At 40.7% G+C, this 60,948-nt stretch overlaps 2 protein-coding genes across 3 annotated transcripts; one reads left to right on the top strand and one right to left on the bottom strand.

Annotated features, from left to right (window-relative positions):
• Positions 1–3,909: 3,909 nt before the first annotated feature.
• Positions 3,910–6,084, bottom strand: LOC111861100 (N-acetyllactosaminide beta-1,6-N-acetylglucosaminyl-transferase-like). Its single transcript, XM_023845422.2, has 3 exons — positions 5,377–6,084; positions 5,180–5,275; positions 3,910–4,733 (listed from the first exon to the last, which is right to left on the bottom strand). Exons 1-3 carry the CDS (start codon positions 5,972–5,974, stop codon positions 4,537–4,539), a joined length of 891 nt encoding a protein of 296 aa, XP_023701190.2. The 5' UTR covers positions 5,975–6,084; the 3' UTR covers positions 3,910–4,536.
• Positions 6,085–27,840: 21,756 nt separating this feature from the next.
• On the top strand, positions 27,841–44,007 carry tfap2c (transcription factor AP-2 gamma (activating enhancer binding protein 2 gamma)). Of its 2 annotated transcripts, none has more exons than XM_023845442.2 (7): positions 27,841–27,950; positions 33,401–33,862; positions 34,027–34,078; positions 38,885–39,113; positions 40,997–41,115; positions 41,930–42,071; positions 42,347–44,007. In XM_023845442.2, the coding sequence occupies exons 1-7, from the start codon at positions 27,921–27,923 to the stop codon at positions 42,636–42,638; spliced, it is 1,326 nt and encodes a 441-aa protein (XP_023701210.1). In that variant the 5' UTR covers positions 27,841–27,920; the 3' UTR covers positions 42,639–44,007. The 2 variants fall into 2 exon arrangements, with proteins under 2 accessions (XP_023701210.1, XP_023701209.1); XM_023845441.2 differs by lacking the exon at positions 27,841–27,950 and adding an exon at positions 31,022–31,407.
• Positions 44,008–60,948: the final 16,941 nt, after the last annotated feature.

Genomic DNA, 60,948 nt, shown 5'->3' with positions numbered 1-60,948 from the left:
CTGATAAATGTCAGATGAAATTAAATGTAGATTAATGTATTGTAATCCATGCAGTGACCAGAAATATAAAGTACAGATATTTTATGGGTCCCACTGAAATAAAGGTAGCTGATTATGAGAAAGACCTCAGTGTGTATGTTGATGCTTCCATGTCCCACTCTTGCCAGTGTGGGGAAGAGTGAAAAGCAGGGTGCTGGGTTGCCTATTTAGGTGTGTTGAGTTTAAATCAAGGGAGGTGATACTAAGATTATATAATTCCCTTGTCAGACCTCATCTTGAATACTGTGTCCAGGTTTGGTCATCTTACCGCAAAACGGACATTGTTGCTTTAGAAATGGTCCAACGCAGGGCTACAAGAATAATTTCTGGCCTTAGGGGAATGTCTTACGAGCAGAGGTTTGCAGAGCTGGATTTTAGTCTTGAGCAAAGGAGACCAAGGGGTGACATGATCCTGGTATGATTTTGATTCTAAAAGGTTTAGATGCTGTTCATCCATATTGTTACTTCACAGTAAATTCTAATTCAAGAACCTGTGACCACAGTCAGAAATTACTTGTGGAACACTATGGAACATTATTTTGGATCCAAGAAAGAACATCTCATAGCGTGTAATATAGTCTGCCCAATGAGGGAGTGCAAACTAAGACCCTAGAGTCCTTCAAATTTGAACTTAACAAAATCCTGCCATCTTTAAATTATTAGTTTAATTTCCTCCAAGTGATCTTGATAGGCCGAATGGAACTTTATGTTCTTAATGCATTTAATGTAACTAAAATACAAAAAAAATTACATATGCCCCATTTTTGCTCCAGTACTTCTCTCTTTTCTCTGTATTTCTGCTTAACTTGCAACTTGGCACTGGTGCTTGAGGTCAGCTAAGCAGAAGTTCAAGGTTCAAGGTTGCTTTTATTGTCATTTCAACAATATACATGGTACAGTACAAAGTGAAATGAAATAACGTTGCTTGGGACCATGGTGCTACATAAAAGGACTGGGACAATACAAAAAAACGTAAAGTGCACATGTGCAGACATGTGCAAAAACAGCAGGTGGTAAACACGAGACAAGTGCAACAGAAGTTTATCTCTATAAGCCCCACCCCAACAATGCCGAATCAAACGAGAAGTACCTCTGGCCGGAACACAACAGAAGTAGTTTCTGAAAAAGTTATTGCTGTGGGAAAAGGCCTACAGTAAAGGCAGTAAGCAAGCTAGACTTATTTGCAACTAGATAAGATGTTGTCGAAAGGACAATAATGTATTGCCTGTCACCCCCTGCCCACATCTAATCCTTATTTCTCCCACCCCCTACCATCTCTAGAAATCACTGGATGGATCAACAGGAAATGCGAAAGCCAGTAAATATGGTTTTACCCAAATGCTCTGAGTCCTAGTCATGACACATAGCTCTGAAACTACACCTATTCATTTATTGCACATCCCACTTAAAATTTTATTTGCACATCTCTCCCTTCCAATTTTGCAGTTGACAGTATTTCTTTGTGAATGTCTTACTTTTTCTCAGTTGCTTTGGTACATTTCTCAGATCAGAATTGGAATTCTCAAAATGACTTGTCCAATGTCCACACCACTGAGTCACTTGTGCACATCATAAATGCAAAGTCTCATTCTTTTGGTCAAATTGGAAATGCTTTGGCACAGTCAAACTACTGATTATCTATAATCGTCTACTGACTCCTACATTATGAATTGTGTATGACATGTAGGTCAAAAAATATTATACTGGTACTCTGAATAGTCTTACCCCTCAAAACATACAATGTAGCACACACACATAGAGGTATGCATATCTTTAGTGTGTACATAGGTATACATATGTGTGTTTGTGTGTTACAGTACATGTACAGTATGTGTTACTTTGTACTGCTGAAATTGGTATATGCCATGCAGAAGAAGTGCATTCTTGTGCATTTTCAGTCATTGTCATCAAAACCTTAGCCATGATTTACATTGAAAAATGCTTACAGAGTGCACAGTTATATTGACAACATGGCTAAGCATTTTGACCATCTTGTTCAGGAACAGTGACCCAAGGACTTGTCATTTGAATGGGTCTTACAAGTTCATTGACATAAATATTTACTTGAAAACTAACCATTGCAAATAATCAAGTTGTGATACTACTTCTGCTGTCTTTGCGTGAGCTCTGCATGTGTTCCAGCCATAGTCACCATCATTTGCATCTTAGGCGAATGTGAGCTGATCACCAGAATGCATTCATTTTTCAATATATGGAAATATTTCAGATTCCACAGAGATGGTACTGGGCAAAAGCAAGTGATGTCGGCACTGATTTGTGTCTGTTGGCACAAACCACAGCAAGAAGTGTAAGCGAATCTGATTATGCCGCTGCTGTTGATTTTATAAATAGGCCTACATTTAGGCCTATCCACCTGAGCACTGGCTCCCCCCAGGGCTGTGTGCTCAGCCCACTGCTGTACACACTAATGACCAATGACGGCAGAGGTCACTACAAGAACAACCTCATATTGAAGTTTGCAGATGACACAGCAGTGGTAGGACGCATCACTCACAGGCTGGAGGTGGAGGACCTGATATGGTGGAGCAGGGCCAACAGCCTCATCCTCAACATCCAGAAGAGCAAGGAGATGGTCGTGGATTTCCGCAGGACTGGCACCTCCCCCTCCCCGTCCCCCCACCCTCTTTAAATAGATGGAGCTGCTGTGAAGATGGTCACCTCCGTCAAGTACCTTGGGGTACAACTCACCAACACCCTCACCTGGCGCACCAACACTGCGGCTGTCATTAAGAAGGCCCATCAGCGTCTCTATTTCTCGAGGAAGCTGAAGAGAGCAGGACTGGAGGCTGACGTCCTCAGGTCCTTTTGCAGCTGTGTGGCGGAGAGTGTCCTGACCTCCTGCCTAACTGTGTAGTATGGCAGCTTCACTATGGCAAAGAAGGAGGCGTTAACAGAGGGTGGTAAAATCTTCTCAGAGGACCATCGGCTGCAGCTTACCACCCATTGGGGACATTTACATCAGCAGATGCAGGGAAAAACCTCCTGCATCCTTCATGATCCCACCAACCCTGCACATGCACTGTGCACCCCCCCCCCCTGCCGTCGGGAAGGAGGCTGAGCTACATCCAAGTAAAAACATCCAGACTAAAACAGCTTCTATCCAAATGCAGTCAGAATGTTAAACTGCTCCACCACCCACACACATTTTGCACTATAATTACATGCCTTGATGTCACTCTGTCACTTGCAACTTGCACTGAGCACTTTAGGTCGCTGCTGCCATACAATTATGCAATATTGTACATTACTTTAAAAAAAAAAATTTACTTCAGAGGTTTTTATCTTAGTTTATTCTATGTTTACCTAGTTCAGATATTTTTATTCTAGTATTTTATTATTAAGGTGGCACGGTGGTGCAGTGGTTAGCACTGTCACCGCACAGCAAGAAGGTCTTGGGTTCGATCCCTGGGTCACCCTGGGTGCCTCTCTCTGTGGAGTTTGCATGTTCTCCCTGTACATGCGAGGGTTTCCTCCGGGTGCTTCAGTCTCCTCCCACAGTCCAAAGACATGCAAAATAGGTCAACTGGCTACTCTATATTGCCCATAGGTGTGCATGCAAGTGTGTGTGGCTGTTTGTCTGTGTTGGCCCTGTGGTGGACTGGCGACCTGCCCAGGGTGTACCCCGCCTCTCACCCAAAGATGCTGGGATTGGCTCCAGCTTCCCCGCGACCCAGATGGATGAAGCGGTCTAGATAATGGATGGATATTTACTGTTTAGCTGCACACACCAAGTCCTGAGAAACTGTTTCATTCTTATCATGTCAAGTGGTTTGAATGACAATAAAGCTGAGTATGATTTTGATTCAGAATTTAAATAAATGTAATTTGTCAGTGTACCAGCAGAGACGTTTTGACAAGTTTACCCAAATATGAACTACTGACTTGCCTTACCAGTACAGATAGTCTATTGGTAGATAAGTCCTATTTGACAATAGTTTATTTTTTAATTGCTGGAGCATAATATTAATAATTGATTCAGATATTGTATTAATTAGTTTTAATAAATCATTTTCTCTGCATTAATAGGGAAGTCAAAATAGGTATTCTTCAGAATTTGGGAAATAACACAAAGATTCTTGTATGACATTTTAAAGGGATCTTTTCTTTTTGCTGAGATTTCCCCAAAAACTGGGTAAAAAGCTTTAAGGCTTATCGTGATGAAATTTGTGTCAACAAGAAATGTGTGTAACAAATTGGACCCAAAGCCATTTGTATAATTCCAAGAACAAAATGCAGGTAACAAACCCTAAGACATAGAACAGAGATGGTGGCTCCTGTTATCTAAACATCAGTCTCTGATTAGGGTCCACACAAAGAATAACAAAGCCAGCAAAGAATAAATTGTAGAAAAGCTGCCAATCACCAGAGTTTCAGCACTTTGCACCTGAAAATAATGCATCCCTATTCGCTTTAATGAGAAAAATCTATTGTCATGCATTGGCTGCCTTCAGCTCTATTCCAATGTGATTTCTATGCTTAAATGATAAGGCGCCATTCTGGCTGGATGGGAACCTCTGCTTGCCGCAGAACTTTCTGCCGGTGCCACAGCTCCATGCAGTGCACGGCCTTTGGGAAAAGCTGCATTTGAAACTTGTTAGCAAACATGCTGTGCTTGTTAGTGACCCACAGCAGATCCTCCAGGGAGAAGACGCAGATATTTCTGACATACATGCCTATAAAACAAAAAACATTCTTTAGATGCCAAACTTGCATGTAGAAAATAAACGGTTTCCTGCAGTTTGCCAGGAACGGTGAAGTTTTTGCTGGCAGAATCAGACAGCAGTGTTTCTGCTGGAAGCCAGTATTTTAAAAGTCGTGGTCATTTTTTAGTGCAGTTACATCATATTGAACTGTATGGCCTGTTAAGGCAGCACTGAATACTGATAAACATAAAATAATAAATAAATTTAAAAAACAGTTAAAACTAATTCAAATATGAACTCCCCTAAAAAAAGCAGATTTTAAGCAATTGATCATTATTTTTAGGGTTTTTGATTTTGTGAATAATATTCCTTTAATTTTGGTTGCAGAGTCACGAGTCTAAGTAATTGAGTTGGACTTACTCATGCATGTTCTATGACTCTCACAAAGAAAATGAGCTGTAATGAGGAGTCAGTACCTTTGCAGCCTTTGTGTTTTACTTCTTCATAATGTTTCCATTTTAATGCGCGAATGTCACCTGACCACTTGCCTTCTAGATTGTTTGCTGGTGCATCTAATAAGAAAAATAACATACAACTTTAACATATATAGAGGGCTGGAATAAATAATAACATGAATAATAACATGAAATGGAGCAGAGAAGTACTAGCCTACCTTTTAGGTGGTTTAGCGTTACCCAGTAATGCTCATCAGGGCTGTAGGTATCTCTGGACCATTCCAGTAGGTCCTTAGCCACTGTACTCCGCAGCACAAAGTCCACAAATGGCCGTGTGAGAGCATAATAAGCTGTCCCAAAGTAGATGTCCAAGTTGTGTGGAGGTGGCCCCTTTCTGTACTTCTTGCCCTTAGGGGCCATGTAGGAGTGGTTAATCTCCTCGTAAGGTATCTGTATTCGGTACCTCATGGACGGTGGCTGTTTGATGCCTGGAGTCATGTTTAATTTATCCCACGGCTTGTTCCGTAAATACTGCACCAATTCCAGGTTAGACTTCAGTGGGAAGTCCTCGCCACATAGGTTTATTACCTTCTTCCAGGGTATGGAGGATCTGGCCAGATCTGCCATGCAGTTGAGGTCCGCCTTGAGGCGTGAAAAGCCTGCATAGGTGACCTTCTCTCTTGCGGTTGCCAGAAACACATTAGGAAAGCAGCTGGCCAGCTGACGGACAATGGTCATGTACTGCTGTGAGGCTTTGGCGTCGACGTGGATACAGTAGACGTTCTGGGGGGTGTAAATCGCCCTTAGGAGACGCATGAACAACTCCAGCTCCTTGTGGATGGTGATGATGAAGGCCAGAGGGTACTCCTCTTCCTCTCGACTCAAGGGAGCCGTGATAAAGTGGAGCTCCTCTGCTATTCGGGAGCAGTTTGGCTCTTTTGTGGTGAAATAGCTTTCAGAGAGGCGGTCTCTCCACTGCCATGGTGCCCCTCGTCTGGACAGGAATGGACTGCAGTACTGAGGGAAAGGCTTATATCTCACAGGCTTGGAATGAGTGGTGGAAGATCTTGGAATATTGGCCTTCAGGTAACAGAAGGTCAAAATACAGGTTCCCAGGATGAACAGGAAACATTTCTTTTTTCCCAGAAAAAGGAGCATATTTTAAATGCCTAATACAAAACAAAAGAGATATTATCATATGAACAATTATTAGAGATGCCACAAAATAAGGATTATGTCAAATGTCACAAAATACCATTAAGCAATTGTCAATATTTATATTATGTTTGTCTCTTTCCAAGCTGCTTATGACTCTGTATCACTGAAAACCTTTATCAACATGATTTTGTAAAACTAGAATGGCTTTTAAATACAGAATATACCTGACATAATGCCTTAGTCACATTTCAGTGCTCTGTAAAAATTTGTTGTTCTTTGTAGTAATACACAATATACATATTCTTAGGAGATGGTGGGTGACATGTCTCCATCTAGTGTTGACTGAATGTAAGTGCATGCGGAGCAGTACGGTTGAGTGTATTTTTTGAAGAGGCTGTCTGCCTCAGCAGCCAGGGCTGATCTAAGGGGTGGTCAGAGGTAACAATGCCTACACCTAGTAAATATGTGGCCACCCCACATCAAAATAATAAAAAAGCAATATGCATTATTTTATTTTCTCTCCCCCCCAAACCCAGCACTATAACCTGCTTCCATGAAATGTACATTAAAATGTATTTGATGTTTAAGTTCTGTGATGGGTGGGTGCCCCATCCTGGGTTGTTCCATGCCTTACACCCACAGCCTCCAGGATAGGCTCCGGACCCGCCCTTACCCTGAATGGGACAAGTGGTTACAGAAAATAGATGGATGGAGAGATGGATTGGTTGTTTAGCTTTTAAATATTTGTCCTAATTTATTTCTTTATGAAATTCCTGGTTGGTTCCAGCCAAAGTTCTCAAAATAAATCAGGTCAAATAATTTCAATTTAAATTTTAATGATAAAAGAAATGCTTGTGAGTTGTCTCTGACTCACTTAAAAGTTCAGAAAACATTAATGTCAGTCCCTCAGATAAAGAAACCTAAGTGCGACCTTGCATTTGCTATCGAGAGCTGTTGCGTGTGGGTTAAGAACCTGTGCTTGCAAGGCTGCTGGTTTAAATCCCAGGGTCAGCTCAGTGATGTCACTGTCGGGCCCCTTAACCCCCAGTTGCTCCAGGGACAGACTGATCCTGCTCTCTCAAAAATGTATATTGCTTTAGATAAAAGCATCTACTAAATAATTAAACTGTAAATGTTGTCCAGCTTTGTCTTTCCATATAATCCTTTTAAAATAATTAATTTTTGATACAGCCTGTTAAAAAAAACTGCAAAGGAGATTGGTTTGGTTTCCGTGTTCCTTTAATTTTGAGGCGAAACCCAGAATTGCCCCCTGGGATCAATAAAGACCATCTCAATCTTCATCTTAAGTTACCAAGTATGACATATCTGTACATATAGGGAAAAATCAATCCAAATAAGAGATCAAACTCATACTTCTTGTTTCAATGTGCTGAGCAGCCTGGTCATAGCGGAGAATGAGTACTGTACCTGCAGTTGCTGTCCTCTCCGCTCTGTCCCGCTGCTGATGTGCGTCTTTGGAGGGTGTTTTCCTGCTGTGTATTGGTAACACAGAGATCTGACAGCTCCCTTCTTGGAAGCTGAATAAGGTTTCTTTGTTTTCAAGGCTCATCTCGCCTGAGGCCCCTCCCAGATCCACCAGCTCACTGCCAGTGCTGCCCTCTGCCCTTCCAGTCTCAGACATAGGGAATCCTGTCACTTTCAGGAAGAGATCATGAATCGGAATATGCATCCTGTCATGAACACGAAGGAGGGAGGACCCACACACAGCGGCGGGGGTGTAACTGGAGGTTTACTCTGAGCAGAAATTAAGGAACCCCAAACGAAAGAACCTCCAGGGGTCAAACAGAAGGGAGACCAGGGAACAGGAACACAGAGACACACGGGGAAACACCAGCCACAGCACCAAGGACAACAGTGACCAGACTGGGGAGCACAAGACAAGCAGGTACTACACACAAGGACGGACAAGGAATTAACGAGTAACAGGTGTGGCTCATTTGAGCCAGACTGGGGAGGAGACAGGAGGGCCTGACAGAGACATGGCGGGCAGGACATGAGATGCCTGCTCACATGGACTGAAGAAATGTATGCACCTTTAGCCCATTAAGGGCAAATTAATTTTGGAACACTAATAAATGATATTAATTAATATGTAAATAATATTCAATTTTGATATTATTTTAAGATTTTAAGCACCTTCTGAGTGTTTTATTTTTTTGCCGCTGTGATAGCTTGCCGCTGTATTCCTTTTATACAATTTATCAAGTGATCAAAAATACACTCCTTAATGACTGCAATCCCAGGTAATACAAGGTAAAGTAATGATTGGTAATGGCGCTTCCTGTAAGAGCTGGCAGAGTGACTGAGCAATAGTGCTGTCTCACAGGTGTCCATTATATAAGAGTGGAGTTTGCTTGGTCTCCCTGTAGACTTGCAGGTAGGCTAACCAGCATCTCTATCCTGTCTGTAGTGTGTGTGTGTGTGTGTATAACCTGTGATGGTCTGGTGATACATCCAAAGTTTTCTGCCTTGTGCTTCCATGAGTTTATTGCATCCCTCCTCCCAGCCTGCACTCCTCGCTCAGGATAAGCACTTCAACAAGGGACTGCATGGACACAAGGCTTTCAGGCAGACAAAGAAAATAATGTTTAAAGGATCATCCTGTTGGTGTAAAACTAAGATTTTTGTATGTCTAAGTGTGTCAGCTTAACTATTTCAAAACCTCTCCTAAACTCACCCCAGTACATGTATTTTCTGACTTGACCACTAGCATCTATGTTTGACTAATCAATATCCCATTGAGTTTTACCTAATTAAACTAATTGAGCTGGTGGTGAAATGTAACAGACACAGTGAATGGCTGGGGTGCCCCTGAGCAGAGGTTTGGGAACCGAAACGATGTTCTCATACTGTAGCTATCTAACAGGATATCAGTAAGCTTTTAGAGAACAGAAGAAATTATTGTTGGTTTTTATTTTGTTACTGTTATTTGCACATGTTCTAATGTTAATACACTGCATCATATTTGCTGTGATATGCAGTCATTACCAGTGACATTTACAGTATTGAAGGCTTACTCTGTCATCAAGAGTTTAAATATTATAGAAACAGTGTGTGCTTGTTATGACTCTCATAGCAGGATAGCAGTCCTTGGGGCTGGACTGCTAAGTTTGGGTCAGTGAAATTTCCATATTCTCTCTCTCTCTCTCTCTCTCTCTCTCTCTCTCTCTATATATATATATATATATATATATATATATACACTCACCTAAAGGATTATTAGGAACACCTGCTCAATTTCTCATTAATGCAATTATCTAATCAACCAATCACATGGCAGTTGCTTCAATGCATTTAGGGGTGTGGTCCTGGTCAAGACAATCTCCTGAACTCCAAACTGAATGTCAGAATGGGAAAGAAAGGTGACTTAAGCAATTTTGAGCGTGGCATGGTTGTTGGTGCCAGATGGGCCGGTCTGAGTATTTCACAATCTGCTCAGCTACTGGGATTTTCACGCACAACCATTTCTAGGGTTTACAAAGAATGGTGTGCAAAGGGAAAAACATCCAGTATGTGGCAGTCCTGTGGGCGAAAATGCCTTGTTGATGCTAGAGGTCAGAGGAGAATGGGCCGACTGATTCATGCTGATAGAAGAGCAACTTTGACTGAAATAACCACTCGTTACAACCGAGGTATGCAGCAAAGCATTTGTGAAGCCACAACACGCACAACCTTGAGGCGGATGGGCTACAACAGCAGAAGACCCCACCGGGTACCACTCATCTCCACTACAAATAGGAAAAAGAGGCTACAATTTGCACGAGCTCACCAAAATTGGACAGTTAAAGACTGGAAAAATGTTGCCTGGTCTGATGAGTCTCGATTTTTGTTGAGACATTCAAATGGTAGAGTCAGAATTTGGCGTAAACAGAATGAGAACATGGATCCATCATGCCTTGTTACCACTGTGCAGGCTGGTGGTGGTGGTGTAATGGTGTGGGGGATGTTTTCTTGGCACACTTTAGGCCCCTTAGTGCCAATTGGGCATCGTTTAAATGCCACGGCCTACCTGAGCATTGTTTCTGACCATGTCCATCCCTTTATGACCACCATGTACCCATCCTCTGATGGCTACTTCCAGCAGGATAATGCACCATGTCACAAAGCTGGAATCATTTCAAATTGGTTTCTTGAACATGACAATGAGTTCACTGTACTAAAATGGCCCCCACAGTCACCAGATCTCAACCCAATAGAGCATCTTTGGGATGTGGTGGAACGGGAGCTTCGTACCCTGGATGTGCATCCCACAAATCTCCATCAACTGCAAGATGCTATCCTATCAATATGGGCCAACATTTCTAAAGAATGCTTTCAGCACCTTGTTGAATCAATGCCACGTAGAATTAAGGCAGTTCTGAAGGCGAAAGGGGGTCAAACACCGTATTAGTATGGTGTTCCTAATAATCCTTTAGGTGACTGTATATATATATATATATATATATATATATATATATATATATATACAGGCACGTGCACACATAGAGATCAAAGGGGGCTTGAGCACCTGCCCTTTTTATTCCTGGAGAGAAAGTGCCCTTATTTCTGGGGTGCTTTTTTTTTGAAAAATAATATATATTCCTGTTTGCACACAGCTTCCCTGTCAAACAAATATATTTATTGAAGAATAGTATATCTAAATATCAGGTCAGGAGTTCTGAAGCGAACATCCCCCCCCCCCACCCCCGCGCAGCGGCGCACATCATACACACACACCTGCAGGCAGCAGCAGCCCCTCCCAGCAGTGTTTTTCTTGGCTTGTGCTGAGGTGAGTGGAGCTGGTGATGAACAAAAGATTAAACTACCAGTGCCTCGAATAAGGCTCGAATTTACTGCTGATTAGCCAAAGACAAATATATAGTTAACCTGTGTTTTGCTAGCATGCGTGCCTCATGAGCTACTAGACTAGCTAATGTGTAAGGAATAATCGCTATATATTATCCCGCTTATTACATGGCTACCTACCAAATAAATAATTATTTTGACATAAAATATTAAAAGGGAGTTTATTGATTTAAGCCCGATTGTATTGCTTCCGCTAAAGAAAATAGTACACTCCGTCTCTACGGTTAGAATCCTGTGAGTCCATAGCAACGCTCTGTTTTTCATGTTCTGTTATACTCCGCACAGCGGTCTTTTATCAAGAAAATAATACACCAAAATAATTTAAATGATGTAGTGCCTTGTGCAAAAAATAAACAAATTATTAGTAAAACACACCCCTCTGCTTGATGCAGTTATTTTGGTTATTCTAATCTAAATATATACTTGAAACTAGTAGCATAGAAAATGTTTTCAAAACATGCACATTGTGGAATGGTTTCCTTTGCTGCTCTATAAACCTAGTGAATACTAAGGAGACCATGGTTTCTGTGTGAACTGATTATTTTGTAGACATCTTTTGAAAATTAAACAATTGCATGAGTTTGAGGAAGATAAAATTAACTTTTTTAATTATTTTTTTAAAAAGGAAGTCAGTTTTGCGTTAATATATATACTTTTTTGTTTAAAAAAAGAAAAAAATACGTAATTATGAGAGTGCCCTTTATTTCACTTGAGCCCCTGCCCCTCAAAATGTCTGTGCACGTCCCTGTATATATATATATATATATATATATATATATATATAATTTTAGCAGAACTATTTCAGTGTCACGTAGTGTCCTATGACAGTACCACGCTTGAATTCACTGAGCTCTTCTTAATGATCTATTCTTTCACAAATGTTTGTAAACCTGACTTCATTCAAACCCATTGCCATAGAGGTATAAAATCAGACACCTAGCCATGTAGTCAGGTTTACAAACATTTGTGAAAGAATAGATCATTCTGAAGAGCTCAGTGAATTCAAGCGTGGTACTCTAATAGGATGCCAGTTCATGACATTTCCTCCCTTTTAGATATTCTATGGTCAACTTTAAGTGGTATTATTGTGAAGTGGCAGCGTTTAGGAACAAAAGAGACATAAAGTGGCAGGCGAAGTAAAGTAAGAGTTGGGTCGTACTGAGGTACTGAGGTGCATATAGTGCGTAAAAGTCGCCAGCGTTCTATTGACTCAATAACTGTAGAGTTCCAAACTTCCTCTGGCATTAACCCCAGTACAAAAACTGAGCACTGAGAGCTTCATGGAATGGGTCTCCATGGCCGAGCAGCTGCTTGCAAGCCTCATATCACCAAGCATAATGCCAAGCGTCGGATGGAGTGGTGTGACGCAAGCTTCTCTGCCTGGCAGTCTGATGGATGGATGAGTCTGACTTTGGCAGATGCCAGGAAATCCTTCAAGGTAACAGTCCAATTGAACATTACCTACCTGACTGCATTGTGCCTGCTGTAAAGTTTGGTGGAGGGGTGATTATGGTGTGGGGTTGTTTTTCAGGGGTTGGGTTTGGCCCCTTAGTTCCAGTGAAGGGAACTCTTAATGCTTCAGAATATCAAGATATTTTGGACATTTCTGTGCTGCCAACTTTGTAGGAACAGCTTGGGGAAGAGCCCTCTTCTGTTCCAGCATGACTGTGCCCCAGTGCACAAAGCAAGGTTCTTAAAGACATGGTTGGGTGAGTCTGGTATGGAAGAACTTGACTGGCCCACACAGAGCCCTGACCTCAACCCCATCAAATGTACACTGCAAGCCAGTCCTTCACATCCAACATCAATGCCTGACCTCACAAATGCTCTCCTGAATGAATGGGCAAAAATTCTCATGGATACACTCAGAAATCTTGTGGAAAGTCTTCCCAGAAGAGTGGCAGCTGTTATAGCTGCAAAAGGTGACTAACTCCGTGTTGATTCCTATGGATTTAGAAAGGGATGTTATAAAAATTCCTGTCAGTATAATTACCAGGTGTCCCAATACTTTTGTCCACATAGTGCATGTATGCGTAAAGAGAGATATTCCTAGTATGCAGATTCACCCCATTGAAGCGATTAGTTTTTATAGCATATTTTTAATACCTCTTATGAGAGAACCTACTTTTCGGCAGGTAATAAACATCATGTGTGATGGCGGCACTTCACAGGCTGAACACCTGTGGTCATGACTCATCCTCCATATATGGGAAGCATGACAGCCTGACATCATAAAAACATTTACTCAGAAGGCTGATGCTGTTTACTTGTGAAAATCCCGCCGAACCGGTATGGCTTCAGCAGTTTCCTCATTGTCAGGGAGGAGAACTCTGTGTACTAGTCAGCTTTGCCAGGTCCTTGCGTCAGTTTTCTTGTCATCTTTATCCTTCTCATTGATAGTTTGACGGGGCCTCCAGTCAGACAGATCCAATTTGCTACCTGATTTGTCCCACATGCCCCACATAAAATGGAGCAGAATGAACCATAAGTCAATACAATGAGCAGGTAAAGGATCAGTGCCCATGGCCACAAGGTTGTGAATTTGAATCTCTTGGTTGGCAGAGTAATCAAATCACCACTGGGCCCTTGAGCAAGGCCTTAAACCATAATTCCTTTGAGGATGCTGACCAACCTTGCTCTCTGATTTTTACTTTTGGGCAAAAGCAACTATTAAATAAATAAATGTAAACATAGCATGCATAAGAATTCTGAGATTAAAGTCAGAATTCTGAGATTAAAGTCAGAATTCAAATAATATTTTCATGGTGACCCTAATCCTTTTCCGTACATAAGCGCAAGATTTATGGGATGTAAAAAACTGCTCGTCGCCCAGAAAGACCACAAGAACAGAGCAGAGGCAAACTAACCCTCCCCCTAACCCAGCACTATGTCCTTGACAATCCTATCTTATGTTTCGAGAACTCTGGGTGCCGAAGAAGGTAAAGGAATCAGAGCTATCGAAAAGGATGACTGTGAAGGCACCTAAAGTGATTCATTTGAATACTTACAGTCTCCATAAGTATCACCAAACGGGGAAAACCATTCAAAATACCCAGCCGTGTCTATTACATAGAGTCATTCAGCTGGCTGCATCCATTCTAAGATCTGTGAAGCATCAAGCAATGTATTAAAACATTCTGCATTAAAACAGCTTCTTAACAGCTAAACCACATTTATACAGAATATGGTAACACTTGATGCACAAATAATGTAGTAGTACACTCTTACTTAATGTATTAATTAACCAAAACTATGCATTAGTTGTGTACTGATCCCATGTTCATTCATCATTACTCAATCATAACGGTTCATGTATTTCATGCAGGTACTATATTTGTTCATGATTTGTACTTGAATAGTAAATGAGTTACTAAGTTTCTTGTGCCCCCTCAAGTAAAATGTTACCCAGAATAACTGCAACAGCGAAAGTCTGGTTAAGAGGCAGAATGATTAGGATAAAAGACGAGGTAAAGATACAGATGCAGAACAACACTGAGAGCAACCAGATAACTGTGAAATCAGGCTTGGTGATCTTCAAGTGTGATCTATGGGATACGTCAGTGTCTGCCAAAACAGCAATGTGGGAAGAATCTGAAAAAGGATAGGTAATAGTTTATCTGCCAACGCCTACAGCCTGATAGACGTACTTCTCGAGATCACTGTGTCCTTTTTAATAATGCAAACTTAACAATAACTCTTGTAATATTTATACTACCGTTCAAAAAATGTGGCCGTTCTGTACTGTTTTGTTAAGGTCATAAAGCGAAAAAGTAGCTTAGATTGCAAATATTCACATGAATGTAAAATGAATCATTGCTATGGAGTAGCATCCCTTCCAAGCTCTACCCCAGCCTCATGCCTCGTGCCAGTCTGACGTCACATCCCAGCTCCAGGCCCCCCTGTGACCCCGACCAGGAGAAGCTGGTAGACCATGGATGGACTTACATATAAAAACAAAGCAGTGTAACTATAATCGAAATTTAAACTGTATAAAAAAATAATAAACAGGTTAACATATACCTTAAGTTGAATTGTGATTGCTAATCCGCTTAGCCCTTTCACACATAATAAATCTTCTTACATTGTAAAATCGTTTGAGAAATGCTTATCCTATGACAAATCCCATGATTCATGTATGGCTTCACACCTCATTTTCCCGTCTATAAGAACAAATGTCAGTTTGCCAGTTGGCTCAATAAAGCCAATGTAATGCTAGTTCCTGCATTTAGCTGCTTAGTTCACTATAATGGAATCACCAGTGACTGGATCAAAGGTCTTTCCCTTCTCTCGTCTTCTGAGTTCTGTCATCAAGGGGACCGGATCAACGCTCCTCATCGCTGTGCTCTGTGATTTTCCTCTTCAGAAACTTTATTCTTAATTTGGTGTTTCTTCTCTTTCCCCTCCTCATTCTATGCCCTTCTTTTCAGGCGTCTCATTTAGGCTTCCTTTCCGCACATGCTTTTCCTTTCCTTTCTTCTTCCATGGCTTTCTCACTTTTAGGCAGTGGTGGACGCAGCTAACCCAAAAGTTAGCTTCAATAACTGCTAATCTGCGAACTCAAAAGTTTAATTTGATAACACTACAGTGCATTTCACACCATGTAATGTTTCCTGATTCTTACCAAAGGTCACTTGGTGTCATCCTCTGATTCATGAGGCACTGTTGGATAAGTTAACAGTCATCTCTGGCATTAGAAAATTGCTTCTGCCCTTTACCTTACTGGTTTCTGGTCATTCCGATTCACTTTGTTCTTGTGTACTGTTGTCTTAGAATCTTTGAGTCTGGAAGCAACCTGGAGCGTAGCTATCTGCCAGCAGAACCAGGATTAAACCAGGATTAAAAAAAAACTATGGAGTAGTCTCTTAATTTTTTCCAGAACTGTATATTCCCATGCACTGGATACAGTGCTGCTAGGTGTGGCTAAATTTCCAGGTGTTCACACTGCTGCGAATTTGGCTGCAGTAAAAACATGTCTGATAGAGGATTGGGGATTCCAGGGTGAGGTGCCAACATGATTCTTTGTGCCAGCACAATGAAGCTCTGCCACACAGTTTGTACTGCTCATGCTCTCAGCTTTATTGTTAAAAGGGCAATTGAGCAAACTCCTGGGTTTCATTTGACGAGAGCAAGGGCAGGTAGGATTGTGTCTCAGATTCAAGGACAGATGGACATGCCAGTTTTGAAACTGAAGAAGTGGACACTCTCCAGAAGAGCACCTTTGCAATGCTGCAGTGCTTTTTCAGCCAAAAGGGAGCCAATGGGGGCTGCCCTGGTCAGTTTAAAAACTGATGTTACCCCACTGTGCTTTGAAAAGTATCGCTTAAGAAAAGTGCTCAATCTGGCCACTGTAAAGCTGTCAATGGAAAAGAGAGATTCAGAGTCAAAATGGTACTTGAAAATGCTGAGGCAGTCTTTAAGCCCAAAATAGTCACGCAATACAACTCCTTTGACAAAAACGCTTGTATCTCACAAATGGAATATCATTGAATGAACATTTACTCCAGAATCTCCACAGAATCCAACGATCCCCAATTGGGTAAGTCCTGATTATCCCCAGGTAATGTCAGGGTCAGCTCCTGTTAAGGGTGTCAGTGCCCAAAACATAACAAAGCTAAATTTATATAATCAAAGTTGGTGGTTATCATAGCTTCTGCTATTTTTTTGGGGGGGAGTTCATTGGTTTAGTATTATCGAATTCAACTTTAAAGGGTAATGCTTTACATTAAGTGCACCTTCATAATGCTTTTGTATTGCATTCATAAAATGTTCAGTACACCTTCATAATGTATTCATAAACATGCATGTATACCCTAACATCCTGGAACAGCTGTAATATACATCAATGTACATGTGTAATGAGTACACTATATTACTGTATTGGTACACCTGCCTTTACACACACATGAACTTTAATGACATCCCATGCTTAATATATAGGCTTTAATATGGAGTTGGCCCACCATTTGCATCTATAACAGCTTCAACTCTTCTGGGAAGGCTGTCCACAAGGTTTAGGAGTGTGTTTATGGGAATGTTTGACCATCCTATTAGGAGAGCATTGGTGAGGGCACGTACTGATGTTGTATGAGAAGGCCTGGCTTGCAGTGTCCGCTCTAATTCATCCCAAAGGTATTTTATTGGGTTGAGGTCAGGGCTCTGTGCAGGCCAGTCAAGTCCTTCCACACCAGACTCGCTCATCCATATCCTTATGGACCATGCTTTGTGCACTGGTCATGTTGGAACAGGAAGGGGCCATCCCCAAACTGTTCCCACAAAGTTGGGAGCATGAAATTGTCCAAAATGGCTTCACTGGAATTAATGGGCCAAATGACCCCACACCGTAATCCCTCTTCCACCAAACTTTACACTTGGCACAATGCAGTCAGGCAGGTACCGTTCTCCTGGCAACCGCCAAACCCAGACTTGTCCATCGGATTACCAGACAGAGAAGCGTGATCCATCACACGTCTCCTCTGCTCTACAGTCCAGTGGCACCACTGCATCCAACACTATGCATTGCACTTGGTGATGTAAGGTTTGGATGCAGCTGCTCAGCCATGGAAACCCCTTCCATGAAGTTCTCTACACACTGTTCTTGAGCTAATCTGAAGACCACATGAAGTTTGGAGGTCTGTAGCTATTGACTCTGCAGACAGTTGTTGACTTCTGCACACTGTGAGCCTCAGCATGCGTTGTCCCCGCTCTGTGATTTTACCTGGCCTACCACTCTGTGGCTGAGTTGCTGTTGTTCCCAATTGCTTCCACTTTGTTATAATACTACTAACAGTTGACCATGAAATACTTAGTAGTGAGGAAATTTAACGAAAGGATGCCACCTATGCAATAAGTCCAATCATGGTACCACACTTGAATTCACTGAGCTCCTGAGAGTGACCCATCCTTTTGCAAATGTTTGTAGAAGCAGTCTGCATGACTGGGTGCTTGATTTTATACATCTGTGGCTATATAAGTGATTGGAACGCCTGAATTCATTGATTTGAAGGGGTGTCCCAATATTTTTGGCAATATAGTGTATTTACATGGCTCACGAGCATGCTGGGAAATGCTAATGGACTCTGCTATGTGAAGCCATCACACTGACACTACACCGCACCCCCCCCCCCCCCAGTGACCACTGCTACCAGTCTCCACCTCAACTTTGAAAGAAGTCCTAGAGATCTGATGGTGGTGGGAGCTGGCTGAGGAGATGGGGAGGCTGGTGGGCCCCCCAGGCAATGACCCATCCCCTTATGCAGCTTAGAGGGAAGCTGTTGCCCTTCCTGCTCCCCAGATCAAGTGGCCTCAGTTCCAGGTTTCAATGGTACTGGCCATGCTGCTCCTCCAGTTTGTGACACTCCTCAGCTATCCTGGCCTCCTGAGCAAGGCACACCCCCTCATGGTCAAGCAATAGAGCAGCTTAATTAAAAAAAGAAAATGTACTTAAAAGTAAATCAAAATGAATATTCTCTCAAGTAAAAAAACAAAAAATATCCATTAAGGTACACATTTAGACAACTAACTGCACCTGATCTGTACTTTATTTACTTTAGCAGCTTTTAGCATCATACAGTATTAGAACTGTGCAATAATTCACATTAACAGCTTCCAGCTTCACATTGGGATGAATACGGGCGCAGCTCCATCCGCCCCTTTCAGAATGTTGCTCAGGGGAAACAAGCAAACACACAAAGGTTCCGCATTTACTGCATTCGTTCAGAACCGAAAGACTTGTACCGAAAATTTTCTGTACGAATACCGTTACACTCTTATAATCAACCAATGAACAGTGCCGGTTTGGATAGCGTGGGTCCACTTTTACAGTTATTTTATTTTCAATAAATGTATTGGATTTTTTTGGCCTTGTGCAGTGCATGTCATAAATGCATTAAATATGTACTTGCATATTTTGTCTCGTTAACATAAATACGGTATGTGTTACACTAGTGTTGGGCGGTATGCTGGTTCATACTGAAAACCATTTTTTATTATTCTTACAATATGATTTTTTCTTTTACCTCAATACCAGATTAAATAGCCTACACAACGTTCAGAAAGTGGTATAGCTGGAAACAGTTTAAGGGGGGGACCTTTTTCACTGCTGCACCGCTAAAAATTTACTGCGAAAGATCAGAAACGGAAGATATAGCTGACGCTGGAGCTGAAAGTAATGAGACATTGGGGTTGTCAAAAAAATCGATTCTCAGATACTAATCGATATTAAAATTAGTATCTGATTAGATATTCATTTTCACCATTATTGAAAACAACAGTGTGGTTTTCGCCTCATTCGCCACACTTCACAAAGCACCACTACAGCTCAGGCGCGCGTGCACGCACGCACACACTCACACAGCCCCTCCCCTCCTCGCAGTAGCTGCTGAACGCATTTGCGCTGGTTAACACACACATGCCGAGTTGGCCAAACATGGCATATGCCGCAGTTGAAGGCACTTCAGAAGCTGCTTTAGTGAAAAAAAATCGTAAAAGTGCCATTTGGAAGTATTTTGCAGATGAGCACGGAAAGGCTAAGGATGTCGATAAGCCTCTATGCAAACAGTGCTACAAAGTTGTGGCGGCGAAGTCAAGTAGCACGTCAAACTTGGCGAACCATCTTAAAGACCGACATCCCGGTCTTTATGAGACCACAACTTTCATACCAGTCCCAAAGAAATCAGCGGTGACCTGCCTCTGTGACTACCGTCCTGTGGCTCTCACTCCGGTCATCATGAAGTGCTTTGAAAGACTGGTCATGAACCATATCAAAGCCGCCCTACCCAGCACTCTGAACCCCCTCCAGTTTGCCTACTGCCCAAATCGGTCAACTGATGATGCAATTTCCACTGCGCTTCACCTGTCGTTAACGCACCTGGAAAAGAGAGATTCTCATGTAAGGATGCTGTTCATCGACTTCAGCTCAGCTTTTAACACCATCATCCCTCAGAGACTGTCTCTCAATCTGAGCGGGCTGGGCCTCAACACCCCCCTGGTGCACTGGATACTAGATTTCCTGACTGACAGGCCACAGTCAGTCAGAATCGGCACCAACACCTCCAACACCATCACCCTGAACACAGGTGTGCCACAGGGCTGTGTCCTCAGTCCACTGCTCTTCACACTGCTGAAACACGACTGCACAGCAGATACCAGCTCAAACCAGGTCATCAAGTTTGCCGATGACATGACTGTGGTGCCTGATCAGGAACAATGACATTTCTGCATACATGGAGGAGGTGGCGAGAGTGGCTCAGTGGTGTAAGAGCAACAACCTCTCTAAATGTAGACAAAACCAAAGAAATGATCATCGATTTCAGGAGATCCAGCACTGCTCACCCACCTCTCACCATCGACGACGCTGTGGTTCCAAAAGCTTATGAATTTCTTTTTTGCATTATCTTTTCATTTTTGATATCTAGTGTTAATGATATGTAACATTTACAATGTTTTGTATCGTATAAGGCAATATTGATGTAGGTACTGGCAGATAGACAGGTCATCCATCTGGTAAATAGAAGATGTAAATTTACAGTATGGATACTGCCTTTTTTGCAGAACAGCCTCATTTGTGAGTGGGCAACCTGGGGTTATACAGGAGGTTGCCCTATGGACAACCTGGAAAAATCTTTAAAATCAAGCACTGCTATCACAAGGCACAGTAGTTATAAATATACTACAAAAACAGCAATAAAATTAATGACATTGTAAACTGCAGAACTAATTGTAATAATACATTAATTTATCAAAATTAGTTTTGACGAACCAGTAATTGCAGTTAGGTTATCTTGCCTAGCTTATGGCAAGGAAAACACTTCTTGTTTATTTTGCGTTTGTGCCAGACACAAATAGGATGTAATTCTAAATAGTACTTTTTGAATAATATCAAAAACACACAATGAAACCATGTGTATTTATATTATTGTAAATTGAGATGCAGTCAGTTGAGATATATTATATTCCACATATTAACTCCAGGCACTTTGCATTGCCTTATAAGAATGATGTACATAACTAAGTATTGTTAGTGTTATGACTTATCTAACCAAGCCAAAGTCTTCAGGGATGGTCTTACCTTTTTTTTATAGAGTGCCTTAGTGATTTTGTTAGGTTTATGCTACCAAATTATTCAATAAATTAGGTGAACTAAATGTTATACCTTGTATATACAGCTTTACAAATGGGTATTTACACAGCTCCTGAGTGAATGAGTAAAATGGTTAAGAGAAATCAAGGGACACATGCATATTGCAAGGAGGTGTTTATGCAGCATTCTCTGAAACTTTATAGAGTTTAGGTGGTACAGTGGTTACCACTGTCACCTCACACCTTTGAGACTAGGATTGAAGTCTTTATGGCTCTACTGGGGTTCCGTGGGTGTGGAGTTTGCATGTTCTCCCTGTGTTGCTGTGGGGTTTCCCCCCGCCCCCAGTCCAAAAACATGCTGTGGTCACGCTTTTCCTTGCCTTGTGTCCGGTAGCTTTTGGGATAGGCTCTGAACCCCCTATGATCCTGAATACGACAACAGAAAATGGATGGATATTAGTCATATCCACTAATTAATAATTAATTAACAAACATGATCAACCCTGATCTATTATTTCAGAAAGTTAATACTCTCAGTGTACAGCCATTTCTCTGCCGCTGGGTCCATGACTTCCTTGATCACAAATTGATCAAAAAAAGTCCTACGATGTGATATGCTTAGATTTCCAGAAGGCCTTTGATGTTGTCCCCCACAAACGGCTCCTGCTTAAGCTCAAACTGCAGGGATTTTAGGAACTGTAGTAGCTTGGATTGAAAACTGGTTAACAGACAGGAAGCAGCGAGTAGTTATTAGAGGCACAATGTCACAGTGGGACTGCGTTCATAGTGGGGTACCACAGGGTTCAATTTTAGGACCACTGTTGTTCCTAATTTACATTAATGATTTTGACACCAATACATACAGTAAACTGGTTAAATTTGCAGACGACACCAAGGTGGGTGGTGTAGCAGATATTGATCTAGCAGCTTAGAGGCTACAACGGGATCTGGATTTAATTAGCGACTGGACTGATACCTGGCAGATGAAACATAGATAAATGTAAGGTAATCCATGCAGGGAGCAGAAATATAAAGTACAGATATTTTATGGGTTCCACTGAAATAAAGGTAGCTGATTATGAGAAAGACCTCAGTGTGTATGTTGATGCTTCCATGCCCCTCTCTCGCCAGTGTGGGGAAGGCTGTTGGGTTGGGTTACATCTCTAGGTGTGTGGAGTTTGAGTCAAGGGAGCTGATGCTATGATTATATAATTCCTTGGTAAGACCCCACCTAGAATATTGTGTGCAGGTTTGGTCACCATACCTTACAAAGGACATTGCTGCCTTGGAAAGGGTGCAACCGAGGGCTATGAGAATGATTCCTGGTCTTAGAGGAATGTCTTATGAGGAGAGGTTAGCTGAGCTGAATCTATTTAGCCTCGAGCAAAGTAGACTAAGGGGGGACATAATCCAGGTATATAAGATTCTAACAGATCTGGATGCTCTTCAGCCAAATGGCTATTTCAATATTGGTTTAAATACTAGGACTCGTAGCCATAAGTGGAAATTAGCGGGAGAGCATTTTAAAATGGATTTGAGGAAGCACTTCTTTACACAGTGTGTAGTTAGAGTATGGAATAGTCTTCCTGCTAGTGTAACGGAAGCTAAAACCCTGGATTCCTTTAAATCAGAGCTAGATAAGATTTTAACAGCTCTGAGTTATTAAAGTTCTCCCCAAACGAGTTTGATGGGCCAAATGGCCTCCTCTCGTTTGTAAATTTCTTATGTTCTTATGTTCCTGACCAGCAGGAAAGGTAGGCGGCCACATTTCAGACCCCATCTTCCTCGGCACTCGTACACCATAAGTATGTGCTTTCTCTCCCCTGCTTTACCCGCCCGTACAACAGTGACCGCAAGTCACAAAGCAGGCGACTGGTAAGTTGGCTGGTGTTATGGTGTGGTGTCAACAACTGGGAGCTGATCACACAAAAAACTGTGGAAATGATCGACTTCTAGAAACCCCCCCACCACCACCCCCACTGGCCATACGGGACACTAGTCAGCAGAAGTCCTTTTATGTTTCTAGGCACCACCATTCAACTAGACCTCAAATTTTCCACAAACATCGCCTGCACAACTGAGACGGCCCAAGAGCACCTATACTTTTCGTGACCTCTGAAGACATGTGACATCACAAGGCATCACATATGTTTATAGCTCAGTTTTGCAAGACGATCCATTGTTACATCCTACATTTCTGTTTGGTTTGACCACTCTAAGCAAAGACAACCACAAAGTGTGAGATGTGGAAAGAGGATTATTGGCTGCCAAGTCCTACCCTCTCACCCTGGCCATGCCCTGCGATGAGAAACACATTGCAGCCATTTTTTTCTCAATTCTGGCAAAATTACTTTACAAAGACTTTTCCTTTATATAAATGTGTGGAAAACAGTATCCTAAATGCACCCTTATTGAACTTTTGTCATTTTTGTGCCATATCTTTGGAAAAAAATATTATTAAATATGAATCCCCTGATCTATTAATTTCTTCATACTTAGTGTTAAATGTTATGACATCTTCACCTGACCTTCAGAGCACAACTTCACACAGTGAAGGCTCAGGTGTCCTAAACACAGGTGTCTGTACTCAGACTCTCAGTCTTAACAAATTGTCATCCCAGCCTCTTCCCAGCTCTCTGTTAAGGGGCTATACAAGGTCCACCTAGAGTAGAAAATAAAGTATCCAGCTCCAGATAGATCGCATGAAGCTCCAAAGTCTAATCTAAAAACTGAATAATTGCAGCAGCGGTTACAAATGGAAGGATGTCATAACCACATTTTTCAGATGAAGAAAATTAATCAATGTCTTTGTCGTTTTTATTGGCACAAACTAAGCAAAACATCAGCGAAAAAATTGTCCATTGTTAACATGGCTGGTGGTAGTTTTTAGAAATGAATGGTTTTTAGAAGTAGTTATTGGAGATTGTGTCTCTGGAAACTCTGCTGGCCAGCGAGATGGACGAGATGGTTCTTCTTCTTGCATGTTTGGCTGTATGGCTGGATATCGCTCTCCTCTCACTGTGGCTGTGTGATGTAGCATAACAGATGAGATGCAGTCTATGGCGAGTTGAAAATTTCAGTTGAAAAACCACATTTTGTCACTACCTACATCCTAATGCTGTGGGAAGATTCACATTATCTGCCTCTTCTACTGAAGGAGCGGTGGGCAGAATGTGGCCAATGGCATCTGGAATTCCTGAAATGACATCATTCATGTATAATTGCTTGTTGATGGAGGTTCCACATACATCCTTTTTCAGGATCAACCAACCTACAGTCCTGTTGAATTCTTTAATCATTCATGTTCAGGGAGAGTCTCAAAAAGCATGCAGACAGCAAAAACAGAACAACATTGTGCTTAAGCAGTATGTTTGCTATGTCTTACATTATACTAAAAAAAAACAAAAACATTCCATTGTCAAATTTGAACTGAGACTCATTTCAGTGTCAGTGTCCAGCATAGAATGAAAATGTGAAAGTTTTTGATTACATGCGTAGATATTTATTAAATTGTCAGAAAACTGTCCCCACAAGGTCAAATGACAAGTTTTTCACAACATCGTTTGGATATTCGGTCCCTACAATGTGATATATACATGCCCACACACACTAAACATTTCTAAAGACAGAGAAGGACAGAATATTTGATCACCCTTTCCTGGCATAAAGCTGTGAGTTTCCTCAAGAATCCTCAAAGAATGGATATGGCAACTTATTAGCAACTGAAGGCCCTGCCAAGGTACTGACAACTAAATCCATCTCATTTCAAGTAAGCCTACTTAACTTCACATACAGTACTGTGCAGAAGTCTTAGGCAGTCAGAGAAAATGATGTTTAAATGACCTTCATGTTGGTGTAGAACTGTAATAGTGTGTTTGTTGATGTGTGTCAGCTTAACAATTTGAAAACCTCTCCTAAAGTCATCGCAGTATTTTCAGCAACCATCCAACCATCTTTTTTAACTTGGCCACTACTCCACCATGTTTGGCTGATCAGTATGCCATTGACTTTTTACACTAATTAAATTAATTAATTGAGTTGGTGGTGAAATTCAACAGATGCATGGAATGGCTGAGGTGCCCCACAGGAGAGGTTTCAGAACTGAAGTGGTGTCTAGCTTTCTTACAGAATATGAGGAACATTTTGGAGAACAGAGATAATTAGTTATTATTGCTCTTAATTTGCATGTGTTCTAATGTTAAATTTTGTTTTTTGTTCTGAGCAATTATAGATTTACTACCCAGATAAATTATGTTAAATTTTTTTTAAGGCTGTACTTTTGCACAGTACTATAGTTCACAGGTTTCCATAGTAACTGACCTAGACTTACTCTAATCTCGGTTTTTGGAACAGAAAATGTTAATGCAGCAGGGTTTCTTGCTAATCCCACTTTCTGGACCACCGCTCAGAAGTCCATTTCCAAAAGGAGAAAGCCTCTGCCCAGCACTGCCATTTCCTCACAGTATGACCATCCCTAAGTGTCTCTCAGTGCCAGATAGAATGCACCACACACTCAATCTGCCAGAGTCAGTACTGACCTTCCTCATCTCAGGCAGGGTGCAGGTTCTGCTGCAGGACTCTCTCTCTCCTGCATTCATCAGCTGCTCTGGCTCTGCACAAGCACTCAGCATGTGTGTCAGGATGTGAGCAGTGAAACACGTCCTCAACTACCCATCATGCTCTGCACATTCATTTGGCTCATCAGCACCAAACATACATACATACGTACATATCTCATATGAAGTGCAAAACTAAGGAATTGAAAAATTGTCAGTTGAAGTTTTGTCATTCTTGCATAATTAGAAAGTGCAGCAACAACAACAGAATCTAACAGCTCTGGTCAGTAGGTTACGCTGTAGCTCACTCTGTAGTATCACTAGGTAGTATTGCTGCCTTGCACCTTTAGGTTTGGGGTTCCTAACCTGCTCATAGTCTGTGTGTGGGTTTCCTGCTACAGTCCTAAAACCTGCAGCCAGGCTACTGGTAACTTTAAATTGCCCAGGGTGTGGGTGTTTGCACAGTGATGCACTGGTTTCTCATCCAGAGTAAAAAAAAACACACCCCAATGATTAATATTACAGGAAATCAAAAGAGTAACATTTAATAATAATGCTTCCTGGTGGTCAGTGAATATAAGTGTTGCCTCTCAACTCTATTGGGTTTGAATCCTACCTCCATACTGAGTGCCTGGAGTTTTCATGCTCTCCCCACCTTAAGTGGACCAAATTGCCCATAAAGTGTAATACACTGGCATCCCATCCAGGGCATACTCTGTTGTGCCTAGGCTGTTTGGAATAGGCTTCAGCAGAGGCGTAGATAGAGATCAATGGCTGAATGATTACTGGAGGGTGTGAGACTTGTATGTAATATTTACACACATTTATTTGGGGGTGGGGCTAAAAAAATATTTTAGGGGGCTAAATCCCCCCCAAAATAGGCCTAATGACGCCCCTGGGCTTAAGTCTTCCCAGGTTAAGTGGTCGGAAGATCGAGGGGTGATTGGATTTATAAACCACTAGCGGCAATAGCGACACTTGACCACACGATGGTAGTAGATATTTGAGGAAGTGTTTTTGTTTTCACAAACATGAAACAAATTATAGTTACAACACAAATATAGATATGAAATATACATGAACACACATATATGTAGTTTATAACTGTTCACTTTTAGCACCAACTGACATCCTAGCGACGTGAATGTCTTAATCCGATAAAAATATAATGCGATCGATTCGAAAACCGTAAAACATAGACTCCACGACAGTTTTCCAGTATAAACTGCAAACCAGATTTAATAACTTACTGAGGACGTCGAGCCTAAGGCGGGATTTCAGTCATTTTAGTACGTAATTATTATAACTGTTTATCCATTCACGTTCACGTTGACAGGTTAAGGTAAAATTTCTAGGACCTTGCGGAATCTCATCCTTGTGCTTGTTCCATTGTTGCAAAACCACAAAATGATTTTAATTGGATCTAATTACTTAATTTGGTCTTTATGGATCCTCAAATGATCGTATATAGGCCAGGCTGGTAAAAGGTCTACAAAGCACTGTCCAACTTTAGGATGATGTGTTAGTAATTTATTTTAAAGTTAGCATGACGTGCAAAGAACCATTTTTTTCCATATTGGCATGATACGTTACCCACATAGCTTCATACGTGCCTTTGTGCAAACGTTGAATACAGCGTTCTCAATTTAAATCTAACATCTTAATGTGGTTAGGCAAATTAAATTTCATTCTGTTCTCATTCTCATTTCATTCGGTTCCAGATCAGATAGGGGTCTTTTCCATGGTGGTATGTTAAAACTGCATGAGGTTATAAACTGTAAACTGGTCTGTAGTAAAGCACTCGTATATCTCAATAAAAATGATATAATCAGATGTTTTTGATCAGTTTACTGAAGAGTACAATCACGTTAACTGCCAATGGTTTTGGTCTTACATAACTGTGTCAATAATTTTTATTCAGCTACTTGTCTGTTGTTGCAGTACTTAGCTGACGTCTTCAGGCTAGAGCTCAGGTGTAAATAAGGATTTGGCGCATGCGCAAAGGTAGAGCGCAATACTCCAGATTCAGGTGAAGTCTTTGGCACAGGCCACTTCTGAAGTTATCAGCTGTAGACTCAACTGGAATTGCCGATCGATCCGTGCAGATGTCTTTACTGGATAGATTAGACTGGCAGGTAAGTCAGTAACCTATATTTTGGCACACCTTTTCTGCTTACTTGTGATACTGGTAAACACTGTAAGGTTCTCGTAGAGTTGTTTGCGTTTAACGTGTATATTGAAAAAGTTTGCGTGGCAGGTAATTAAAGGAGAATAGCATGTACAAGCACCATAATTATACACGTAAAATAGCAAACCAAAATCTATTATGATCACTGCTGATAGGTCTTATTTTGTTGCATTTTATTTATATTGACAAGTAATTATGGGACAAAAATAATTTACTGTTTCAGTAATAATAATAAAAGACCGAAATGACTAAACTATATTGACACTACTGTTGGCCAGTTTGCATACCTTCCAGTCGATTGTGTTAATCGACGTGTTACGGTCTCAGTTTTATTACACTTTATCGTTGGGCAGGTTTACTGTACAATTTTACCTCAGATGCAAAAAGAGTGTCTTTGTTAAGAACGCAAATATTACATAATTAAAATTGCCATTGTATCATTAAACATGCAGCATAAAGGAACATATCTCATACGATCGGGATATTATGTCCTGACACCTGGCGTGGAGAAGGTAGCAGGTAATCGGGCCCAATTAACTGGTAGCGTTGTGCGAATAAAAGTAATATAATGTTTCTTTAAAACGACAACCTTAAAAATCACGATTTTTCATGAACGGCTTAAACCTATTGACTACTCCGCAGAATCCGGGTGGCTTGTGGAAAATGTGTCACGATATATCCAATATTTCCCTGTCTTTATCGAATTTTCTGAAAAAAAATAGTTTCATTCAAAAGTTTAAATCAAGAGATTTCCCTTTGCCTTTCCATGAAAGTGCGAAATTATTTTTATAAATATTTCAAAATATATTAAGAACCGAATGAACAGTATTTGTAGTTTTTATCTAAGTTAAATATTACATTTTAAAGAACTCATTGTTTTTTATTTTTTCTGTTTAAAAGCTGGTTACAATTGAAAGAATAATTAAAATTATCAATCAATAACCACTTGCAGGTAAATGCATGCATCATTATATCGTGTTTACATTGCTGACATTTTCTTATGTATTTGTCGGCTTTAATATTATTATCATTATTATTCTTGCTGCATAATTTATCAGAATCAGTTAGACATTTGACAATTTAAGCAATTTTGTAAGCAAGATTCTTTGCATAACGTGCACGCAGCATGCAAACAATATCACCCTATTAGTTCTGACAAATTGATATCTCGTCAAAATTTCACAATGCACAAATTGAATGTGTGTGTGTGCATGTGTGTGTGTGTGTGTATATATATATATATATATATATATATATATATATATATATATATATATATATATATATATATATATGTATGTATGTATGTATGTGTATGTGTGTGTGTGTGTAAAAAATTGTCACATTTTCACCAACTGATTAAAATTAAACAATTAAGTGAGGAAAAAGTTATTAAAAGTCTCGTCAATCAATTCATGATTCACCATCCGTTGCAAATATACACATTTTTATTAAGGATAGGCAATGGTAATAGTGTGTTACTGGTAGCTTTAAATCTAAAATGCACATTTTAATCACAGGCTCCTTTATTCTGAACACTCGCATATCAAAGCATACCCAGAACTCCCCAAATTCTTTTACAAGTTGCTCTGCTCCACCAAAAATGGTAATGAAGATTAGAGACAGGCGGTCTGAGAATGCGTAGTACTTAGTGGTTTTCGATAATGGAGACGCTTCAAGCTCCGGGTGCTCAGGAGAACGATCGCCTAACCAGGGGAGCTGGGCTGTCCCTGACGTCGATTTACGCTGCTGGCTTTGTATTTCTTAGATTGGATCCACGTGTCAGGGAATGAATAAACAGAGAGTCGGCCTAGAATGTAAAAAACAAGAGAACACCACAGCTTCAAATACATAATGGCTTTCGGTCCACCTGTCTTTGTAATGCATGTTAAATAATCCACTTTATTCATCGGCGTTAGGTGCATTTTTTTTTCTCTGAAAAAAATAATATAATTTACACATGAAATGCCATGCAGTTTCTTTAAGAGGTACTTAGCCTAATAGAACAGTATGCTTAATAATAATCCTTATTGTAATTAAATTTATATTCCAAGTTTACATGTAAAATTGCATTGATTTGGCAAACTCCGATTCTGCGTAGATTCCATAGTTGCAACATTTTCAAACGATGATTTTTTTTTCCATGGCAGTAATTAGTTTGTTTAACACTTGTCTACCATTAAACTGTCATCTGCCCATCTTAAACGTAAGATCCAATGACACTATATGGGAGATGTTGCTTAGATAATCAAAACCCATAAAACGTATTATAGCAGTTTGATTGAACGTTTTATAACAAAACAATTCCATTCATCCATGCATCTTCCAAGCACTAGCTTATCTTATACATTGTCTCGATGGCAAATTGAAACGATACCAGCCAACACAAAGCAAGGGTTCCCTGATGAAGGTGATGCAATTCTATCCCAGGGCACAAAATTCCTATAAAAATGTATCTAATTAATATATCTAGATAAGTATTCCTGCCGTGTAAATGAGCTGCACTCTATCTTACTGTGTGGCCACAAATTACCTTTTTAGGGTGAAATGGATGCAGACATTTCATATACATTAATAGTTAAGCGCAACTAGGTTTATCAACTGAATTCATCCGCAATATCTCAGATATTTAACACAAAATAAATGATATAATTATTACCTATATGCACGGTGGAACAAAATAGTCCTAAACTGTTCTTTATCATTATTGCAAAAATAATTACATTAACAAATACAATAAAAACTCACAATAGTTTGATATATACTTTAGAAGAATATTGTATAATAGGCCTATATTATTAATAATAACAATAATAATAATAATAATTATTATTATTATTATTATTACAAAAATACATCTGCTTAATCTGCTTCTCGCATTGCGGTGTAGACGGACAGAGTACCGATTGGTTCAACTTTAACAGAGTAACCAATTGGCTAAAGATCATTTCCTTGCTGCATGGATGACATCATCTTATGGCACCGCCTCGCAGGAGTGGTTATGCAAATAAAATACACTTTCTTCTAGACAGCCTTCACTTAGCTGAGCAGCAACTAAACACCAGCACTGTGGCCATCAGAGGGAGTAGAGATTCTTCAATTCTGACCCCCTCTGCACTTAAGCAGTAGTTTCGGTCCTGGAAAACTATTTGCGTGAACCATATTGTTTTGCATGTATTTCCTATTGTAGTACGTGCTTTTAAACGGTCTCTTGTTACAAAGATAGACACAAAGATTACCTCGAGCAGTTTCGGAAAGTTCTGTCCGTCAAACGACTACGATTACATCTGGATTTAACGTTGGCCTTTATCAGTATCAATAAAAATCTGATCTGAGTTTGGAGGGAATTCGAAATCATGTTGTGGAAGCTAGCAGATAACGTGAAGTATGAGGAAGACTGTGAGGTAAGTTGAACACGTATCTCAATAAAACTCTGAAACAGTTGCTACAGGTGTGCCTAGATAAGGTGAACTGAACAAAACTTAAACAAAGTGTGTCACAGTTTCAGTTTTCAAGGAGTAGTTCTAGGTATGTATTAATTTTGTTTCACTCCCGTGTTCATTACATTTCAAATTATAATATTGGAAAGGGCAACTGCAATTTTACTATGGATGTTGCTGTAAGATTCAACAGTGAACGTGACAATGTTATGCTTATTATAATTTGCAAGTTATGAACCAAACTGAAATCTTTTAATGACTTCAAATCTTAAAACCGAAAGAATTTGTACTTTGCCAATCCTGGTATACTTCTGAGGACTTCGTTAACCTAGCTGGCAATAGTTTCCGACTCAAAAAATACTGTATTTTAAAGTTTTAGCGTAGATTCACTTCATGCTATCTTGGAACAAAGTACAAACAAGACCTATATCACTAATGCATTGCATTTGGTTCATTTATTAGTTCATTTATTCATTTATAAGGGACACACTTTATGAACCAGGTAAGTCTCTTACTGTAAACGTTTCTCCTTGATCGAGTAACGAAATATGGTCGCTGTCTGTCACAAATAATATATCCGCGATAATGTAGATGCTGTAAAACTTATTACGTGCAAATTGATGGGACCTTGAATCCATAAAACCCTATTTATAAGCAACAACTATAATAATAATAAGCTAGATGCAATATGCCACGTGCAGTAAGACCTAAATCACCTAAGACGGATTTAGTTAAGAATTAGTTCAAGGTAAAATGAAATAATGATTCGTTTAACTGTCACCGGTCACTACTTAAATTCCCCTCAAGTTTCGGTATGTAGGCTGATCTACAGTATAGAGCCCGTCTTAAACTGTTCGCTCAGAGAGTGTCGTATGCAAGCCTTTACTTGTGTTACTAAACTTGAAGTTTGCCAGGAAGTTACATGGACCGAATTTCAAACGTCGTTATACGACCGATAAGCACATTTTACAGATGGAAATTTTTGGTTTCGATTTGCATGGATCTAATTTTGACACAAAAATGTAAATCCTGTAAACGTAGAATTAATCTCTTTATAGAAGACAAGAACACGTTGTTTAGCTTTTGTCCTAATAAACCTATAAATGGTGTCAGTCATCAAACCTGTTCGCATACGCATGAATCTCGTGTCTCCTTATTTGCTTAAATGTGAACTCATTTTATAGGCGTGTCTTGGTGTCATGGGCTGGAAAGTATGATTTTATCACATAGTGATATTGTATCCTATTTATCATCGCTACATTTATTCTGACGCGTCAGATCTGCATATTTGACGTGTCGTAATTAAATAGGCCCAAATAAAATTAAGACGGATTCCCTCAAAAAAAAAAAAAAAACTATTTCAAGAAAATTACTGTCGGCCTGGGTCTTGATTACATTTACCTTAGATAGTAGATGTAATTGCCGTTATGTTAAGCGTTGTTTGACGAACTTAAACCTCATCTTAGCGAACCATAGGTAAACGTCGACCAACACAAGCATTCAAACAAAAAGAAAGTCCTAAAACATAAAATCGTTTTAGGAGATGACCGCGAATTAGAAACCAGAGAGGAAGCATAAAAACTGCGATTTTAACATTATCTTAAAGTAAACTCATAAGATTAGACTAACTGATAAAGATTCATAACATTTCTTATATGTGCATCCAGTTCAGAATCACTTTGACAAATTAGCATATGTGCTGAAGTATAAAGCCGTCAACAATTAGGCAAAAATCAAAGGAAAACTGGAAGGCATTAGATTTTTACGTATTTGACATCAGGGATAGTTACACTTTTAAGGATGGTACTATATATCGCATAGACTGATGGAAAAAAAAATATTTGCCTGTTTTGAAGTTTAATTCTAAGCAAAGTTTACCACCAAGAGGACACATTTATTACTGACTTTCTTTTAACATGTCATAATATGCATGTATCTTTTTAAATTATTTCTGCAGGAAAGACACGACAGCAGCAGCAATGAAAACGCCAGGCTGCCCCATCTGCCTGCGGTCAGCCAGCACCTTTACAGCCCGGCGCCCTCCCTTTCACACTCCGGCAGCTCGGACTTCCAACCCCCGTACTTCCCACCTCCTTACCAGCCCATATCATACCCTCAGTCCACCGACCCGTACTCCCACCTCAGCGACCCTTTCAGCATCAACTCCATACACCAACCTACATCGACTAGCCAGCAGCAGTCCTGGCCCGGCCGACATGGCCAGGATGGTCTCGGACCCCACAGTCGTAGCGGCCTGGCCGGTCAGATACTTGGGCTGGATGGCGCCTCGGCCGTCGGCAGGAGGGAAGGGTTCCGCCGACCGGAGCTGCTCCCTCCGCATACACACGGCATTGATTCCTCGGTCATCGGTGATAATATAGGATTGCACGACATGGGTCACGGATTGGACGATGGTCAGGTGAGATAATTAGTTAATTGCTTATAGAGTTAAAAAAAAAATGAAAATGACGTAATCGCACAGAGTTAAGATACAATGGGAAAAAGATGTATTTCCTCTGCAAAGCATGCAATACACATGCAAACCTCGTATTTTAACTCTTGTTTACGCTCTTTCTTCCGCAGCATGTCGATGATCACAGTATTATCATGCCAGACCAGACAGTTATTAAAAAAGGTCAGTGCATTTTTTTTCCAGTGTATTGCGAGTTTGGGTGACCATATGTGCGTCTTAATGTGCATCTTGCGCAGTAGTTTTGTAGACGTATGCATTAAATGCGTATGCATTAATGCTCTGTATTTTGTCATTGCGGATTTTAAATGCTCACATGCATTCTTTTAATGTGATTCTGTATCCAAAACATATAATCAAATGCAATACATCATTCTGTGATGTAAACGTTTGTCAAAGTATCGAATTTACACAATATTGGTTTGAAAAAAAAAACGGTGTAGGTCTGCCACTCATTCGGTAGGTAGTCTGCACGCTCATTTCGGTTGTTCGCGCCTCGCGGTGATGGGAGAAATGTCCGTTTTGGGGATAGCTGCAATTCACTATGCATGTTTTCGTAGATGATGGTCTGGTAACCTTTGATTGGTTGCATTAAAATATTGTGCGTCCTTTGATCTATGTTGGACGATCTAAGGACTAATTGTAGCTGTGTATGAGTCAATATGTGAGCAAAGAAGATGGCGGTAAAACTAATGGAAGTTTGACTAAAAGTTTGTAGGATTATCTTCTTGGACTGTCTCCGTCCGCAGTTGTAACTCTCCACAGTGTTCTTATAAAAATCTAACAACACCGAAGAAAATGCAAACTTTTGGAAAATGGAACTTTTGCCAAATAACCGAATAGTTACATTTCTTTTTGGGTAGTTCACTAATATTGAAATTTAGAAAGTTTCATTATGTGATGTATTTAAAACAAACGAATAGAGGTCTTGTTGTTGCCTGTTTTGTTACATTTGTATATTGCAAAGAGGAAAAAGATTTTTTTATTACATCCAAAGATGAAGAATGGACTGGTTCAACCACATTATACCATGAAAGAGTTAGTCGAGCAACACACCCACTGTAACATTCTGTAACACATACCGACCTCGTCTGTTTCTTGGTTTGGTGGGATTTGTAGTCCTAAAATTTAAAATTATCACGGAGAAACATATGTTTTCAAAATGGATCTTGTATTGACAACTTTCATTAGCTGGCAAGGGGTCTATGTCACTGACAGTTAATTGGCATCAGCAGCATCCACCCTGTTTCTCTATTTCTCGTAGAGATGCACTGCTTAGAAATATGAAAGATAATCTTAAATTGTGCAAACAACTGTAAAGATCTACATGCACTACTATTGTTTTGAAAAATGTGCATGGTTTTGCTACGTTAAATCAAAATGACCCACTTGTTGATGCATCAGTATTTAAAGGATTAAACTTGTGTAAAGCATTTTGCGAAATGCTTCAGTCCCCCAGTAACTTAAATACTTTACAAATGTAGCACTTAGTGTTTTTACTTTTTGCTAGCTGCTAAGTGCTTAAGTTGTAGCTTTCCGTTTCAGTGGTTAGTGATGTAACTGGGGTTTTTGTAGAACCGTGCAGTTTCATAAGAAAGCTGAGTCATTCATACTAACTCATTAAATTAATTTCTGAAATTGAATGTATAGATAAATAGACTACAAAATGCCATACTGGTGTGTCAGTTGCTTAGCTATTGTCTGAATCAAATTAAATTATATATGCAGTTCCCTGGTTATTCAAGTATGTGTGAAAGAATTATTGTTGAATAGTAGGTTTTGTAAGGATTGTTCTGTGGTAAATTAAACTAAAATTTTATGAGTTATGGCTGGTGAGGTGATCAGGTCCTGGTTACCTGAAATTTCATAAGCTATGGCATGTGATATACTGATGCAGTCAGTACAGTGACTGCATTGTGGATTTGAAGAACTAAGCTATAAACCTCTGATCCAGAGCAAAGGAGATACATTTAAGAGGTTAATTTTTTAATTACAAGTTCCAAGGTCTTGTATATGCAAAGAGCACTGCATTACATGCATAACGTTAAAGTGTTAAAACTATTAAAGCTGTGTCCGTGTTGTGACAGAGATATTCTCTGGCGGGTTGCTTTGTGAGTCTCTCTCGCACAAAATGTTTGTGCTCCACATGAATTTTCCGGATTTCATTAGTGCAAATCAAGAGCATTTATTGTTGTGTTTTATAATGTGCAAAATTGTACTATTATGATAAAAAGTGATACCCCCCCCCCCCCCACTTATCACTTCAGACTAGAGTTCCACATTAATAATGTATGTTATATATTTTTGCTGTGAAATAAGTAGTAGGTGATGATAAAATGCCAAACTGGAACTGTTTTGAACTGCTAAGTACTTGCTCACCAAGGAAATACATCCATCCATCCATCCATCCATCACCCAACCACTTATTTAGTACTGGGGCACACTAAGTAAATATAAACATAAAGATGCTACTTTTAATAGTTATTAATCATCATGGTGACAGTTTAATGACCACAGTGGTTCATTTTCATTGTTAATGCTCGCCTTATTGGCATTCCACTGTCTGTCCATGACTTTTTGAGAGCCGCTATCCTGGGGATGTGTACATATATCCATGTTATTGGCCACCGGATGTGGCAAATGAAAACTCATTCAAGAAAAGCAGCATCAGAAACGCCACTGTGTGCTCCAGTTCAGCCTCGACTTGTTGTCATGTTCAGGTTCCTTGTGTTTATATTTGACCTATGAAGTTGCAGGAGTCGTGGTAACTTAGAGAGGACTTCGTGTAAGGGTGACATTGAGGCTAATGTGGATAAAATGTATTATTCATATTTACTGATCAGTCTTTTGTTTTAGCACTTGAAGGTGACGTTTGAATGTTTCAGTTTGTCTTTTCGATTGTGTGTGTTTCGGCACATAAGTCATACACACTTTGTTCTTACAGTAACTGCATATTAATTATTTATATGTAAATACAAGGACATGCCATTGTGATGTTGCAAGTGGATGAAAGGCACACATTTATATAGTAAGTGTATTGTTAATACACCATCTTGATCTTTTGGTACTTTGTAATCATTATATAATTCATGCTTTATAAAATTCATATAAACCATATTTAATTCATTTTGCGTATGTGTCATGTAGGAATTCTAGCATGATGAAAAATACCCACAATGTTTTCCCTCAGTTATATACTATTGCATAGTATTTTAGCTGTATTCCTGTGTGTGTGTGTGAGCGGGTATACCTTTCCTTATGGGGACACAATGTCCCCACAATGTGATAAATACCCATTTTTTCCCCAGGAAACTGGTCCCCATAAGGGAAAACTCAATTTAATAAAAATATGTGACTGCAATGAAAAAACTGAAAATGCAAAAACTCTTGTATTTTGCTTGGTTATTTTTGGTTATGGTTAGGGCTGGGTTGGGGTTTTGGTTGTCATAGTTAGCGTTAGCATTTTTCCCATAGAAATGAATGAGTAGCCCCCATAAAGATATGTTTACCCGATGTGTGTGTGTGTGTTGTGTTTCTTAGTCAGTAGGTGTCTGTTCAAACCACAAAACTCTGATATTTTGCTTGTGGTGATGATGTGCTATGATAATGCAGCTCTGTGTAGTACTGACAGTGAGCGCTATGGTCTGTTGGTTGCTGTTTGCCCTGGTGTGTGAAGCCCTACCAGTCCTCTACGAAGACTTTTCATTGAAAGCCATATCTGGGGATACTCCAGCCACAGTCCATGCTTGTATAGCATGTTGCTTCCTTGTTGAAAAATCTCAATGTGTGGCTACTTACACCCTTAAGACGTGTTGGCATAGCTTTTGTTTTTTGCAGGAAAGGTTTTAGTGGGAGTTACATGTAGCTGCTTTTTGGAATTGGTACTTTAGCTGGTGATACAGTTACACATCAAAGACATATACTTGTTATTCAGACAGTTCCCATGGTTGTGGGTTTATAAAACTGGCATTGGTAGCTGCTTCTGATCGCTGTGTCAAATGGGAAGTGTGCATTAAATAAATCAGGGGTCTTGGGTTCTTGCTTTAAGCACGGTTGGCCATTGCTGTAGCTTCTGGTTTTCATGCTTGTTTCACTGTTAACCATTCAGTTACTAGTTGCATCACACCTTCATGGTTTGGGTTCTGTAAGCGTGAAGCTGGGCTGCTCCTTCCGTGTTTCACATGCAGTTAGGCTGATTGGCCCCTGTACTTTGCCTTTGACGTGTGAGTGTATCTGCCCTGTGATGGCCAGTGTACCTGATACCTGGTACCTGGAGTCTATCCCAGAGTGTACCCCAGCCCTATGGCCCCTGTGATAGGCTCCAGCTCCCGGAAGATAGATATATAGATATATAGACTGGCCACGGCCAACATTATGCATCATTTAAGACTCAAAGCATGAAGATTTTATGAGCGTAGCAATTTTTATCTGCCTGTTTTAGGGCCTGTAACATTTCTGTACATCCATTATACCGCGACGGGAACCTGTTTAATTGTTTCTCCGCAAAATATTTTTAACCCGTGATCAAATGCCCGTCTATTGGGAAAAGCCATCTTGTTGGAGAAAGTATTTAAAAAAAAAATATTCAAATATTTAAATTTTAAATATTTTTTAAAAGACACATTACATGTGATATATATGTTTATATCTGGAATTTTAATGAGGTTTTAAAAGAGTCCTGATAAATACCAGTAAAACACTTTCCATCACACCGAAAATGATAAAATGGGAACCATGATGACGGTGTTCAGCTCCAGTAAAGCCTCTAATTCTTTTCAAGTATTTCAGTTTCATACCTTTCAGTTTTATGTGATGTGACTTTCATAGCTTTAAGTGTAGCTGGATTTTATCCCTAATGGGGTGATGCAGACTGACTTGGTCAGGATCACCTCCCGGGGCTTTAAGCGCATCCTGTTCCGCCTGTTTTTCACGGCTTTCAGTTGGCATCATACTGGGCTTTTTTTTCTCCAGCTACAGGTTCAGTGTCGCTTTCCAAGGGTAGCGCCCTGGCCCTGCCCTATCAGAAGGAGTCGCTTCTGGGCATGGTGTCCAACCCAACCGAGGTCTTCTGCTCAGTGCCAGGACGCCTCTCCTTGCTCAGCTCCACATCCAAGTACAAGGTGACGGTGGCTGAAGTTCAGCGGCGACTGTCTCCCCCAGAGTGCCTCAACGCCTCACTTCTGGGGGGCGTCCTGCGCAGGTGAGTAATCATACCCCCACTCACTCACTCTGCCCAGTAGAGTAAAAAACAAGTGGAGTGGAAATTCCCAAAAATAGCTCCAGGTGAACTGATTTCCTGGCACACGTGTTGAGAAATTAAGATATTGAGACGTATTTGCACATGTGCTATCGATTTTAATATTTAGTGTGTGTGCATACTCTTAATAACCTGTTTTGGGGCAAACAAAGCTTCAGTATCCCTGAAGGAGGCATTGTATTAAATAATCAAGGCTGTTTTGTTTGTGTCTTGCGTCAGCTCTGTCATTGCATCAGTTTATCTGGCCTTGGAGTGGCTTAGGTGTGTGTGTGTGTGTGTAGATTACGTTTATATCACATTGTGGGGACCAAATGCCCCCCACAATGTAGTAAAAGCTTGTTATTTTGACCAATAAAAGATATAATTACAAAGCTGTGTGTGTGTGTGTGTGTGTGTGTGTCTGGTGTCCACATCTTTGGCTCATCGACTCCCATGCTCACCTCGTTATCCTAATCCTGCCTCGGGTTAAGCCCACATTTTGACAGTCCCTCAAACAAGCCTTTCCAAGTCACATTTCGGCATCTCCCCCATCTCGAGCCACCCCAAACGGGACCTATCCTACCCCCTGACGTAGACGCATGGGCTCAGATCGGTCTTGAAGGAGTGGCAGTTGAGTCGCCAGTTGAGACGTCCCTTAAGTACCTCCCCTGAGATGCGGCTCGCCATTCGCTCATGCTTCGGATGCAGCGAGCAGGGAGGGGTTTGGGTGTCCAGGGTGTAGAGCTGGTTATGAACAGGAGGGACACGTCCTTACCAATGTTGCGGGGGTACAGAGTATATAAATTTTTCAGTAAAATTTTTATCAGATTTGTTGTCTAGTTATTTTGGGTTATCAGTTATTAGGGTTGTAATTCTGGTGTGATGCTTACTTAAATTAAATTAAAATTGCCAAAAGTGTTGTACTTTGTTTGGTTACTTGTGGTTAAGGTTAAGACCGGGTAGGAGTCATGGTTGTCACTGTTGGAAATAGGGTTTTTCCCAGTGAAATGAATGGACGGTCCCCACAAAGATATGAATACAAACATCTGTGTGCTCGTGTGTGCGTGCGTGTGTGCGTGTTCGTGTGTGCGTGCGTGTGCGTGAGTGCGTGCGTGTGTGTGCATGCGTGCGTGTGTGCTCATGTGTGCGTGCGTGTGCGTGAGTGCGTGTGTGTGCATGCGTGCGTGTGTGGCGTGAGTGCGTGCGTGTTTGTGTGTGTGCGTGTTCAGGGCGGTGAGAGTTGGGGCCTTATTTTGTCCTTACTTTTCAATCACTGACAATCACCAATTGAGGAATCCAGTCGAATTTTGTTTGCCATTGTTTGCCCCCGGTCTAGCACTGCCCCGAAAAGTCTCTGCACAGCCCTGGTGCCTCTTAATGCTGAAACCAAACCTACGCCATGCGTGCACTGAATCTGCTCAACACAGTCCAACACTAAGCTGATGCGCGGTGACCTAAAAGGCTATGGCTTCAGGCTCTTTACGTTACATTTATATTAGTTCGTTAAAAACTGTGAAGTGGAGCGTTCATTTGGGACAGAGGTTGTAGACTCGTTTCTTCAGGCCTCGTTTTCCCCATTCATATTCTGAAAGTTGAGCAGATTTCGAAATTAAACACAAATATAAAATAATTACATGAAACACTACAATGAATGGTCTATTTTCATTAGACCAAAAAACTAAATAAAAATAAATAACCATTTGATTTGTTTTATTTTATTGTATAATAGCTACTTCCAACCTGATTGTTTTGCAAATACCCTTCTACTTTTTCTCTGTGCTTTGCTGATGTATAATTACTCATTTGCTATCTGCATGGCATCCTCACACCAATACTATCCCACACAGAGCAAAGTCTAAAAATGGAGGTCGGTCCTTGAGAGAGAAGCTGGACAAGATCGGATTGAACTTGCCTGCAGGACGGCGAAAGGCAGCCAATGTCACACTGCTTACAGCACTGGTGGAAGGTATGTCATCGTCGGCTGGTTTTTGTTTCTTCCGTATGACCGGTAAGATTCTTAAGGTGCATTATGTCTTTCACCCATCCTGATCGAGGAAATACTTTGAGATGGAAAAAATCACCACCCTCAATGATCGATGATGGACTCCACACAGCCCATCCAGACCAGCATGATTATCAGATACGATTAAGCTGTTGGTTATTTTGGCAGTGAAATGTGCTTGTTGCCATGGAAATATCTGGGAAAGTTGACACCAAAGTTTTTATTACTTTTGAGGTTGCTGAAGAGTTTGGGGTAGAAATGAGATTTATAGTAATCATCCATGCCTGTGTTCTCATTTCATACTCATCTAGCCTGGGCATTCTTAGGTTTTTTTCCCCACTTTCCCGTCTTTATGTTTGCTATGAGATCTATTAATTAAACATTTAATCTCTTGCCAATCATTCCATGGTGAGGAATAATCTTTAATGAGCTGATTTTTATGGATTTTGTTACTGTTCTTTATTGCCATAAATAAGCTGACTGTTCTAAGCAGGAATGTGTCTTGGAGGTACATTTAAAGCTGAATGAAGACTTGTTGATACATGTGATGTGTTTTGAAGAGTAGTGGTTAAATTTAAAAATTGGTGCTTCCGTTACTTAGTCTGAGAGCGCTACCTGCATTGTCGTTCGATAAATCGATGACTATAACCCAAAGTGTGCCCAGGTGTGTTATTAGCAGGCTACAAAACCAACTCGGTGATGTAGCTTTTAACGTTCATTTATGCTTCTGTGTCAGGGTATTAGGTAACCTTGGGTCTCGCTCATTCCCCACTCGCAGGTGAGGCTGTGCACCTAGCCAGAGACTTTGGCTACGTGTGCGAGACTGAGTTTCCTGCGAAGGCCATCGCGGAGTACCTGACCCGGCCACATGTGGAACGCAATGACATCAGCTCCAGGAAAAATATGCTTCTAGCCGCAAAGTAGGCGTCGGCCTGTCCTAGTCCTGTTTTTGAAGACGAGGTGTATGACTTTGGAATGTGCTAAAAGATATTCTTAAAGGGTTTTTTTTTTTTTTTAAAAAAAAGAGATTTCAAGTACTGTTTGCATTTATTCAGAGCACTGGATGATCATTTGTTGACTTCATAGATATTCATTTAGGAGGGAGGATTTTTGGATAGCGCTGAAACAAATCTTGAGTGTTAAGTGTCTCTAGAGTGACACAGGTGCCCTTTTGTTGACTCTGTTTTCCCGTCAGGCAAATCTGCAAGGAGTTCACGGACCTCCTGACCCAGGATCGCTCGCCGCTAGGGAACTCGAGGCCCGCGCCCATCCTCGAACCCGGTATCCAAGGCTGCCTGACCCACTTCAGCCTCATCACACATGGCTTCGGAAGCCCAGCCATTTGTGCCGCCATGACTTCCCTGCAGAACTACCTGAATGAAGCGCTGAAGCAGGTGGACAAGATGTACCTGAGCTCCGGCAATGATGCCCAAGGCTCCTCGGAAGGCAGCAAGGCTTCCGACAAAATGGAAAAACACCGGAAATGAGTCGCCGGTGACGCCCGGCCACCCCACCTCTTCTCCACATGCGAGGATACATTCGCTTTTTCCTTGCTATCACTGTTAACGAGTCCCCGTCTTTTCCGGTTTCCTTCAGCGCTCTTCTGACATCGTCAGTGTTTCCGTTTTGTTGGTGTTTGGCCTGAGGAAAGCTGATTTAGTGGAGCTGTGAGAGCAAGCACTGATTATACTGCTCAGCCCTGGGAGAAGATCTGTGTCTGTCCTCCACCTTCTTGTTACAGAGATGAGACTCTTCTCAGGGTCCTAAGGAATCCACCGAAAAGCCCTCCTGTGATACATTTTTCTAATCCACTCCCTCCAGAAATATTCATTATTCCTACATCGGATCACCGTGGACAGTCATCCGTTGCCTAGGGAGAAAAATAAACGTATTTGTATTAAAATTTTTTTTTTGTTTTTGTTTTTTTTGTTTGTTTTTAAAGAGAAAAATCTACAGTGTTATTGTATTTTGTCTCTGGAAATACAATAATTAGGTGTGTGCATGCATGTGGATGTGTGTTAAGGAACTAAATACAGTTGACTGCACGACACCGTAGTGAACTGAGGCCCCTAATGTAAACCTAAAAGTGCAGTCATGCACGTTGGAGAATGGAAATGTGACCATCTTTCATCACTGTTGGATTCTTTGGTGGTCAACTCCGAGATGCTAGTTGATTGGAAGTCCTGGAAGACAACTAAAAACAACTAAAAGAATAGCTCATGAAAATGGCATCTTGGTTTTTACATATTTTCCTATTATAATAATATGGTCACCTTCCCTCTCCATACAGTTTGTGTGAATATGTTATGCATATGTTATTTGCATTTTTTTTTTAATTCCAGTTTAAAAGATATATGGATGGTGAAGAAAGAAGTACACCATTTTTCCCATGGTACTTTGGGAGTTCTTTTTTAATTAAATGTGTGTAAACAGAATTTTCTCTTGTCTTTGTAAATATATTTTTTTTAATTTATGTTGTAATTTAACGGGATTTGTAAATAATGGTAAAATACTGGTGTTCTGCTTACCTTTTTGAAAAATTTTATAAATGGGTTATAGCTTTTTATATAGAAGCTAGGCTACGGGATTGATGTACTTTTTAGATTTGTGCAAAGCTATTTTAAGACTAAAAATAATTAAAAAAAAAAAAAGTTTATCAGGCTATTTAAAAGTGTTTGATATTTTTATCTGATTTTAATTTTCCTTCCTCCATTATGTAATGTAATGTGAAACGATCTCTTTCACATACTAATCTGCCACGTTTTCATTCAGTGGTGCATGTCTTGAAAAGCTGTGGGTGATTCATGTGTGTAATGTGAGCATTTTTTTTAAAATAAATGTCAAAAATGGAACTAATGCAGTATACAAGGGACATCATTATCTGCTGTAAACAGCGGCTCACACAAGCCGTCTCTTTTTGAAAGCCAGCCTTTTTACTTGCTTGTGGGCTACTGCTGTTACCAGTCAGCGTCAGTTATTCCCTTCTGTAAAATATTTGCTACTCCTGCGTGAACTTCTTAAATTATGCACACGTCTTTTTGTCCTTTATTAAAGTTTTACCTGTTTATATTAATTTGATATAGTACATTTCAAAGAAGCCATCATGACATTTTTAGCATCTCTGCAGTGTGTGTAAATGAAATTAGTTATTTGTAATTCCATTGTGTAGAACTGTTCACTGGACACTGGCCAGTGTGTAGGGGAGCTGGTGGCATAATATGGTTGTTCTACAGTAAAAGTTCTGCACTGGAAATACACTGGTATAAGAGAAATTCCACCTTGTTATTATTTTTATATGTAAGAAACTGTACCACATGCACACTGAACAGGACAGACATGCTGTTTTCTAAAGAAACTCCTGCTGACCTCATCAAAAGACATTTGTTTTTCAATTTGTACTGTAAGGTCTACGGAGAGAATTTATAGCATGCACTAAGCAAACAGCGGTATTTTTAAACTCAACAACCAGCAGTCTGCCAGTATTGCTGGTTGTCTTATGTGCTATTTACATAAGAATGCTCCCTCAACTCTTATTGCTTTTGAATCCTGTTTCCCATGAATGGAGATGAGAGATCAAGATGATGGCAAAAGACTCAATGGAAATTTAATCAAATTGTTTATTATTGGATGTTGTCCACATATCCAGGCTTATTCCATTACTTGCAAAAAAGAACACAAGGAGAAAAAAAAAACATGAAATCAGATGAACTTCTCTGTTGTACCCTTCAACAATGTACCTGAAGAGTGAAAATATACAGATGTACTAATATGCATATATGTCATATGAGAGTAGCTATTAAAAATGATACAGTTCAATGTAAAAGAAAAAAAAAAACAAATGCCTAGGAACTATTTACGTGACACTGTTCATATATCTCTAATGAAACATATATTTAAGGGCTCACGGGTTACAGGCAAGGGGGGAGAAACTCGGATCTTGGGTTTTTAGTGTGCAAATAGCTTTCTTGTAGCTCAGGTAACTGCTAACAGCAGAACAAGTTGGAGCTGCTATCTTGGAACTGGTCGGACCAGATCTGTAGCATACTGCCCTGGCAGCAGTTCACTGTAACTGCCTTTAGTTACATATATTATTTCCTGGGGGGTGGGGTGGGCGAGGCCCTCTGGAAAGCTGAATCCTCTTTACCCTCAGAACTATCTTCCCGTGCCAATGCTACGAAAGTGGCTCTGTAGATTCTACTCACTGGATGTCGCTCGACATTTAGCCTCCCAAAGCGAATTCCGCATACTTAGGTCATTAAACTGCTTTCAACCTTGAAGTTTCCTCATTGCTCTGCAGCCGCGGCAGGATTAAATGGAGACGCTCCACACAACGACAGATTTCCGCTCTTATTTAACACTATCTGGCCCCTCTGTTGAGGAACCTTTTAAGTTACAAATGCAGCAACATCAATGAGAATGTTCAGCGAGATTCCCTGGGCTAAACTGTGCGTGTGTGTGCTCGTTTAGGGAGGGTATCCTGGGAAAGGGGCATGTTCCATGTATTCATCCAGGAAATGCAAGGAGCATGAGGAATTCAGAATTTCCCCAGTTAAAATTTTTATTTTTGTGTTTGTTTTTATTGGATGTCACCCAAGTATTAAAATGAAAGCACTCAGACAGATTATTTTTTTTAAAAAGGAAATTAAGAGGAAATTGAAAAGGATGCTGAAGAGCGGAAGCTGTTTTACTCTCTCAGCCTAACTGTACCACTCATGTGTAAGTCCCTCGTGTAATCAGTGGGACCAAAGTTTCCTGCGTCTTTTAAGGATGCTTTGAGGACTTAATCAGTGATGAAATAGAGAGTAGAAAAAGACCAAAAGACAGATTTGTGTTTAATATTCTTTGCAAGAAGATCACAAGTTTTATAAATTGAAACATTCAAACTTAATGACACAAAGACAAATACACAACTCAAAATCAGATAAGAGTATTTATTAACGGATCATTAAGCATTTATAAGACATATTTTTTCAACAAACTGAAACTGACAACTGTTTGTTACATATCAATTGCAAAGTATAGGCAAATTATTAGAAAGAAGGATTATATTTGTTGTATAAATATAAATATATTACTAATAGTATATGTATGTAAGATATTTAACAATAAAACTAATATAATAATTAATCAGCTACACCGATAAAGCAGAAGTCACTACCTTTTACTCATAATAAAAATGGGTTTAATATGATAGAACTTGGAAAACAGATGTGCTAAACAACACAGGACAATTATCAAATTATGCAACAAAATATAACCATGATCATCAAAAAAACTTTTTAAATATATCCAAGTGGAATTAAGCTTTAATTAAGCTAGTGTAATGAAACTGAAACCGGGATGTGAGGTTGATTACAGATAGGGATTAGAAGAAAGGTCAGAATGGAAAAAAACAACATGTATGGGTAGCTTTTATTAAAAGCACTGTGTGTTTGAGTGATGAGTAAGAACTTTAAGTGGAACAGAATGGTGCGGATGCAGGACAGAATGATTTGTCCGAGATAAAATGAGCTGAGAAGGACCATTTTACGGCACCATTTTAGGTTCTTTTATCGTGAGTACGTCACTGTTCGATCCCACAACAAGATAGAGGAGAAAATAAAGTATATTCATGGGCACAAAAGTTACAAAACAGAAAGCAGGAGAAGCGGGCGAGGATTTAAACTAAGATCAGATGAGTTGGGGGGTTGGAGGGGGGGCAAAGCACAAAACATTAGGATGGGGTGAACATATAATCCCCAGGGAAAATGTGGTTGAAATTAATCTAAATTACAGACAACGGATGTTTAGGTGGGGTAGTGTAGACTGCATGTGTGTTTGGGGGGGGGGCTGGGGGGGTTGCAAAGTGACTCTTTTTGTTCTTTTTGAGTCATTCTGTGGGAATGTAGCGGCCTGCCCTCCCCCTTCCTTATTCCTTGGACTGCAGACAAACACACCCCTCCCACAACCAAACACAGACGCACAAATATACACATGCACACACACACGCACGCACACACACATGTGCACACACTCACGCATGGACACACGGACACACGGACACACACACACACGTGCACACACTCACGCATGGACACACGGACACACACACACACGCACATGTAGGGTAAACATATCGTTATGGGGACCGCTCATTCATTTCAATATGAAAAATGCTAACGCTAACTATGACAACTTTAACCCCTACCCTGCCCTAACCATAACCATAAGTAACCTAGCAAAATACAAGAGTTTTTGCATTTTTAGCAGTCACCAATTTTTATAAAATAGAGTTTCCTGGTCCCCATAAGGGAAAAAAAACGGATATTTATCACATTATGGGGACATTGTGTCCCCATAAGGATAGGTAAACCCGCTCGCACACACACACACACACACACGGACACACAGGCTCACCAAAAGCATGGAGACTGAGGCCTTGTGTCTGTCTCTAACAGATGTCTTAGTTTCTACGGGAATCGGTGCTATGCCCGCAGTTAGCTTGCTAAACCCAAATAGTGGTGCGCCCCGTTATTCTTTCCAAACACTGGTTGCTTCACTCTTCCTCATCACTCCTGTTTAAAATAAAAAAAATACATAAATTATCAAATGGTGAACAAAACATAAGCAGTTAAATTACAAAAAAAAACACACACATTAGGTCCAACAGCTGAACAAGTGGCCCGTCTCCCTATCCTACAAAAATATCAAATCGTTTCTAATTTAGGTCTCATGTTAGGTCTAAACGAATCAATAAAGCTGTCAAAGTGGAGCATTTCTGCATGAGCTGAGTAATGCTAATTCACAGTAACGGTAGTAATAATCCCTAACCCAATCCCACTAAGCTTAATCAGGTTACAAAACACATGTTTGATTCCCAAGGCGACCATGCTAATAAGGATGAATGTGCACTAATTACAGAGTCCTAATGACGCATGTGAGTGTAGGGAAGGACCTGTGAGAGACCTCAGTCAGCAACCTGCTGAGCATCGGGGCAGCTTCCGTATCTGTGATCGGGGACATCCTGTGAAAGATCAGTGTCAGCTGTGAATCATCACATGAGTGCTAAGCAAGCTACTGCACAGAGGCTCGCAGAGCACATTAGGCCCTGATTAATTCTCTATGCAGATTAAAGCCTCAGCCTGATGTAGATCTTATGGAAGCAGCTCCCAGCTTCTGCTTCACTCCACAGAGCTCCTAGTTACTTCATGATATATAGTTTCCCATTCTTTATGTATGTGGAGTTCTACCCATGTTTGTGGGGGTTTCTTGTGGGTGCTTTCCTCCTGCTGTCCAAAAACACACAACTTGGTAAGTAGGTGAATCCTTGGTTGTGTGTGTGTGTGTGTGTGTGTGTGTGTGTGGTCCAGGTATACCTTACCTTGTTGGGACCAAATTGTCACGCCCTGCCTGCACACAGGCAATGGGAAGCAGCTGCCTCTGACCAATGCCCCTGAAGCACGTTGGATATAAGGACGACAAAAACCGCAGTCCAGCGCGAGGTATTGCTTCATGTACAGAACCATACTGAGTATAATTCTCACTGTCTCCCGTCTAGCTCCATTCCGCCCCGCTTGCCCATCTCAACCACCCTCCTGCCCTTCCTCCCCTCGCTCTTCCTCCCTGTGAGTTCCACTGGTGCCCTGTCTGTGAGTCCAGATGGATTCCCCAGTAACCGAACCTCTCACTAACGACCTCGACCACAGACCCGGATCCCGACCCTGCCTGCACAACCACGTCTCTGTCTGATCCCCGTTGCCCGTCTCACTCAGCCGGGCTAATAAAGGCTCAATGATCCGTCCATCCGCGGGTCCGAGTGTATTCATTACATAAACGTCCCCACAACATGATGAATACCCGTTTCCTGGTCCCCATATGGGAAATCTCTATTTTATAAAAATCCATGACTGCAATGAAAAAAACAAAAATGCAAAAAATCTTGTAATTTGTTTGGTTACTTATGGTTATGGTTAGGGCTGGGTAGGGGTTAAGGTTGTCATAGTTAGCATTAGCATTTTTCCCATTGAAATGAATGAGCGGTCCCCAAAAAGATATGGTTACACGACTGTGTGTGTGTGTGTGTGTTTGTGCCATATGATGGCCTGACATCAATTCCAGGGTGTTCCCTCCTTCATGTCCTTTATTTTCCAGGGATATGCTGCAGGATCACCATGACCATCAACTGGATAGATAGTTATGAAAGATGGATTAATGGATAAGTGCTTGGACATGTTCATTAACTGAATAACATAACTGAATTCTATATGCATATAACCAACATCACATCACACCAGGCAGTGACTCAGACAAACAACAAGCAAAACAATCTTTGCACCTAGAAGGATTAACGTGGACAGTGAACATAGGGTTAATGTTGCAGAAATGTTCAAAGGGCCGAGTTTGACTTACACCCTGACACAGTGAATCATTTCTTTCTGGCACTCATAACTTTAGTTAAATACCTGGAATCTGGCCTCGTTCCAACACTTTGTTCTTCTTAAGATCTCTTTGATTAATGGTTGACATTTCGTAGCGTCTTCTTTGAGATGAGCTGTATGTAATATTTTGTGTTGGCACTGAATCCATAATTCAGTTTGAAGAGAACGTTGTCAATATTTATTTGTGCAAATGCTCTATGGAGGTAAAAAAAAGTAATAACATTATTAGCACTTGCATATGTTTACTGTGTGACTATTATTTTGTTAATTTAAAAGAGGCGGAACTGCTGCTCTACCCTAATAAACACCACTGAATGCACAAGATCAATGAAGAAGATGAATGAATAAGACGACTCTCAAATGTCAGTTAAACTTTAATTAAAATATGGATTCATGGGTGTGGCAAAAAATAAACCCATCAAAATAAGAGAAATGCAGCACAAGGTGAGAATATCCCACAAAGCAGCCAGGAATAAAACGTACAAAGGTACATTCATTTTATGAGCTCTGGAAACAGATATGTTCTCTTTTTGGTTGCATTTCCGTCTATCAGAACTCTGCGGAGTACTTCCTAAATGGTGGAACAAGAAACTTTGTTTAGGAATTTCTGAGCACTCTGAAAAATGTTGACTCTCAATGCTGACATTCTTACCAAATACTTTTAAACATACCAACTAACACTGCTTGCATTCTACAAAAAAACAAAACAACAATAGAATGTGGGAAAAATTTACCCCTTCAATCCACTTGCTTAACATTTAGTGGAAAACATTTTTTTCGTAGTTATTTGTTTCAGCTTAAAAGGAATCCTGCCTTTGTTATGAAGTATAACAATAGTGATTTCCCTTTGCATATGTTTACCTGTTTCTCAGCTTAAAACAGCACAGACTAAATGTTTGAAAGCTCTCTCTTCTCATGATATCCATGTGATCATGTAACACAAACAGTGATTTAAGACTCTGAGAATATTACTACCAGGATGAGAGATCTTTAAAATTGTGCCAGGAGGCCAATTTAAAGCTCTTGTGGTTATTTAATGCATATACTAGTAAGTTCAAGTCTAAACATAACTGTCCCACCTCTCTCCATTCTTTCCTCATAGTTTTACAATTTAAAATCTTCCACCCATTTTCTCTATATTATTGTCCTATTCAGGGTGTTGGTGGTCCAGAGCCTATCCCAGAAGCTATGGCCACAAGGCAGGAAATAACTCAGGACAGGGTGCCGACCCATCACAGGGCACACACACCATTCACACTTACAGACAATTTGGTAACTCCTATTCACCTTGGCATGTTTTTGGACTGTGGGGGGAAACCGGAGTACCCAGAGAGTACTCCATCATGAACATGCATACTCTGTGTCTAATTCCCAGTTTTATTCCTGTTGTTCAACATGGCACCACAGACGACAATTCTGTCAAGTCACATGACCATTGGCGCACTGATAACACCAAAAGGTTTGGGGTCTGATCAAAAGAGCCGCAGCACAATTGGCCACCTGCAGTGTCCCTCAGTGGAGGAACCTCCACTCAGGAGGCTGAAGTGTTACAGTCAGGCAGCTGGGCATGCAATTAAAATAGCTACGAGTTCAAGCCTAAACCTGTTCATTTGATTTTATATATATGGATGGTGAAGGATGTACATTTTTAAAGCACACATTACCTGACATAAGAAATCCAGTGGAAAAGTAGAAAGACAACAACCAAACCACATGGACACAGATTTAAGGGTCGGGTGAGGAGAATTTGGATCAACAGTGTCATTCTCAGTGGCAGTGTTTACCACCATTCAAACCTCGTGTGGGCCCCTGAGCTTTGGGGCGCCCCCTGTTGGCCACAAGCCATAACTACTCTATAAGGGCAGGGGGCCCCAAAGTGACTTTTTGAGAGGGGCCCCAGAAAGAACAAATGTGGCCCTAGTTGTTCATTATATTCATCAAAATCACTCCCGTTGTATGTGATCTCAGGGCGTCATTCAAGACTGAGTTCTGCTGCTAACTCTAACTTTGCTAATCTTGCAGATATTTCTCTCCAGCCCCACTAACATGAGACTTCTTACAGTTCAGGTCTCATCGCTGAGGTGGCTTACACAGCTGGCAAGGCTGCATGAAAACTGCATCTCCGCAAGCTGGCACGCTCTTAAAACAGAAAGAGAGCGCCTGATAGGGCTGGAAATGCCCATGGACACACCAGGTCGTGTGGTTCAGCTGAAGTTAAAAGCCATTACTGAAGCATCCACTGCTAACCTTTAACAAGTGGCTTGAGGCAACTATTAATGGCACTGAACAAAACTCAGAGGCATAACATTATGGAGGCAATGCAGACATGCTGGGCTGGGTGTCGGTAACTCCCACTTACAGCTCCAGTACCCATAACGTATCTCTTTTCTATGTATGTATGTAATATTCTATTTGATGCACCTCTATAGGCAAGTAGAGTGATTTGTCTTAAACAAATTTAAGGCCTTGATTGAGGATCAAAAGATTGCATTTTAAAGTACATTGACAGACCCCACTGATATTTTTTTGAGCAAAGTACTTGTGTCGCTTTGGAAGATTATGCGATAATATGTGGACAAAGTTGTAAGCTGTAAGAAATGGATAAAAGTGTCTGCTACGAATTAAGCTAATTTAAATAGTAAAGGAACTAAAGGAATTGAATGAAACAAAACAGAATGAAATTGGAAAAAAAAACAGATTTTTCTATAGTTAGGCTTGCAAATGTATTTAACTGTGTCCAAGGGAGAGCTATTGTTCATAATTCTGTAAAACAATTTTCCTCATGAAATTCCAAGTAAGGTCAATGCTAAGGACAGCACTTCATTTGATGTCATAACTTTCTATATTTTTCCAGTTGTCTAAAAGGAAAAGAAGGAAAAAGAAAAGACATCAACCTTATTTAGTAAACATCCTCAACAAAGGCTACGTCTTGAATAGATTTCTTTGACAATAAATGCTTCCAGTATGGAGTGAATCATCTGAAAACCGCATTCATTTCCTGCATGTGTTTATTCGGGGGGGTGAGATGCAAGCTGTCGGGACTTGTTCCTAACGTGCGAGAAGGAGCGAAGCGTCGCTCTGTGCTCCGCTCATAATCCAGGCTGAGCTCTGAGTGCCCGATCCATCGCATGAGTACTGGGACACGACCCCTGAGTTAGGGCAAATCACGGCGATAATCCGCATGGCAAACAGGTTCGCTACGGGAGGGGAGCTGTCATGTAAAGTTTTGACATGGGGAGAACCAATAGGGCGTACGGTGACAGCAGTGGTTTTTATAATAAACATTCATAAAGTGAAGATGCACTTAAAAGTCACATGTGTACCTGAATGCATAGCTGCTTTCACCCTATTTAAAATGAGGATGTGCCAAAATAGCTGGGTGGTGATCTGGCACTCATGTAAAATGCAAACACAATAATTAATGTCAATCTAAGCATGAATCGTCCATACGTTTAATATAGATTTCACAATATATTGAACGGAATGAGGCTCAATTAATTTTCTCAAAGCAAAAGGTTGTTTTTTTTGGGGTGGGGGAGGGGGGATTTGGGAATGGGAGTAGGTCAGCCAGATTTTATTTTATTAACAATTTTTAAATTGTATTTATAGGTACACTGATTTTGTAATGAGAAATTAGTTTGCTAAAATAACAATCGTCCATGTTAATCTTATAGAATGAAGGATTATGTGTAAATGCTGTCTTATTGAATGACATTAGTACACTTGAGTAACTTTGCAGAAATTTTAAACCATAGTGTGAAAAATAATTTTATCTAAACTTAGGTATTTAACTGATATCAAGATAGTCAAGATAACCATACATATTTATGGAATTTTTTAATGTGTTATTCCCATATTACAGATCAGTGCAGATAAAGCAATGCATATGGTCTCTTAGCAAAGTGACTAATGGATTAGAGAGATACGTGTGCATCCATACTACGTTTTCCCTGGTGAACTGAGTAAACTGCTGACGATGTAGCTAATGCTGGTTAGGAGAGCAACCCAACAGCCCAGCATAGACATACACTGAGTCCTCCATGAGACATGCACTGAGTCCTCCGTGAGACATGCACTGAGTCCTCCGTTAGACATGCACTGAGTCCTCCGTGAGACATGCACTGAGTCCTCCGTTAGACATGCACTGAGTCCTCCGTGAGACATACACTGAGTCCTCCGTTAGACATGCACTGAGTCCTCCGTGAGACATGCACTGAGTCCTCCGTTAGACATGCACTGAGTCCTCCGTGAGACATACACTGAGTCCTCCGTGAGACATGCACTGAGTCCTCCGTTAGACATGCACTGAGTCCTCCGTGAGACATACACTGAGTCCTCCGTGAGACATGCACTGAGTCCTCCGTGAGACATGCACTGAGTCCTCCGTGAGACATACACTGAGTCCTCCGTGAGACATGCACTGAGTCCTCCATGAGACATGCACTGAGTCCTCCGTGAGACATACACTGAGTCCTCCGTGAGACATGCACTGAGTCCTCCATGAGACATGCACTGAGTCCTCCGTGAGACATACACTGAGTCCTCCGTGAGACATGCACTGAGTCCTCCGTGAGACATGCACTGAGTCCTCCGTGAGACATACACTGAGTCCTCCGTGAGACATACACTGAGTCCTCCGTGAGACATGCACTGAGTCCTCCATGAGACATACACTGAGTCCTCCATGAGACATGCACTGAGTCCTCCGTGAGACATGCACTGAGTCCTCCGTGAGACATGCACTGAGTCCTCCATGAGACATACACTGAGTCCTCCATGAGACATGCACTGAGTCCTCCGTGAGACATACACTGAGTCCTCCGTGAGACATACACTGAGTCCTCCATGAGACATACACTGAGTCCTCCATGAGACATGCACTGAGTCCTCCGTGAGACATGCACTGAGTCCTCCGTGAGACATACACTGAGTCCTCCATGAGACATACACTGAGTCCTCCGTGAGACATGCACTGAGTCCTCCGTTAGACATGCACTGAGTCCTCCGTGAGACATACACTGAGTCCTCCGTGAGACATGCACTGAGTCCTCCGTGAGACATGCACTGAGTCCTCCGTTAGACATGCACTGAGTCCTCCATGAGACATACACTGAGTCCTCCGTGAGACATACACTGAGTCCTCCGTGAGACATGCACTGAGTCCTCCGTGAGACATACACTGAGTCCTCCGTGAGACATGCACTGAGTCCTCCGTTAGACATGCACTGAGTCCTCCGTGAGACATACACTGAGTCCTCCGTGAGACATGCACTGAGTCCTCCGTGAGACATACACTGAGTCCTCCGTGAGACATGCACTGAGTCCTCCGTGAGACATACACTGAGTCCTCCGTGAGACATGCACTGAGTCCTCCGTGAGACATGCACTGAGTCCTCCGTTAGACATGCACTGAGTCCTCCGTGAGACATACACTGAGTCCTCCGTGAGACATGCACTGAGTCCTCCGTTAGACATGCACTGAGTCCTCCATGAGACATACACTGAGTCCTCCATGAGACATACACTGAGTCCTCCGTGAGACATGCACTGAGTCCTCCGTGAGACATACACTGAGTCCTCTGTAAGACATGCACTGAGTCCTCCGTGAGACATACACTGAGTCCTCTGTAAGACATGCACTGAGTCCTCCTTTCGACATGCACTATTTATGGCTCATTCACTACATGCTTATTTAAATTTCCCTTTTCATCCATTAATACCATTGTGTATTTGCTTCTGGTTGTTTCTAATTACAGTAGTACTAAGTGCAGTGAAGTATTTTACTCAAGGGCAGTACTGCAGTATTTCTCTGAGCTATGCTTAAGGACAAAAAATCCCAAGCATTTTGGCTCTATGAGTGATTCATGAAACAATGTGCCATTAGCTGCCCGCTTAACACGAGCTCAGTGCTCAGCTAGGAGAAACCTTACAGAACAAATGATGGCATTTTTTGTTCATGTCTGAATGATCTCCCATTGGTAGGATGGAGAATCACGAGATCGAGACGGCACTTCCTTTTTCCTGACTATGGATCCAGTGTTGGCCTTTATTTTGTTATGTTTGCACAATGTGCTAAAAAAACCCGAACTTTTTTAGCTGATGAAAGACGCAACAGTTGATCACCACACATGAAAGATAAAATGCCCCTTCTGTGACTTCATGTGAAGCACAGAATCCATTTACTGATGCACTGACACCTTTATTTGCTTTATTTCTTACCTCACTATTTAAATCTGGTTTTCACTTCTGTTTGTAATATACGCTGAAAGATGTTCATTATCTTACAGATATACTTATTATTGTTTTCTGTGATTGCGTTATTACAGTTGATTTTTTAGCAGACTTTTTTATCCAAAGCAACACACTTTATTTGAGAATTGGGGTCATGTGTCACCCCTGTCTATGCCCTTGGATCTACTGTACCCCAGTGATTATCACCATGCAGTGTCTATTGCTTGAGTTTCCATTGTCTTGTATTGGAAGGTGAATGAATAAAGATTGAGCTTCCCATTGTTGGGTGGTACAATCAGTGTACGGTCTTGTGCACTGAAAACCTGTGCATTGTGCACTCTAGTGCATCCATAGTGCAAACCTGTGCAGAGCACCCTAAGTGGAGAGAACCCATGCACAACCTGGTATCGATGAATGGAAACGTGTGGCACGCACCTGTCACTCCTGCATTTGCCCTCAAGCCAAAGACAACAACAAAGACATCAATTGCAACAAAGGAGGCTGAATGAGCATGGCAAGCTTGAGGGAAGATTATTTTGCTGATACTATGACTCGGGGATAAGAATAAATGGTATGTCTGAATGCCAAACTCCAGAGAGAGGCAGAGAATGATAGTGTTGGTATGATTGTGGAGTTTAGAGATTCAAAACGCGGATATGAATATCACAAAAGAAATGGTATGCCTTATCTCCTTCTGCTTATTCAAGACTGTCTATCCTAGATATCATACTTCTACAGTAAAATGAAGAAAGAATTGATTTAGATGCATTCAACTGTGTTTAACTAACTAAGAAATTGTTGGGGAAATACAGCCTAGAAAAAAATGAAAGAGAATGCAGGTAAACGTCCTAAATTCAGATCACAGAATGTTTAGGAAAACAATAAAAATGCAGATCAGCTCAACATGACAATAAGAAGAGATCGCAGCGATATTTATAGAGAGGGCTGAGGCACAGCTGTAATAGGTGGATGGCAGATACTTCTTTGCATCAACTGGATAGAGATGCAGGGTGAAAACAGAAAAGAAATGGAATCATTTGATTGTAAATATCATTGTCTTTGAGAGTAGATCACAATGTATAACCTCATATTTAGGCTAACAAGTAAAGAGGTACAAAGAACTTAAACCGTGGTCTGCTGAGCAGCAGGAAGAAAGTTTCAGAGTCAGACATGTCATCCTTCAGCCTCAACAAGATGGACTGCATATCTGGTGGATGCCAGGAGAAGCATACACACTCAACACACGGTTCCCACAGAAGGATAGTCTGATGATACTGTTTTGTTTGGGTGTGGAATCTTGCTTAATGGAAGATCGTTACCATTTATTTATTTCGAAGTTGCTTTTGTCCAAAGCGATATTCAAGTGAGTACTAATTTGTTATAAGGGCCTTGCTTAATGGCCAAATGCTGCTGGAGAAAGGACTTGAAGCCATCATAAGCACAGAACTAACACAGTGAGCCAGTTACCACTTTCACTTCCTCTTGACAGGTGTATGTACATATTAAAATAAAACAATAGCCTGTAAAATTGAAACTACTATGCTTTTAGTCAAACCCGTATTAAAACAACTTACTCTTTGAATTTCTTGTACGGATCTTTGTTGACTGTTGGTGGTGCAGTGGCCCTCTGGGTAGGACTGTTGTCTCATACCTCCAGGGCATTGAATCCTGCCCCCACCTTGTGAGTGTGGAGTCTGCATCTTCTCCCCATGTCGCCATGGGTTTCCTCCAGCTACTCATTTCCTCACACATTACAAAAATCTGTCATGTCTACAATGTTTGTCTGTGTATTATGTGATGGACCCATCCAAGGTGTACCCCTTTTATTCAGCCCTATATAGTAGTATTTCTCTTACATTTAATAACATATTCACCAGTCTAAAGAGAAACAGAAAAATAATAAATAAAATAACATTTTTGATGGGTGCTCTGATGACTTTCGGGTAATGCTGCACCAGCATCACAGGGATGATTCTATCCATACTATTTTCAGGGGATTGTTGGCAGGCAGAAGAGTTCAGGTCATTTGGTTTCACGATCAGGCTTTATCTTCATTTTCTTGTCTTTAGCGATTTCTACCTAAGAAGCACATCCCAGTCAGAACAAGAGTCAGTATCTACAAAGCAATAAAGCCTGACAATTTATCTGTTAAAAATGGTTAATGCCGGGAGTGTTTCAGATGCCACTGCACCAGCGGAAGCTTCTAAGGTTTAAGTTATTCCGACGTTGCTCTGGGTAGGTGCCTCGATTCCACTGCTGGATCTGAAGACGTTGCTTTTTCACCTATATTCTGACAAGCATGCCAGCCCCTGCTCGCAAAACCCATTCCCAGAACCCGACAAACTGTCCTCCCCTCTCCACAGTAAACATGATGCTATTGGGACGAAGTGCTGAGCTGCACTTAAAATGGAGTTGCAGCTTTGCTCAGAAACATTGCTGATTGACTCAGTTCACATTTTGATTTTTTAAAATTTTATTTGGCAACATTTTCTGTTATTGTAAAGTCAATTAAATTCCTTTTATTTATACTTTTTAAATTAAAAAAGTCTGAATAAAAATGCATTTTAATTAAATCAGGTTTTTAGTTTGCAAAGTAATTTTTCAGTGAAGCAAGTCCTTAATTATGAAAGAAGACATGTCAATCAACTACTGTATATTTGCCAGACTGAATAATTGTCACAAAACATTGTCACATGACATACAGTACCTGACTGTTGGAAAGCGGATTACAGGAAATGAGTGCTCAGTGTGACAACATTTTCTTTATTTGGGGTGCATGATTCTGAGAAGTACATTAGTTTCTATGGCAGTCTGGTATTAATTGTCCACGACAATTTGGTGTGGTTTTCTTAAGAAGCATCTCAGTGCAGGGCCTTTGTGAGTAAGCAGGCAGTGAGCTGATTGGAACAATAGTTATCTGTAAGACACCTGCAAGGCAACTTGTCAGCAGGGCATGTGAGAACATGCGTCTGTTTGAGAAGTTTCTGCTAAGTGATTTTCCACTTAATCCTTCAACTTTTGCTTGCCAGAACTCTTTGACTACAATATAACATAACATCCATCTATCCATTTTCTGTAACTGCTTGATCTATTCAGGGCCACAGGGGGTTTGGAACCAATCCCAGAGGCTGTGGGCACAAGGCAGGGAACAACCCAGGATGGGGCACCAGCCCATCACAGGGCACAGTCACACACCAGTTACTCACACAGGTACACCTACAGGCAATTTGGTAACTGCAATTATCCTTAGTATGTGTGGGGGGACAGTGGGGGGGAACCGGAGAAGACAGAGGAAACCCCACCACAACACAGGGAGAGCATAAAAACTCCATAAGTATTGAGCCTTAGCAGATATTCGAACCCTGGTCCCAGAGGTGAGAGGTGACAGTGCTAGCCCCGCCCCCCCCCCCACCCAAAAAAAAAAACATAATATAAATAATCTTTACAGGGAAATATTACATTATGAAGCCAAACTTCTTCTAAGCCCAAGCCAGCCCAATTCTGTAGCCACTCCTTTGCTTATTCCCAAAATAGGCTATACCGGTTTTTTGCTATCATATTTCAAGGAGAATTATTTTTATAGAAAGCAATTTCTGATTTAATTTTATTTTTCTTATGCACTAGTGTCACCTTCAATTATAAGTATTAACTCCAGGCAGCTCGAGGCCAAAAACTAGAAATGTATACCTGCAGGTCCTCTGCCTTGATATCGTCATAGTGTATGTATATTTTAATCACATAAATTTTAATCTCAAATTGAATTTCCGTCTTCAATATTTTTACCTGGAGTAATGTGTTTATACTATGCTTATGGACGGAAACTGTTACTTTCAGCTGAATAAAAAAAGTGCTAATTGGATTAGAAACAATGGAATAATCTTTCTAAGAAAAAATATATGATGCAGATATGGGATTCATCTTCCTTTTTTTGCTTTTGAGGTTTTAAATAAAAGATGACATTGAGGAGTCAGTGAGTTTATCATTTATGTGTTTTATTCCCGGAGAGACCTCAGGTTGCATTGAACTCATATATGTAGCTTAGCTTGTTACAATTATTATGTTACTGTTACTTTAGGCAATTTTTTCAAAATGCCTCATTGATCTAGGGGCATTTGTAGCGCTTGGATAATCCTGCTGAATGTAGAGGATTGCTCCTTTTTAGCTGGAGAGAATACTGAGAGATTTATATGAGGAATCTCATCTAACTTCCTTGCAGTGAAAAAAAAGGCAAGCCGTCATGTTAGGTCACGTCGATACAGTAAGTTGAGGACACCTTGGCATTGGATGGTTGGGCGGGACCAATGGTGACATCTTGGGAAATGTTGGCTCCTGGCTGACTAACCCAGCCTCGTGTTCGAGGACAGAGACGTTTAAACCAGGTTGAGTTTCACGTGCAGATCATGTGCGAATGTTATTAGGGAGAACAAGAAGCATTGCACCTCAAGAAAAAAAAAAGAGCTAAAGGAAAGCTAACTGCGCAAAATCAGCATTTTAACATTATTAGTATTAGTCACCACTTCAGAGTTCGATTCATGTCCTTGCTGAATACCAGTACATGAAAGGTTTGTGAAAGTGTTGCATCAGAATGTTTTCGTCAATTTTGGATATGAGGAACATGCAAAACTAGACTGAAGTCAGAGCAAGACTGCCTTTTCATTTCAAATGCTTTTGAATTCAACACTTTAAAAAAACATTACCTCAACGTACCAGCTCATACCTTGCAGTGTGACTGCTAACATGCACTGCGTTTTAGGACATGCACTGCGTTTTAGGACATGCACTCCTATCGTGAGGCGTACTGGATCCAGTCTCAGGGTAGTGACTCTGTGGTGGTACTGTATGTTTATCTAGTTCTCCAGTAAAACATCAGTAAACAAAAATAGTTAAATGTTTAATATGACATGGGGAAAAAACACCATCAAATAAATATAAACAGATTCAAAGCATTTAATTTGTAGTCATGTTCTCTCACACTGTTTCCTGAACTCCTGGATTCTTGCAGAAACATTGGGATAGTCTGTCATGTTCTGGCATGTTGAAAACATTCGGTGTTAGTACTTGGGGAATGTCTAATAAGGCATGACGACTCACCCAGAAGGTGAACAGAAACTAAAACGTGTCATCAGATGGCCAAAATCTGAGTGAATTG

The sequence above is a fragment of the Paramormyrops kingsleyae genome, chromosome 8 (assembly GCF_048594095.1).
Source record: "Paramormyrops kingsleyae isolate MSU_618 chromosome 8, PKINGS_0.4, whole genome shotgun sequence".
Lineage (NCBI taxonomy): Eukaryota > Metazoa > Chordata > Actinopteri > Osteoglossiformes > Mormyridae > Paramormyrops > Paramormyrops kingsleyae.
The sequence above is the reverse complement of the archived record's forward strand: the minus strand, read 5'-3'. Positions and strand labels throughout refer to the sequence as shown.

Coding starts and splice junctions, on each gene's coding strand:
- tfap2c (XM_023845441.2), top strand. CDS start 31,360: ATGTTGTGGAAGCTAGCAGATAACGTGAAGTATGAGGAAGACTGTGAG. Junction 31,408..33,400: donor AGTATGAGGAAGACTGTGAG/GTAAGTTGAACA, acceptor TTATTTCTGCAG/GAAAGACACGACAGCAGCAG. Junction 33,863..34,026: donor ACGGATTGGACGATGGTCAG/GTGAGATAATTA, acceptor TTTCTTCCGCAG/CATGTCGATGATCACAGTAT.
- LOC111861100 (XM_023845422.2), bottom strand. CDS start 5,974: ATGCGTCTCCTAAGGGCGATTTACACCCCCCAGAACGTCTACTGTATC. Junction 5,276..5,376: donor AACGCTAAACCACCTAAAAG/GTAGGCTAGTAC, acceptor TTTTCTTATTAG/ATGCACCAGCAAACAATCTA. Junction 4,734..5,179: donor AAAACACAAAGGCTGCAAAG/GTACTGACTCCT, acceptor TTTGTTTTATAG/GCATGTATGTCAGAAATATC.